The sequence below is a fragment of the Castor canadensis genome, chromosome 3 (assembly GCF_047511655.1).
Source record: "Castor canadensis chromosome 3, mCasCan1.hap1v2, whole genome shotgun sequence".
In the NCBI taxonomy this organism is placed as follows: domain Eukaryota; kingdom Metazoa; phylum Chordata; class Mammalia; order Rodentia; family Castoridae; genus Castor; species Castor canadensis.
The window spans coordinates 192,593,019-192,665,107 of NC_133388.1; the positions used below are offsets into that span (position 1 = coordinate 192,593,019).

The 72,089-nt window shown below is 37.5% G+C and overlaps 1 long non-coding RNA gene across 1 annotated transcript; it reads left to right on the forward strand.

Moving 5' to 3' along the window:
• The first annotated feature begins 16,115 nt into the window (after window positions 1-16,115).
• LOC141421386 (uncharacterized) lies at window positions 16,116-26,247 on the forward strand. The gene is made up of 5 exons (XR_012445975.1): window positions 16,116-16,536; window positions 17,691-17,788; window positions 19,254-19,391; window positions 20,561-20,599; window positions 26,182-26,247. It is a non-coding gene; the product is annotated as an uncharacterized lncRNA (long non-coding RNA).
• The last annotated feature ends 45,842 nt before the right edge of the window (window positions 26,248-72,089 follow it).

Below are 72,089 nucleotides of genomic sequence, written 5' to 3' on the forward strand. Positions count from 1 at the left end.
ATGGCGTGCCTGGATCGGGCACGTGTGGGTCCTAGGACGGTGATGCTGGATGAGGCATTATAATGAAGGAAGGAGAGCTCTTAACTGAAAAATGTATCAATAATTTTGTCCCCTTGTGGTGAGCATGTCTAAAGAAGTCAACCTCCCATTGTGCAGCTTACTAATAAGCTTGCCAAATGATGCCTGTAAAAGATTTTGTGCTGGTCTCTGCTGACATGTTGAATATCCAGTGGAGGCAATAGCTATCACCCTAGAAAGAGGAGACCTATACCGTTAAGTTCCTATACAAATTCCATATGTGACACTGTATACAAAATGTTCAAGAGCCCATTGCACGAACACTGGGGTGACAGACAGAAAAGGCTAGCACTTATCAACATGTTGGTTTATTCCTTCTACTCAGCTCTTCAGTGTCTTTTGTATAATGGAAGCTCCCTGGTAAGCACTGATTCAAGATATAAAGTTTTATATCCTTGTAGCCAGTTCTATTGATCTGTTTCTACACATCTTCCACAGACCTCCTTTTCTTTAATTTTCTAATGACATGCCTATCAAGCTTGGAATGATCAACTGACCAAAAGTTTCATCTCTGTGCAACAGTCATATCTGTACATTCATACTCCAGCTTGCCCTTCACTGCTTATAAAGTGGACATCTTCTTAATGGTCACGTATCTGCCCATCTGTTTGTTCTCTGTAGTTTTCAGGGCTACCTCAAGGTAAGGTTGTAATGAAACAATTAAGTTACTTCCTTTTTGTCAATTGATGATAGGGAATACCCTACTGGCCTTAGACCACATTGAGATCAAGAAGAAGAATCAGTGCAGTAGACACAGGTTACATGGTATCTGGGCCTTCTGTAAGGGAATTTTTATGGTATCTAGTGCTGTTCCAGCTAGGTCTGAATATACCCATCCACCATACAATGATTCTCTATTTCCTGTCCACACTCATGACTTTACAGAGGTGACAACACCCGGTCCATGAAGGATAAATTCAATAGCATATTTCTGGTTTTGTGTTCATATGCTAAGATTCTACCTCTAGGAGCTGATTTTCAAGTGGAAAGTATTTCTGTTGTGTAAAGGGAATGTCACTGCTTCAGAATTTTACAAGTCTGTGCTTTGTGACCCTTTCAGTGGGGTTTGTCAGAGATTCTACACACTATTGTTGTGTACTATAGATACTTCTGCACCATGAGACCTTTTAGATAATAAAGCTCAAAGGCTGGGTAATTTGCACTAGTTTTTGGACCTGCTACAGAGCCTTCCCATACTAGGCACTAATTAAAAGTAAACTCTTTACATTACCAAATTTATGTGTCAGAACAAGATTCCCAAGAGCAATATATACTGCTCTCAAGATCTCAAAAAGGCCACAAAATGTTGTGCTTCCTTTCTGGTGAAAAAATTGCAAGTTGGCATAAATTTGTCATTTCATTGGAGAAAATGGTGTGATAGAGCCTAAAAGATTGAACCTTAAACACTTCACCAATTGATAGTGCACATGCAGAGTGGCCTTGGTGTTTAACTCACGTGGAACTTACTATTCCATCTAGAATGCTTGCCACCTCCTACTCATCCAGTCTAATTAGCTTGATGTCATTGATATAGCAAACCAGGTTTGATTTCTTGAGGTATATCACATGATTAATGTTCCTGTAGAATATTCTTGATAGAAAGCTGTAGAATTAACATAACCTTGAGATAAGAGATAGTACCCTGGTTATAAAGGTAGTTATTTGATCATTTTTTCTGCTGATGGTATAGAGAAGAAAGTTCACCAAATCAATAATCATGTGCCAAGTTACAGAACTGTGTTTTCTACCTCCACTGTTTGGCATAGCACCTGTGAATTTGGAATAGCACCTGCGAATGGGCAGAGCACCTGGCTTGTCACTACAATTGAATCTGGAAGTAATGGAAGAAGTCAGAGTCAATGTGAGCCTGGTTTGATTTGACACAGGGGTGGGGGCCATTGTGATTTCTGCAATAATAGTATCAGAGGCTCACTGTCCCCCCAGGGAAGTTGGAGACAGTTAACTGTATGAGGTAGTAACACTAGCATTTTCCAATGAGCAAGAAGCACATTAACTAGGTCTAGTTTTAAGGTAATAATAAAAAATCTCTTACAATCTTAGTTTCTCCTATAAAAACTTCATTATAGATCATACTCTCTGAATAGGATGCCATCATCCATCTCTGGCAGATGCCTCTCATAAACCAACATGGTCTGGATACTAGTGTACTTGTGCGGAACAACTGTCTTCAGAAATATCAGCACCTCTTCTGCAGGTCACATCACCATTTCTCCTCCCAACTCCCAAATGGCTATTATTTTTCTCATAATGAACATTCCCACTACCAATTGATTCAGTTCCAAGGGCTTAAAATAAGAAATAACTATTTGAATAAGAATATTTATACTATAGATTTGTTGTGAATATTAAATTAGGTAATGCAAAAATACTTAGTAGAGTACCTGACACTTAGCAAGAACTCTGTTTCCGATATTAGCTAAGAGCATCATTATTTTAGAAGTTGCTGAAATTACCTGTTGAAAAGGCCAGTCTTTACATCTTAGTAGGGACTTTTGCTAAGATGTCATGTTGGTTTGTGGAGATATGTATTTTTGAGCAACTCACAATATATTCTAGTTACTGTAAAGAGAATTCTCTTGACACCACTTCCCTTTCCACTTATTGCCAGCTGTTTGATTCCTAACATCCATTTGCATTTGGACCTCTGGATGAATTCCTCATTGTTTAGAGAGTTGTTATCTTTGAAGACTAGGTTGCCTTTTAGTTCTGTACTGAAAATTTCCTATCTACCCTAAGGAGGCTGAAAGTTTCATTTCTCTCTGGCCCTGTTGCGCCTACTCCATTATTTTCCTTTATATTTATTTAAGTTCTGTTTTTTTCTAACTTACAAACTTTGTAGAAACAGTGGTATATCTTAATCATCATCAAATACTATAGGAATAGTATGTTTGCATAAAGTAGGTGCTTGTTGAACATGTATTGAATAAAACCTCTCAATGAATTTATGGTGCAATGCATGAGTTTATGAACTTCAAAGTGTTATCCATTTCTTCTAAAAAGCATGGATGTGAAATGGCATCATAATCTGGTATATGCCCATTCTATAGAATCCTGACTAAAATGACAAGCCAGGTTATTCAGATCCAGTTGTAATTTGACCTTATACCAGGAAATTGAATGAGAGAAGAAGATGGACTACTTGTTTTTAACATAATGTTAATGAAATAGACAAAAACAACAAAATGTTAATTAACAAGAGAGAAACTGAAAGAAGAATTAAAAGTCACTCATAAATGGTCTTTGTTTCCTTGAACCTAGCTGAAATTGATGCTAATCAATTCAATTGAATTTGACTTTCTCATTGGTATTCTTACATTTTAGCATATTCTAGAAATAGATGTAGTTTGGCAACCAGTGAATTGTGTGTATGAAGATGAGGATGCAGGAGAGGAGGTGTGGGTATAGAATCCATGCAGAGGGGTATTTCAAGAAATAGATGCAAAAAAAAAAAACAGAAATAGATGCCCAGAATTGCAATATTTTAGACAATTTCTGACGACTCTGTATGACTGAGAGATGGGTACACTAAAAGGAGGAGAATAATGAGAAATTGTAGATAGGTAGAAAGGGGCCAAATAAGCAATATCTTGTCCATTATTGTAAATAGTTTTTATTTTGCCTCAAAGTTAGGCGTTATGATCATATTAAAGAATTTATAACATTCATCAGTTTCTTGAGTATCATTAGGGAGGGCAAAATAAAGATAAATTTAAGTTGTAAATCTGTGCGTGCTAGCCACTCACCCCTCCTTCCCACTAGGTTTCTACCACTTCAAGAAATGAACTTGAAGATCATATCAATATCTATAAGTAATATTGAAGATTCAATATCACTTATTGGTCCAGACTAGTTCTCATTGTGCCTGAATGTTCAGGGCTCTCTGATGGAGCTAAACTCACAAAGGCAGCATGACCACAGTTTAACTAAGGCTTCCTTCTGCCTTCCTCAAACTCAAACAGATAGAGTATATGTGATAAAAGCTTGAGTCACCAAAAGATATTCACCCAGCATTGGAGCACAGATTATGGTCCTGTTCACATACCCAGCCAGTGTCTGATGCAGCCAAGGGTGGGGATGTGTCAGAAAGTCAAGGCAGTAATTTTTCATTCAGCTCATGTAGTCCAAGGTGTGCCAGTCTTCTGAAGGATGCTAATCAGAAGCTCACTCTCTTTTCTATAAAGATGAATTGAGGGCCACAGTCTTCTGCAGAAAAGGGTATGGGGGAGTGTGAGAAAGTCAAGTCACTTCTCCCAGTTTCAGTTTGTTCATCTACACGATGACCAGGCTGAAGAAGAAACATATGAAGTCTCTGTCTACAAACATTGCGGCTTGTTGACACTTTCTCCCTGAGCCAAACTTTTTGAATTTATTTCTGCTATCAAAAACTATATAGCATAAAACTTAAATGATCAAGAGCCTATTAAAAATTAGCAGTTGTAGCCCCAAGGAAATGAAAAGTTTAACAGGAGTGCAGCACTCAGATAAAACCCTTAATTGGTAACTGGGGCAGCCAGAGTTAGGCAGCTAACAAGCTAAACAATTTTGATGACATAAAATTAACACCAAGACATAGGAAAAGCCTGTTTTATTTGTTATTTTATGTGTTATGTGACAATTTAATTAAACTTCAAAGGAATCCAAGCAGTTAATTCCCCAGAGAAACAAACCAAGAATGCCATTCAGGCCTGTCTCCTAAGGAGTAAGTCAAGGGAGTACTTTCTTATTTTATACGGCTATAAACCCAACTTTTACTTTGAAATTAATAAGAGTGATTAAACAGCCTTGGCTCTGCCTACATCCCTTCCTCTTTTTTCCTTTGGGGATTGACCTGAAGCCATTAGGAGTGTCTAAGTGGAATATGATAAGGGCAATTTTTTTTTCTTTTATTCATATGTGCATACAATGTTTGGGTCATTTCTCCCCCCTTCCTCCCACCACCTCCCTTACCTACCCCACCCCCTTCCTCTTCCCCCAACCCCCTCGCTACCAGGCAGAAACTATTTTGCCCTTATCTCTAATTTTGCTGAAGAGAGAGTATAAGCAATAATAGGAAGGACCAAGGGTTTTTGCTAGTTGAGATAAGGATAGCTATACGGGGAGTTGACTTGCATTGCTTTCCTGTGCATGTGTGTTACCTTCTAAATTAATTCTTCTTGAACTAATCTTTTCTCTAGTTCCTGGTCCCCTTCTCCTATTGGCCTCTGTTGGTTTAAAGTACCTGTATTAGTTTCTCTGCATTGAGGGCAACAAATGCTATCTAGTTTTTTGGGTGTTTTACCTATCCTCATACATTCCTTGTGTGCTCTTGCTTTATCCTGGGATCAAAGTCCAATCCCCTTGTTGTGTTTACCCTTGATCTAATGTTCGAATATGAGGGAGAACATACGATTTTTGGTCTTTTGGGCCAGGCTAACCTTGCTCAGAATGATATTCTCCAGTTCCATCCGTTTACTTGTGAATGATAAGATTTCATTCTTCTTCATGGCTGCATAAAATTCCATTGTTTATAAATACCACATTTTCTTAATCCATTCGTTAATAGTGGGGAATCTTGACTGTGTCCATAACTTGGCTATTGTGAATAGTGCTGCAATAAACATGGGTGTGCAGGTGCCTCTGGAGTAACCTGTGTCTCATTCTTTTGGGTATATCCCCAAGAGTGGTATTGCTGGATCATATGGTAGATCTATGTTTAGATTTTTAAGAAGCCTCCAATTTTTTTTCCAGAATGATTATACTAGTTTACTTTACCACCAGCAGTGTAAAAGTGTTCCTTCCCCCTCCCCAACCTGCATCCTCACCAACACCTATTTTTAATGGTGTTCCTAATGATGGCTATTCTAATGGGTGAGGTGGCATCTTAGTGTGGTTTTAATTTGCATTTCCTTTTATGGCTAGAGATAGTGAGCATTTTTTCATGTGTTTTTTGGCCATTAATATTTCTTCTTTTGAGAAAGTTCTGTTTAGTTCACTTTCCCATTTCTTTATTGGTTCATTAATTTTGGTAGAATTTAGTTTTTTGAGTTCCCTATATGTTCTGGTTATCAGTCCTTTGTCTGATGTGTAGCTAGCAAATATTTTCTCCCACTCTGTGGGTGGTCTCTTCAGTTTAGAGACCATTTATTTTTGTTGAGCAGAAGCTTTTTAGTTTTATGAAGTCCCATTTATCTATGCTATCTCTTAGTTGCTGAGCTGCTGGGGTTCCATTGAGAAAGTCTGATAAGGGCAATTTGATAATGAACCTTTAATACATTCTACACTGAAGGCTTAACAACCCAAACCTTTCTGCTTCTTTTCTACAAACACTAGTTGGGATGGCACAATTGCAGCAACACTGCCACCACCACCACCACCACCACCACCACCAAAAAACACCACTACCTCAACAGAAATGATAAATGCAGTATTGGTCAGGCAAGGATAGGTTATGCTACAGTCACAAACAAACTGAGTACCATGGTGTTCAAAGACCATTTCTCACTTCTACTTCTTTCTGTACAGGGTTCATGGGTTTTTCTCTCCATAGTGTCATGCCTTTATGACCAGGAAGGAAAACCACTGTCTCAGTGTATAAAAAAATGCAAAAACAATGAAGGAGCCAGTTATGACAGCTTCTACTGAAAATTGCCATATGTCAACTCCACTCATGTTTGATTAACCAAAGCCAGTCATCTGACCACCTTTTACCAGGAGCGTGAGAGAGTATAATTCTCCTAAGAGGGAGAATTGGAAATGTTTGGTGCATTTGTGTATGCTATGTCCTAAACAACATATATACATGTGTGCACATACACAAATGTGCACATTTACACATACACACGAACATACATGTATAAAACATGCATGCATATATGCAGTCTGAATTCTATAAAATATCTGTGTGGTAGATTAAACACTTGGAGTTTGGTATCTCAGTCTGTGTCAGCATTATCCTCTCTCAGCTGTGTGTCTTGGTCATGTAAATCAGCTCTTAATTTTTCCATTTCTCCTTTGTGAACTAGGAAAGAGCAGAAGGCTGGTGTAAACATGAAATCCATATGACATGGCTACATAAGTGATTATCAAGTGTCAGTTGTTACTATCAATGACGAGGCTTCATCACATTATCCTAATAAAAACAGGTAGATAGAGAAGGGTCAAACTGAAACTTTTTATACTCTAGTCAGAAAAGGTAGCTGAATTTCTTTAGAATAAACAAAGACTTAAATTACCTTAAGCTCTTCATGTCGGTGGGTTTTACATCCATGGATTTAACCAACCACAAATGGAAAATATTTTTTTAAATGCATCTGGGGGCTGCAGGTGAAGGTCAGTGGTATAACCCTTGAATAAGACATGTGAAGCCCTGGGTTCAATCCCCACTATTACAAAAATAAATTAAATACATACACACACATAAATATATACATCCCAAATGCATCTGGAGTGAACATGTAGTTTTTTTGTTGTTATTACCTGAACAATAAAGTATAGCAACTACTTACATTGATTTACTTTGTATTAGATATTACACTAATTTAAAGCTGATTCAACATATATGGGAGAATATATACTAGTTATATGCAAGTACCACATCATTTTATGTAAGGGTGTCAGGGGAAGGGAGTTCCTGGGCAAATCCCCTGTGGCTTCCATGGTTTTAGTGTATTTCATCTCTTCTCTATGTCTGCAAGTCTTTCTCTAACTTTTCAGTTCCCTCTAGGCACAAGCTGTATTTTTATCTGCAATCTTATAGCATTTATTATTTCTTGTTTGTCCTATTAGACCAGTTTTAACAGTGCATTGTTTGATATTATTAAATCCTAATAATACTCAAATGTATGTACTTTTAGTTTAGTCTTAAAGCCCAAGATAATAGCCACTTTAGGTCCAGATCCATGGGTATGGGAAAGGAACAAATATTAATTGAGTAACTATTAAATGCTTAGGAAATATTTTGCTAAGACTCATCAATACATGAACTCTGATCCTCACAATGACTCAATGAATTTTATGTATGATCATTCCTTGTTGTATCAGGACACTGGAAACTGGTACTCAGGGTCCTCAATGAAATACTGAATAAAAGCTACTATTTTTTGAGAAACCCACAGTAGGATTTCCCACTTATCAGACAATGTAAAAATCACACACACACACACACACACACACACACACACACAAACACACACACACATACAGAAGCACATATCACTTAGCACACTAGTCCCTTATCAAATGTTAACACATAGGTTGGAAAAGAGCATGGGTATGTTTGAACAAGAGGTTGGAAAGCTAGTGCTTATTCAATTACTTCATCAGGAGCTGAGTGATATCCACAGTACATGTTGGTACCTGAAAGCAGGAAGGGAGATATGGAGGGGGAGACTGAACATAGGTAGGCCATTTAAGAGGCCATTGGGACAGTTTTAAGCAGGTGATAATAAGCACCAAATCTGAGGAGGTAATGGTAAAAACATGTGGGGTGAATGTGGGGCTCCATATGAGGTGCTATAAAGCCAGTGTTGAAGGAGCTAAGCCCAAAACAGGTATGAGAACCAAGAGGCATCCACAGACCATTGGCTGTTGACTCTGGGTGCCTAGGTAAGGTAGTGGTGCCATTTTTAGTGATCCAGAGGCTTGAAGAGGGAGAGCTAGTTTGGAAAGAAACATGAATTTATTTTTAGTGTGTTACATTAGAAGTTTAGACAAATAATCAAACAGAGCTACCTAGCAGATGTGAGTATTCCAGAATCTAGAACTCAAGGGAAAGAACTGGCTGGACTTGGAAATTTATATATAAACAGCAGATGGTTGAAAGTTCCAGCAGAAGCATAAGGAGGAACTCTGGAGGTGGGGTATATAGATAAGGAAGATCAGAATTGTGAGTACAGCCTTTGGGACAATGATGGGGTTGACAGGAGGGATCTCGAAGTTGCAGGAAGGAGATGAGAAGAAGCATACAGAGAGCTAGCACAAGTATGGGCATCAGATTGTGTGATGGGACTCAGGTCATCAGGCTCAGATGAAACACAGAAGATCGTCATGAAGCCAAAGGACAATCAATGACCATGGACAAGGGTGTAATCTATCACACAAGTGTGCAGAGCCATGAAGGTCTGCTCAGGGAAGGTGGGGTTCAGCAGAGAGCTCTCCTTTCTAGATGTGCTGGTGTGAGGTGAGGTGAGAGAGGAGTCACTCAGTGTATAGGAGTGTGGTAGTGGTGCTAGGGGGAGGCCTGTGATGGGGACTTGTTTCTTTCAAGGCAAGGAAAACCTAAGTACTTTTTAATACTGATGAGAAATCTCCTAAAAGGGAAAGAGTAAAGATGGAGGGAGGAAGGGAGAGCGAGAGAGAGAAGGAGGGACAGTGAAAGTGTTAAGCAGAAACACTTTAACAGGAAGGAATGAAAGTTTAAGTTATTCAAGTCTCACAGTATTTATCTACTAATTGAAGGAAGGTTCTAAAACTTTTTCCAATAGTAATAGCCTTGGTTTAAAAATTATGTCAATTTGAGAATCTCAAAGTAAATCTTTAACAGCTTTTCGATTTTAATGGAGTATGAGCATTCACAAATGTCCCGCATTCACAAATCTTGAACTGAATCCAGTATCTTACACATGGCTGGCACGCAGGAGTATTCAGTACATACACAGGTAAAGCATGTTGGCTTTTAAAAAACAAAACAAAACATTATTTGACGTTAGCTTATCTTGTCTCTAATTTTCCATTCTTTACTAATTCTAAACTCGATGTTAAAATAAAAAAGAGGAGGCTTTTTTTTTAAAATTTTGTACTGTGGTCTTTTATTTACATTAGCCTATGTTTTGCAGCTGAACTCAGAGAGTTCCTGAATTGTCCTTGGCAAGGGGGATGTCTGTGATTCAAACAATTCATGTCTCCAATACACATGTCTCTCCAGTGTGAACACCCAGTGCCATTGTTTTTACTATTATTTTATTTTATTATTTTATTATTAGTTAGTACTTCATAAATCCTTTCTTTCTTTTCAGATTTGTTCTCTCCATCTCCCTTTCCCCACCCCAACTAATTTCCAGGAAGTCCTGACCATGGGTTTATTACCTTGTTAAGAATCAATATAATGTCAGCACTTCCCCTCTGCCTTAGCTTATCAAAAGCAAACAGCTTTTTATTTATGTTTAATGCTGAGGAAATTTTGGGATGGGAAAAGAAGTATGGAAAAGTGTGGAAAGAGAAAAGAGATAAGAGTAATAGAAACTTGTGGGGGGAGTTTGAGAGAGGGCAGAGGAAAGTGTACAGAGGTGGGGAAAGGGCCAAAAGTATTGAGAGGTGAGAGGCAGATGCAGAAGGGGTGGAAGGAGTGGAGAACAGGAGAAGTGGGTGTGGTCAGGAGTAAAGGACAAATGAGAAGCATAGTGAAAGCGCGGTATTTTCAACATGGTGCAGCAACTTTGCCCTATGACTGAATTTCTGCTACTTAGGAATCCCAGCAGACCATGTCTGTGACAATAGGAGACAGTCTGTTGGACGTTTAATGATTTATAACAAGTACATGGGAATGCTATTAAAAACTAATTCATCACTGACAGGCTATATGACTTGCAAGCATCTGCTCTGGAATAGGCCCCTCATGGGAAGAGAATTTTCCAAAGGTTGAAAGTTCTTCTGCTGTAGATATGCACATGGGAGTTACAACACAGGCCCCAGTGTTTGGGTCACTGGATTTTCAGCCAAAGTGATTAATTAAAGTAGTGCTTAAATGGTGCTTTTGACCTGTCTAGTTCATGTGCTGATATTTTTCCATAGCTGGATACTCTGCAGAGTGATATGCAGATTAAAACATGGTTGTTCCCTACTTGGAGGCTCAGTTGTCTGAAATGACAAGTTTCTTAGAAATGGTAGGTCTCTACCTAAATCAACTTATGTGTAATTCTATAAAAGAGTAAATCCCACTACAAATGAATATTCAGCCTAAACATGTTCACTTCTTCTTGCTTTGGAATTGATAGTGGCTTATGTTCTTCTGGAATTGGCCTTGTTACCTTCCTCACCCTTCCAGCAATTTCATTACATAGAGCCCTGAAACTTACCATTCCAGGTAAAAACCTACACCTGTTGATACTTTGTCCTTTATGTACTGTGCTTACCTCCAAGTTAATTTTCAGGCATGGCAGGTAGTTTTCAACATTTCCAATTGTTGTAGGATAAATAGTGTTTTCCCAGGAGATGTGCTGAATTCTTAAAGCCCACATATCTCAGAAGGTGGTCTTATTTGGAAGTGGGGTTATGGAAGATGAAATTAGTTAAGATGAAGTTATATTGGAGTAGGGATCCTCTCTAGTGTCCTTAGAAGAAGTGATATACAAAGGGAGGAGATGGGTATATAATGCTAGAGATTGGAGTAATGCCTCTAGTAGCCAATGGATATCAAGGATTGACAAAAAATACCAGAAGTTAGAAGAGATGAGGAAAGATTCTTCCCTTGAAGTGTTACAAAGAACACTGACCTGCCATATCTGGCCTAATATATTCCTGCTGTTTTGAAGACACACATTTTGTGGTACTTTCTTAGGAATCCATGGAAAACTGCACTTCTGTCCTACTTTGCTTGAAGGCATGTTCTGACATTATGAGAACCTGCTCAGCCACATGAAGGCATAACCTGGAAAGGCCAGAGAGTGAAAAGAACTCATCAACTCTTGTGTAAGGGAGGCCAATAGGGAACTGCCCCAAGCCACCCATCATTTGGAAGGAAAATTCTAAAGTGTCTTCTACAGTTTCCAGAGGCCCCTAGGGTGTCCAAAAAGAAGGTAAAAGTGGCATAAATCATAGTGGTATCCTTCCAATTATGGGGAAGTGGTTGGATTTTGCATGAACTTTGGAAGAAGCACCTATAGTACTTGTTGATGTGTTAGATGGCTACTAGGAATGGAAAAATTCATGAAAGTTTTCAAGAATTTAGTATGAGTAATGGGAAGATAATATGAATGTTGACTTAGGTGGGGAAAGGTATTAAAGTGTAGGCTTTGTCTGTTTTTGTTGAGCACATTTGCACTTGGTGACTTGGTCTACTTCAATGTCCACAAGTTCTTTGTGGCACCTCCCACTAGAAGCTACCCTAGGCTTCATCTCTTCAATCTTGAACACAGGCAGCATGATCTTGTGATTAGTTCATGTCACTGGAATGAAATCTGTTTCCCTCTAATTTTGAATGGCTTCACCTTCTAGAATTCCTGAAGTCTTCTGTAGAAAACTGAGCCAACTGATACTCTGACAGTCCCCAAGATTTGGTGGAGGACAGTGAAATTCAGGTAGGGTGAAACAACTAAGAATTGTTCTGCTTGAAAAAAAATCACAATCAGCCTTCTTGATTTTGCAAATGACGAAGTTAAGTCTCATAAATATTATGTGGCTGGTACAGAGAAGTGGTTAAAAGCATGGGATTGAATCCGGGTCCTAGTTCTTCAAGAGATGTGTGCTTTGGGCAAGTTCCTTAAGTTCCCTATGTTTCAGATTCCTGATTTTTAAAGTGGAATAAAAATAATAACTTTTTCACAAGGTTATTAATACTCTGTGATAATTAATGTGATAATTATGATGCTTAGCCCAGTGCCTGGCGGATTGTTAAGTCTCAGAAATATTCATCATTTATTGAGTCCCAGGTATTAGTCTAGGTGCTGGCTGTACAGAAGAGAATAAAGTAGGCAAAGTCTTTGCTTTTATAGAGCTCATATTCTAGTAGAAGGCATATTGTCCATTAAAAAGGAAATAAACATATGACACAATGTCAGATAGTGGCAATAACTATGACAAAGAAGTTGAGGCAGGATTGAGTTAGTGTGATGAGTGTACTGTCTTGAAAAGGTCTCTTTGAGAAGGTCACATTTGCCCACATCAGGGATGGGCACCACTATCACCACTATCATCATCATCTTCATCGTCACCACCATTACCGTCATCACAAATGAGATTGCACACAAACTTTTGAGGCCCAGCATATCACTCTTACAGCAACATCATGCTGCCTCCTAGTGACTGACTAGAGAAAGAGAGTTCATAAGCAATAAATAAATCAAGTAAGTAAAGTAAGCTGTGACATATAAAGCCAGAGTATCCGCCTCACCCCAAAGACATGAAAAAACCTACAAAAATAAGCTAGTAAGAATAGGTCTTTTAAAATATTGTAAAACATAGTAATGTCTGGAAAAAGTGATCATTTCTGATTCTTCCAACACTGGTGACTTGCAAATAACACGGTGGAGTTACTGCCTTCCTGGTCAAATATGTGTGTGGGGTCTCCATGTGTCAGCATCTTAGAGAATGATCAACCCAGCATAGTACAAGATGTGGAGACAGAACTAATTTTGAAAAGAAAAAAAAAAAACCCAATGAAAGGTGAGCTCCACACAAGCACCTGAACAGCTTGGAGGAATGCACAGTGTGGGCACTCAGCAGGCCAATGAATAAATGACTGAAGGAATTTATCTCATCCCTCAGAACTTCAATTTCCACATCTTAAAAATGGGGATGATAACTTGTCAGGCTTTTATAAATTGAATGAGATTATACGGCACTTAGCACTGTGCCTGGAGCGTAGCAAGCACTTACTTAATAAATGGTAGTTTTATCATTCAATGTTTGTAGAATGCATGCAATTATGAATGATTGAAGACTGTCTGTGTTAGTGAAAGAATATAACCATGTTGGCTAAGGCTAGGAAGATCTTTGGAAATGAGATTATAATAAAATGCAGACCATAATTGAAAAGCCTCAGTCTGAGGGATTTGAGAAAGATCTCTGGAATATTTAGGCAAAAATACGAGCTCAGATTCAGATAACATTTGGACTGCATCACTTGTCTATGTCAGGAACTGTGTTGCATATGAATTCATCTCATAATTTAATGGAGTAGGTATATAGATTTAATACATCTGTATGGTTTATAGATCTAATACAGGAGAGAGAGGGTTAGGGATTGAACTAGGTCTTTAATGTTGAAGATGTGAAAGTGGTATTGACTTCTAGATAGATCAGTTTTCATGCTAGTTTCCAAGAATCCATGTCACAACATGGGTTCATCCAGGACATTAGGTATCTTCACTATGTTCTGAGTTCTCCTAATAATGAAGTACTTTTGGTTTTTTTCCCTCACCAAGTATAAAAAAGAAAGAACTCTTCTAACAAATACAGTAAAGGACCTCCAAGAACTCTTCTAACAAATATAGTAAAGGATTTATAAGGCTATTTTCCCAAATATGATATTATTACAAAATGGAGATAATAATACACATACCTTGTGAGTTTTATGGAAATATTTCAAGGCAATTAAAATTTCTCTCTTTTGTAAAACATATCATGTAAACAGATCTGAGACTTCCCAGTACCTGTCATTCAGTTGCAAGAAGTTGATGACCATAAGCAATTAATAAAGCTTTATATAAGTCTTGTAATTTCTAGGGGGAATTTGTATCAATTTTTAATTTGTAATTCACAGAGACATCAAGGAGTCACTATGACTACATGAGATGAGGAAATCAGCATATAGAGAGGTGAAGCGACGAGTCCAGGGTCCTGTGCTTGAAAGGGACAAGGAGGTCCAGCCACAACTTTTTCAGCTCTTGACATATGGCTGCCTGGTTAGCTTCTCTTAGGCTCAAGGGGCTTAATTAGGACAATTATTGGTAATTTTTTTTTTTTACAAAATTTCATTAGCTGTGTTGTCCCAAAGCATATATTATGAATGCATATATGAGGAACAATGGCCTCTTTTCATTTGTTAAAAATATATTTTGAGAAAATAAATCCATATTAGATCAAGACATATTGATTTAAATGCACTGTGAAATTGTAGGGATTTGTAAAGATGATCATGCTAGCTGATGTATGAAGTATTTGGAGGACTTAATCAATGGTGCTAGTAACTTGGCTACTAAGATAGTTCTTATTGGAAATTAGGAAAAGTTGGTTTGAATTCACTGTAATAAGTTGATGCCCTAAGTTTTATTTTTTCAAGCCCCTGTTCTGTGCCCTGGGAAGCTGACCCCAAAGGACTCCCCTTCTGTTCTGCTTTAAGTTAGATTCAGCCAATGAGAAGCACCAGCAGGAGAGGGAAAGGTTAAGGGATAGAGACTTGGTGGCTGTAGTGGAGTGTGCCCATCTAAAGCTACAATTTGTATTAGGCATCATTCCCTGTGGGAGAGTTACAGCTTTTTATAGGTTCAATACTTCTCTTGCCACCATAATTCCCATTCCTTCCCTTTTCCTTTCCCATTCAGACCTTGGTGGCAACTACTTGGGTTTCTGTTTTCAGTAGTCCGGAGTGCTTCATCATTCTTTCTTGGTTTCCCTTAACCCTGATTGTATGTCTCATGGTTCTGACATTAAACACTTCCCCATTGTCCATGATGAGTGTGGCAGCTGTTTTTTCTTGGAATTAAGCTGTGATGGTAGATGAGAGTTGTAAAATTGTCTTTCTTCAACTACATGTGCTCTGACTTAAAAAACACTCTCCCCATATTAAGCAATAGGGACTAAAACCATATGACAGAAAGTAGAGTGTGTTCTATCCTTTTGAAAGCATAAGTAATGAACTGAGGTATTCATATTATCCCAAGTTTCTATCAACAGGCTCAGTTAAAATGACAGCAAGAAGGATGTCCATGAGGACTTCAGTGTTCAAGTGGCCCACGATCTGTCAGAGACTATTGATGGTCTTGGGGCTCAGAGGTCTTCAATTGAAAACTAAAGGAAGTTAATTACAAATAATTTTTGAAAGTAGAAAGACAACAAAGGATTTGGCTAAGTTGTGATCAAAAACACAGTAAGGGACAAAATTCACAGCTACTTTTATTTTAACCTTTGTTTTATGTATATCATATAATATTTTTTGTTCAATAAAGCATTTTCTGTTGGAATTTTAATAAACATTGGAAAGTTAAAAAGAGAAAACTGCTGGACTCTGTGGTAATTTGTTTAATGTGCCAACCGATCCAGGATGAGCTACATGTCCACAATCCTTTTTTTGTTTTTTATATTTCAGGTAAGAGCCACAGAGAGATTCTTGTGAAAGATTTGGAGGCAAGGTTACCATCCATCTCAGTTTGCCCAAGATTATGGTTTTTCACTGGGTATAAGACTTTTAGTGCTAAAGCCAGGACTGTTGGAACCCTGTTGGAAGATGGAAGTGAAGCAACAGCTCACACAGATGGTCACTTACCTGCTGCCTCACCTTGATGGTATGGAACAGTGACTGCTCTCCTTCCCCTGCCTCTTCTTCAGCTTTACTGATTCCAGGACTTGACCCTGATGGAGGGTGTCCACCTCCTCTCCAGACATTCCGGAATCAAAATCTACCACTTTTCTGCATGATTCCAGCGTGTCCTTGCTCTTGCCCTCAAGAGCATCCATCTTCCCTTATTGAATGAACTGCCTGCTTTGTGGATCTCAAACTTGTAAGTCCGCTGCCTCAGCTAGTTGGTAAGTTTCTATAAGGTGAGGAGGGACCATGAGTATTCACTTTTGTTTCTTCAGCTTTTAACATAGTGTCTTGCCAAGGTAGGTGCTTAATCAAATATTTCTGAGGGTCAGGCACTGGTGGCTCATGCCTGTGATCCTAGATACTCAGGAGGCAAAGATCAGAAGAATGGCAATTCAAAGCCAGCCCAAGGCAAATAATTTGCAAGACCCTAACTTGAAAATACCCAACACAAAACAGGGCTGGAGGACTGGCTCAAGTGGTAGAGTCCCTGTTTAACAAGTGTGAGGCCCTGAGTTCAAATTCCAGTACTGCCAAAAATTTTTTTTGAAAAATACATGAGAGATCCTCTTGTCTCACTTGATGTGACAAGGTATCCCCACTTGGTAGAGCTGGCCTGAGAAACCACATTTCTTGACTTCAATCCCAAGTCTTTGATATCAAAAGCAAAACTGGGTATCATTCAACGAAAATGGTAACACAAGAAGTTTGTATATAATACAACACCCGAATATTGCAAATTTTGAAAGAAAAAAGAGGTGAATATTCTGGTACTTTCCCACCTTTCATTTAATATTTCTTGGAGCCAAACAACTTTCCATTCATAAAGGTAATGCACAAGTATACACCGACTTTAATAATTCACCTCCTGCTTTTAGCTGGGTCTTCAGAAAAATATTGCAAATTTTGAAAGAAAAAAGAGGTGAATATTCTGGTACTTTCCCACCTTTCATTTAATATTTCTTGGAGCCAAACAACTTTCCATTCATAAAGGTAATGCACAAGTATACACCGACTTTAATAATTCACCTCCTGCTTTTAGCTGGGTCTTCAGAAAAATATAAGGAGAAAACACATGCTGGGATTTTCCATTTTTCCTTCATTGCTGTGGCTTATTCTTAACAATACTTGGGAATCAAATTATCTGCCTTTTCCATCAAATAACAAAACATTCACCCAATTAATCTTTGGTCTGAATTTTGCCTTTATTAGTCTAAATCCATGTCATTATGAATCATTCAAATCCTAAAAATGCAATAAATGTGGAGACTAAAATGTATTTCAGCCATCATTGATCAACATAATGATTCTAAATGTATTGGATATAAAATAAATGTCCTAATTTTGCTTACTCTTCATTTTCCCTCACAAACAGGGAAAAGCCATAGTGCCTCAGGGGAACCACAATTCTACAGTTCTCTGCACTCAAAACATGTCATGGGTTTCAGCCAATGATTCCACACTGCCTGGCGGGTAAGAACACTCAGTCCTCTGTATTGGGGGGGTGCAAGTGACAAAGTCAATGCCAGAGACCTGTGGCAAGCAGATTAGAAGCCAGTCATAATGAGGTTGTGATTGTTGGTTTACTCTCTAAATATATTATTTTTAGTACTTTATTTGCTGTCCCAGACATTAACCACAAATTAACTGTTGGAGAAATTGCAGGTCATGCAGCGAGATGAAAAGAGGATTGTACTGTCATAACACCTGCATTCCAGCATTTTGTCTGCCACTGAATAATGGTGATTTGGAAAAGTCATGTATTTTGATAGTAATCTCATGTTTGCTCTCATAATAAAAATGAATGAATGAATATAGATATTAAAAACTTAAAAACATTATATCCTGTTTCTGTGTAACTGAGGGATCTGGACTAGTCAAATGTTCATGTCCTATGTGTCATGGACTTTGAAATCTATTTTAGAGTGGTTGAGTGTTCTGTAAGAATTTTTAATTTTCATGTTTTTATTTAGATGAGTACATAATGAAAAGCCAAATGTGATATATCTGTCATCTGAATGACTGAAAACCAAGTTCCTCTAGTTCTGTCCCATTTTTATGAGCTATCTTAAGTAAAAAACTTAAATGACAAATTTTAAATATTATTGTCCTATTTCTGTTTGGGACACATGTCACCTTAAGTATGAGAGACAATGGACTAGAGAGAATGTCTCTCTCTAACATTTGGTGATTGTTTAAAATAATTGAGAGTTTGATTTTTTAATCCATTCTTTCATGCACTCATGTTTGTCCCATGTTTTATTTCATACTCATGGCAAGTCAGATAGTTTTCTAACAGCTGAGATAACCAGAAAGATGGAGAGTCCAGGTGTTTCTAGAACTGCATGGCCTTGTTTAAGAGATGCACATATTTATATTAAATTGCTAGACATTTGATTTTAAACTGAAAATACCTTTAAATTACAGTGTGATAAGTGAATTTGCATATTTATCATAGCTTAGACTCTATGATAACTCTTGGCCCATTCATTGTGAATTCACAGAGACTTTACCTGGAAATGAGTATCTTGAGCAATTTACTCACCTACATTCAAAGATTGTCATGAGAATGAAATGAGATACTCTAAGTGAAATGACCTTGAAATTAAAGAGTTTATGCTTCCATACACGCAAAAACAATTTCCACTAAATATGTTATGTATTAGGTTGTATTTTTCCATAAAAGAATTTAGGGCAGTTTACAATCAAAGCTATATGCTAAAGTGAACTGATAAAACCAGGAGGCAAAAGGAAAAGCATTTATTCAGTCTATTGGAAAACTAGGCATAAGTATTTTAGGGTTCCTCAACCTTGGAATCCTACAGCCTGGGTCACACCCTGGCTCATGACATCTGCCTCAGTGACTTAAGGCATGCTTTTTGCCTTTCTAAACCTCAATCTCCTTATCTGTAAACTGATTTAATCACTTCCATTTCAGGGGACCTATGAGGATTAAGTATATATAGATGTGAAACCAACAGGAAGACTATGCATGTCAGGAGTTAAAAGTTGGCGGTCCAACAAGGAAAAAGCTGAACAAACTGAAAATTCAACCATTCTTCAAACTGCAGAAGAGGTGAGGACAGAGAAAATACTGCTTTTGAGATTGGAGAAAGATAGATAAACACAGGGACTCATGGCTTACTATAGCAGGAGCAGACACCTCCATGGGAACCACTTCTGGAAGAGGAAGTCTTCCATTGTCATTAGTGAATTTCCAAGGGCTCTGGATGGACAAGTCTGAGAGTTAAACACTCCAAGGGAACCAGGCACAAAGAGACTCTTCCTGCCTCCAGTAGGGAAGAGGAAAAGGGGTCATTTTGAAATACACCAAGTGCTATGTTTTAACAAGACTTGCCCACTGGCAAGCTAGTTAACTAGAGACTAGCCTGAGCTGAGAAAAGGGAAATCATACCTCTAGTCCATGGTAGCCATCCTACCCACCTAAGGGAAGAGAAAAAACTCAAAGAAACACTCCTGACATTTGTCAGAATAGGCTGACAAAAGGTCTGAGAATTTCCATTATTTACTAAAAGTATTTACAGCAATTCCTTCAAATGTAAAACCAGACATACATGCATAAGTGTGTATGCAGGTACACGTACACAAATGGATGGCAGTAATGGGAAGGAAGGAGGGAAGAATTAGGACTATTTTGATACTTATAAGTTACACTATCTGTGAAGAAGTATGATGTTATTTGAAGAACTTGGATTCGTTGTAAATGCATTTTTGCAAACTCTAGCACAACCACTAAAAAAAGTGAAAAGGGAGGCATAACCAATATGCTAAGACAGAAAATAAAGGAATCATATAAAATAGTAAAAGTCACTAGAGGTAAAAAACATCAATGAATAGCATTCACTAATGGTTGTGCATGTCTTTGTCTTTTACTTGTTCCTATCCTGAGAGGATATTCTTTTCTGGGTTGGCCCTTTGTGCCCGTGGTTCTCTTTCCCACTGTGGTGCACAGACTCTGATTGTCAAGGGACAATCCAAAGTCCCAACTACTTTCTTCCCTGATAGTTCCACAGATAATATAGAGTCTACCATTGTTTAAAGACTCTCTCTAGTGATCCACATGGGGCAAGAGAGAGATCAGTGGGAGACGGCATGATAAAGGTTCTTGAATCTCATAAAGTTGTCACTGTCCCTGGATGCTCCATTACTAGTTCCTAGAATTTCTAGTGAAATTTTCTTCTCTTGGTCCAGGGTAACTAATCATAAGCCTTCTCCTTTCTCTAGGTTGTGGTGAACATTTCTGCCATGAGATCCACTAAGAAGGTATAATGTGGTAGCTGAATAACTAAGCATTTTCTATGTGTCAAGCTATTTTTGTTAAATAATTGTATGTATCCTTTACATGATAAAATATGACTTGACCTAATAGTAATCATTTGTAGTTTCTTTTTTCTTATGCACCAGCAGTCACTGGATAGAATATAAAAGGTGTTTAAACTATGGTTAGCTAACCAAGTCTGAGCTAACAATAGAGATTCAAACAGCCTCTTTAACCCACTCTCAGGTTCTGCCTTTTGACTCACCTAACTCATAGGATTACAGATTTCATTCCTTTGCTTCTAGTTCAGAGGGGAACTGGTTGTATGAAGGTTATGTGACTATGTAACCTTGTAGTTGTTAAGGAAAGGGGTCTGTTCAATGTTCTCTGGTCACTGAAACAAGTGGTAGGCAGAATTGGTCCCCAAATACACTTCTGCCGTAATCTCTGAATTCTGTAAATGTTATGTACATGACTAAAGGGATATTGTCAATGTATTTATGGTTGTGGACTTTGCCATAGGAGGATTATCCTGGATTATCTAGCAAATTCAATCTAATAACATGAGCTTAAGAACTTTCTCCAGTAGAGTAAAAGAGATGTAGTTAGAAAATGAGAGAGACTCAAAGCCTGAGAAGGATTCAGCCCTATTACTGGAGAGGAGAACTTGGAAGCATGAGAGGGAATTCAAGCAGCCTCTAGGAACAAAGACTGGTTCTAGGTGGCAGCCTACATGGAAATGGGGACCTCAGTCCTACATCCATAAGAAACTGAATTTTGCCAGCAACTTGAATTTCTATTCAGGAAATTATTATCATTGTTATTATTATTATTATCAAGTTGGTTGCCAATACCTCTAGGAAGTCAGCTCTGTTGACACCTGGATTTTGGACTTTTCAGATCCTGAGAAAAGTACTCAGCTTAGTCATGCTGCATCAAGACTTCTATTTGGCTTATCCAAATGCTGAAATAATTTTACAAACTGTATGCAACTTTCCATCTCACTTTGAGAAGTAAACAAGTTGCCGTACTTCCTTGGCAAGATCATTCCTAATACCTATCTAATATTGTCTGTAGTAAAAGTTGAATAGTTTTAATGAGCTCTTTGTCAGACATTATGTTCCTCCCAGAACTTTTGCTCTTATAAGTAACACTCCAGCACATAGCTTGTGCTATTTTTGGATGGGGGTGGTGTTATTTCCTTAGGACAGATTTCTTTTAATGTTATTCCTGGAAGATTGGGAAAGTTTTATCTCCTGATGCCTATTGCTGAATTGCTTAAAAGGTGCTATTGCAAAAATGACTTTCATTGGTCATCCCCAGGGATCAGTGGGGAATCATGAAGAATTATTAGCTGCTACTGAGCTCTCACCACATATCAGACACTGCATTCTTCAGCTTGCTGAATCTTTACAACAACCCCATGAGCCAATTTTACTCTTGAGGTTTTTCTTAATTCCTGGAATTTGCTAAGTGCTTTATGTTCTCTTCCTTATTCATCAAAAATCTCAATGAGGAAGACACTCTGTCTCCATTTTACAAAGTAGGAGCACTGAGGTACAAAGGGGTCAAGATAAAAATATCAGGTCATGTATGCATACTCTAATCTAGCTGACATCACAGTACTAATATTTACCACCACATATTCAGCAATAGACACACCTTTCTGTTTATTATGGAGCTCATATTTCCAGCAGAATCACGAGACAGGAAAAGCAAACACATGCTCTAGAAACCCTGATCAGTAGCCACAGCTCCTTTCGACAAGTCATAATTCCCTATCATATTCCTGCCCATCCAGGTCGACATAGGTCAGGGCCATTGTCTGCTGACTGCTAACTTGTATCCAGAGAGTAAATGAGTGAGATCTATCCACCAGGGCTCTGGACAAATTTCAACAACATCTGATAAAAAGAGTTATGTGTTGCTGTGAGCCCTGGCAGGAGAGCTCCAATGGATTAGTGCAGACAGCAAGGTACAAGGACATCTGTTAGCACAGGGAACCTCCAACCTCAGAATCTGATAGAGAGCTGTGGCGAGTCCATGGAGGAAAAGGAACATGAGCATTTTTAGCTTGGGTGGGAACAGTGTTAAAATAGCAAGTGTGCTTAATTACATTGTGACTGGAGTTTGCACTGGATTCCGGTTTTGGAAGATGCAAAGGGTGCTATGTAATCCATCTGCTGCTGTTTGGCTTGCCAGGAAAAAAAAATGTGCACAGAAGGCAAGAGAAGAGAAAACCATAGAGATCTGTGATAAATAACCTCCTGTTGCTGTTTTGCCTGATGTCATGACACTTTGGAAAAATGTAGGCCATTATCTTAGGAAAATAGAGTATGTTTGTAATGATGCAAGTTAATTTCTTATACATTTCTTCCATTGTTTTGTATATGTTTAAACTTTGTCTCTCTCATGCACTTGAGGGCCAGGGTCTTCTCTGTTTCTATCCAGTCACTTAGCAAAGTGAATGAGCATATATGCTGAGATAGCCACTTTTGCTCCAGGCTGGGCACCTAGTGACAGATGTAACAGAGTGGTAGGTGCAGTAATTAGAGTATGAGTAACGGTCAGAGGGGCACAGGACAGCAGTGGCTAAACCTTATTAGGGAAGGAAGAGAACGAGACAAGTATATGAACTTTCACCAGGGTTCAGAGATAGGATTCATAGGGATTTTCCAGAAAGAAAGAGGCTATAGCATTCCAGGATGAAGAAATGGATTAAAGTATTGCAAGCCCTTTGGGATAATTCTACAATGTGCACCAGTGTGGGTGGGAGTCTGGAATAAGTAAGAAAGCAAAATGAGAAAGAAGACAGGTTGAAAAGAGAAGTGGAGCATCAAGAGATTTTGTAGGCAAGGGCCATCTATTTGACCCACAATGCCAGGCACCAGTGCCATAACCTAGAACCATGGCCCACAAGAATCATGCATTAAGAGATCAGGCTGACAAGTTATGGAAACAGCCAAGATACCCCACTACTGATGAATGGATCAGGAAAATGTGGTATCTATACACAATGGAATTTTATGCAGCCATGAAGAAGAGCAAAATGTTATCATTTGCTGGTAAATGGATGGAATTGGAGAACATCATTCTGAGTGAGGTTAGCCTGGTCTAAAAGATGAAAAATCGTATGTTCTTCCTCATATGTGGACATTAGATCAAGGGCAAACACAACAAGGGGATTGGACTTTGATCACATGATCAAAGTGAGAGCACACAAGGGATGCTTGTATGAGGATAGGAAGACACCTAAAAAACTAGATAGCATTTGTTGCCCTCAATGCAGAGAAACTAAAGGACATACTTTAAAGCAACTGAAGCCAATAGGAGAAGGGGACCAGGAACTAGAAAAAAGGTTAGATCAAGAAGAATTAACCTAGAAGTTAACACTCATGCACAGGAAATTAATGTGAGTCAACTCCCTGTATAGCTATCCTTATCTCAACCAGCAAAAACCCTTGTTCCTTCCTATTATTGCTTATACTCTCTCTTCAACAAAACTAGAGATAAGGGCAAAATGGTTTCTGCCTGGTATCGAGGGGGTAGGGGGGAGAGGGAGGGCTTGGGGGGTAAGAGAGGGGGTGGGGGGAAGGGGGGAGAAATGACCCAAACATTGTATGCACATATGAATAAAATAAAAATTAAAAAAAAAAAGATCAGGCTAAAGCTCAGAGGGGCTCCCTTCTAGCCATTTATGTGACTTTGGAAATTTTATTTCATCTCTTTGAGTCTCAGGTTTCTCATCTTTTTAGCTAAGAGCACAAGTATTTATTTTATAAGATTGTTCTGACTGATTAAAAAAGAAATCTAATGACATGAAAGAACCCAAAGACATTCCTTGTACATAAAATATGAGCATTTTCTCTGGGCTTTCAGATGGTGCTCATGAACTTTGGACTGAATGTAAATCATTAAACAAATATAAACAAATTCAAGATTGTCATGACAAGTAATAAAAATGATGTGGTGGAAATTTTTATCACTTAAAAAAAAGAATGTGTTCTGCAGCAGGGAAGGGAATTAAAGGAAAGGCAAGATGAGGCAAAGGAGCAGAAGGAAGGAGACAAAGACATGAATGACAGATGGTTCAGGGCAAGTAGTGTTGATTTGAAACAGGGGAGGTATTTGCCTGACTCTATACTGAAAGACATAGTTAATAGAGACTTGATTGCATTGGTATCCTTTGTGATCTGACCCTCCTGGACCTGAAAGAACCAGTCAGAGCCTCTGTCTTAGGGTCTCACATTCATTGTTTTTCTCCATCCCTTTGAGTCAGGGAACGATAATTCTTTCTAAGCTCCCTCCTGAACATGGAGTTAATTTAGATCTATTGAGTTTACAGGGATTACCTTGCTTCCTTTGTAGTAAATAAAGCTATAAACAGCTGGTGAGATTGATTAATGGCTCCAGGCAAGCTGCAGCATTTGATCAATGACAAAGGCTGCTCCTTGGGTACAGTCTAGAGAGAGAGGAGCACAGGGTGAGGGACCATGGCCATTGTGGCACGGACAGCTGAGAAAGGGAGCAGCAAGAGCTTCATCCAGCTAAATGCTGCCTGCACAGCCTGGATGAGGGCCTTGTGGGATTTTAATTTCTTGTTTGGCTTGAGATAATTAATTGAATTGCTATTTTTGTAAAAAAAAAACTATAATGACATAGAAAACATGAGGATGAAATGCAAAACGATAAGAAAGGCATGTATAATTCAAACTAATTTTCTCATGTTTGTATCTTTTCATGAGTTGCATGCATGTAACATGTTGTGCATTTTCATTTTGCTCCCTTACAACCCATGCTCTTCAAGCAATCGGTCCCTTTAGGACTTTCTGCAGACCTTTCAAGACACAGTTTCAAAGCAGGTAGTTCATGACTATAATCCTAGCTACTTGGGAGGCAGAGATCAGGAAGATCATTATTACAGGCCAGTCCCAGATAAAAGTTTGCAAAACCCCATCTTGATTAATAAAAGCTGCACATGTTGGTAGGGGCCTGTTATCCCAGCTACATGAGAAGTGTAAATAGGAGGGTAGCAGTTCAGACCAACCTGGGTGTAAAAAGGATACCCCATTAGAAAAATAGCTAAAGCAATAAGAGTTGGGGGCATGGTTCAAGTAGATTACCTGTCTCAGAGCAAGACCCTGAGTTCAAACCCCAGTGCTGTTCCACCCCCTACACCAAAAACAAGCAGCTTTACTTGGTTAGGCTGCTCCCCTCTCTGACTTGTGTCCTGGCAATCTCTTTTTTTTTTTTTTTCATTAGAACCCAGTCATAGATATTGACTTCTAGGTTTTCAAACATCTCCTGGCCTTTCCCTCCATCCTAGGTCTCGGTATTGCTTCTCCTCTGCCTTGAGCATGCTCTCCTCACTCACTGCTTCATGATCCTAACACACCCCACACATGTTAAAGAACTCTGCCTTGATTCCACACTTCTCGTTTTGCTCTTTCATCCTCTTGTAAATGAGCAACTGAGTTTTGCCATAAACCATGCCTACCTTTTAAATTTCCTGTGACTGACACATTTAAGAATTATTTACAGAAAAATGGGTTAATTTGAGTATATATCTTTTGTTGTTGTTGAACAGATTCAAAATCATCTAAGCACTGGTCACACAGCTGAGAATTCTTGATCGAAGGAGCTACCCACGGGGTCTGGGTGGAGACAGGTAACGTTGGGAACATGGCAGGTGGGAGAATATCTGGTAGAACAGTTCTCTAAATCAGTCCCAAAAGCAACAACTTGGGACAAACAAACTGTGATTAAATCATGAAAGTCACTATAGATACTATATAAATGAAAGACTTCGGCTATGTTACAATAAAACAGGGGCATGCTGGAGTTAGCTTTCTTGCCATAGTTTGCCAAGTCTTGTCCAGAGAATTAAAGCAGATGCTGTTTGTAAAGTTCAATGGCTGGCCATTGAAAGAACCTAATAAAATAATAGCTATCATTGTGTTAATGATGATAATTCTTATGATTGGCATCTGTCTACTAAACCTGGCCACCTGCCATCATACTGAGGTTCCTTGGATTCTGTAATAAACTCTGGTAGTTCTTCCTGCCAGAAAAGTTTTGCAAAGCAGAATAGGTCTCTCAGTAAAGCTCAGTTTTACCCCCTCTGCTTAGGTGTATTCCATTTTTAATGCAAGAATTCCTAAAGTCCATTGAAAATTCCAATTTTTCCACTTGGACATATTAGTTTAAAAAGCATTCACAGTCAGTACATCACAGTGCTATTAGAGGCATAATCAATAATCACTCTATGGAGTAATTATAGTTCAATGCCATCTCCTGGCTAAGCCTTCTGATCATTGAGATTTGACCGCATATTAGTTAGTGCCCCGAAAATGAGGTCTGTGGCTATCATTGCGGTTGCATTTTCTATCTACTTCTGTGGAAAATTGTTGGTCATGAACAACAGGAGCAACAAGTGCCAAGCAAGGTGCAAAAGCAGGAGGGTTGATGCCCACCTCTGTGATCTTATGACTCCAGAGGCAGAAAATATCTTGGACACATGAGAAAGGAAAGGAATCAGTCATAATTATGTATAACTTAGCAGACTTGGGGAAGACACTCATCTGGGGGTAATTCTAAAGCCCTTTCTGAAGCACCAGAAGAGTTAACCTTATTCTTGCTCAGAAAATTCCATGCCAAATGAGAAAGGCTTTGGCTATGTGAGCTCCATCACCCACACTCCAGCAACATCCTCTCCACATAGGTTATAAAGAAAGTAACTTCTTTACCTTTTTATCTATTATCTATCTATCTATCTATCTATCTATCTATCTATCATCTACCATCTAGCTATCTAATCTATCCTCTGCCACCCTTTCACTATTATTTTTTCCAATCATCATTTCCTGAACATTGCATACAGAAGATTAGAGCAAGTGCCAGAGGAAAGAGGTTGAAATTCTGACTCTAACATTAGCCAGTCCTGTGCCTTAATTAACCAGCTATGTATGTCCTTTAAAATTTATTTTTATTGTGTGTATATATCTAGAATAATTTTATATATATCTATATGTATACGTATAAATGATTGTAAGTCAGTAAAATTAATGTATCCATTGTCTCCCATAGTTACTTTTATATTTTATGGAAAGAATCCTTAAATCCTACTTTTAAAACAAAGTTACACTGTACAATACGTGATTACTAACCAAGGTCCCCCTCCGGCATTAGATCTCCAGATTTATTGATTCTTCATATTAGGCATATTAATTTGTATCCGTATCAACAGTGCATAAATGTTCCCTTTTTCCATATCTTTACTAATACTTATCTTTTTATTTATTTATTTTTTGATGATGACTATCCTAACAGGTTTGAGCTGATTGCTTATCATGTTTTCAATTTATGTTTTCTCGTTGATTAGTGATGTTGAACACCTTTTCATATACCTGTTAGTCATTTATACATATTTTTTCAGAAATGTCTTTTCAGATCCTTTGCCCATATTGTAATTTGGTTAGTATTGAGTTATTTGAGTAGCTAGCTTGATTAGTTACTGATGCCTTCACTGCTGTGTTTGGGCCTTCTTTGCCTGCATAAAGAGGTTTATGCCTCTTCTTCATGACTAATCAAATTGTGAAGACAGTACCCAGTTATTTCTTGCTTTGATCAGAACCCAGTTGAAGGCCATGTGGATTTGAAATTGTACTTGGTAGGCCTTCCATTTATGTACTCATTTATTCAATAATTATATGCCAGACATTTATTGTCCAGATTGGCTATCAAACATTGTTGATGACAACAGGCAATGTTGTGCACATCTGGAGACATACATAGTTTTAGAAGTAAATCCACCATTTATATAATTTCACAGAAAAATAATTTTCTAATAACTTAAATGAGTACAGAAAAGTAAGTTGATGAATGAATCAGGTAACATGTCATTTCTTTTTGTCCATTTTTGTTGGCATATATTTGTTGTACAAAGGGATTATGTTGTGACATTTCCACATATGCATACAATGTCCCGTAATAACCTATCTTTTCTACATTGCTCCTAATTCCCCTTCCCCTTCATGGAACAAATTCAATAGGTTTCATTGTTCTATTTTAATAAATGTGTATAAAATTCTTTGATCATATCCATCCCCTATAACCTCTCCTTTTACCCTCCCTCTTGTACACATCCCCGAACAGAACAATTTTTACATTCCTGTCATTTATCTCTAAGGACTGATTCTCCATATGAGAGAGAACACCTGATATTTGATTTTCCCAGTCTGGAGTATTTTGCTTAACATGGTCTCTAGCTCCATCCATTTTCCTACAAATGATACAATTTCATTCTTATTTGTAGCTAAATAGCACTATGCTGTGTGTGTGCTTGCCACTATATTTGCATCTCACATTTTGTTTATCCATTCATCAAATGGTGATCATCTAGGCTGATTTTATAATTTAGCTATCCTGAATAGTGCTGCTATAAACATGGCTTTGCAGGTATCTTGACTGTATGTTTAAAACTTACATGACTTTGTGCAGGAGTAGTACAGCAAGATCATAGTGCTATCTTTAATTTTTAAGGAGCTTAGACAGATTTCCACAGTGCTGCACTAGTTTACCTCCCCACCAACCATGTATAAGTGTTCCTTTCCTCCCATATCCTCACCAGCATTTGTTGGTTGTTTTTCTTGCCCATAGACATTCTGACTGGGGTGAGATGGAATCTCAGTGATGTTTTGATTTGTGTTTCCTTTATTGCTAAGGATGTTGAAAATTTCCTCGTGTGTACCTTAGCCGTTTGTGTTTCTTTTGAAAGATCTTCAATTCATTGTCCCCTATATTAATTGGATCATTTTTTTTAGTATTTAATTTTTAGAGCTCTTCATATATTTTCTATACTAATCCTTTGTCTGTTGAATAGCTGGCAAAGATTTTTTCTGGTTCTGTAGGTTTTCTTTTAATCTTAAGCTCCTGGAATAAACACCACTGAGCTCTGAAGGCAGTGATAATAGATGAGGTAGACAAAGAATGAGATAAGACACCAATCCCTATTCTCAGTTCAGCTTAACATTTAATTTTTGGCTAAATGAGAGGAAGAATGAGACATCTACCAAGTATAAGTTTAGATCCACTCAGGCTTGAATTGAGTTCTGATTAAGGCAGAAAAATCCTTCATATTGCTTTAAGATACTGACCATATGGCAAGTACCATGATAAATATTCTGAACACATTAACCTACTTTGGTATTTCTCACTTCCCATCACAAATTTAATTCCATCATTCTAGTTTTACAGCTCTGAAAACCAAAAGTCAGGTATGTTAAGCAACTCCCCAAGGATAGATTATAGGAAATCAGCAGTGGAGTTAAACATGGATGCAGAATTGCCTGACTCCAGGACTGAGGACTTAACTACCTTCCTGCAATGCTCTTCTGCTAGCTGATGGCACAGAGGTTGCACCATCCAAACTGCTGTGTCCCTGGTGGCCAACTTACCCTGAGGGAATCTGACTGCCTTTCTTGGAACCCTGGCCATGGCCTGGCTCCTGTGATGGTTCCTGGATTTTTCTACTTCTCCCCTTAGCTTGAATTCATTCTGAAGCCAGTTAGTTGGCTAGAGTTTTTAAAAATCCATTTACTACTTGCTGCCCATGTCTCTCTGGGACTCACATTCTGGCCCCTGCAGCATCTATCTTTCCCTGCATAAGGTCAGTTACTGAGAGGTTGGTCATCCAGAATTTATGGGCTTTTGGAAGAGTCAGCCTCATTCAACTCTGCTTTTCCTGTCCATTGAGTCTGATTCCCCTTCTCATGGTCAAAGCCACACATCATTAGGTATGAGTCCCATATACCAGACACTGTACTTTACACTGTCATTCACCCACTTAGAGGCCATCTCTATAGGAAAGGTGGTCCCTTATTTCCTAACCCCCTATTCTATCCTCTCCTATTCCTCAGTTCCAGAAAGCTTCAGAGCATAAGCTGTCAGAGTCAAAAGAAAGATCTTTGCACTCTTCTAATCATACCACCTGCTAGGGCAGAAAACAGTTTTGTAGTAACTTCCTAGCTTTGGGATCGCCAAGCCTGATTGCTCCATCTCTGAAGTGGGGATGGTACCATTTTAGGCTTGTAGTGAGGATGACATGTTAAGGTGTGAAGCTCCCAATGCGTATGGTTGCTTAGTAAATGGTGACTTTATTGTTGGGGTGGCTGCAGAAATTGCTTTTTTTGGGGGGGATTGTGCTGCTGTGTGGTGTGATGGTAACCTATGTGCTCCTGCACAGTAATGTCAGCCTCACTCTCCCACATTTTCAAACCTTCCAAATTTACTCAGACCCAAGGAAACAACTCTGGCATGCACATAAGCTCATTAAGAAAACGAACCAGATCAAAGGAAGCAGAGGTAGTTAAGAGAGAAAAAAGAAAGAGAATTGGGTTGAAAGTGTACTTGTTAATTACTTGCTCTGGATTTGTAATGCCAAGAGGGCCCATCAACCAGAATACAGAATGAAGGAATGAAATAAATAAACTCCGCCTTGTGTTCATTCTCTGTAATAGGCCAGAGTCCTTGTGAGTAATTAATAGCAAATTAAGAAGCCAATTTACAAGCAATTAAAGGAGTCTTTGAAGAAACCTTTTAAGGATAAAAGCAGATATCATGGAGAAAACTGGGAACAATGTCTCGGGAATGTATCACTGTTATTAATTCCTGAGGGAAGTCATACTTTAGAGTGGGGTTCAGTGACCAGCAGGGTTATTATGGATTTGAAGATAGTATAGAGCTGAGGAAAATGGAGATTGTAAGAATAGAGATGAAATCACAATTCTTCCTTCATTAGCTCTGTGACTTTGGGAAGTCAATCAACCTCTCTGAGCCTCAAATCTTTACTCTGTAGATGAAGGACAATGAATTAGGAGAATCAAATGAGAGAAAGGCATTTGCATTTGTTAAGAACCATGAGATTTCGATGATGATGATGATGACAAGAGGTTGATGATGTTGAGAAGGACTGAGGATCATCCAAATGTGAAGTGTGAGTTGACTCTGAGATGTTAGACCTTATAAGACAATGCTAGAGCCTGTTTATCTATCCCAAGTACCTTTCCACTGGCATCCTGCTACCTCAAATGTGCATTTGGTCATAGCACATATACAACTTCTGATTGTTGCCACATTTTCTTCCTTTTATTTGCATTGTCATTGTGTTTTCTATCCAGTAACCAACTCTTAATGTATCATGTACTAGAAAACAGCTGAGTTTCTTTTGGGTGAGTGTTGGGGAATAAGGGGAAATTTGCTGACATGGATGATGGATGGAGATAAGTGTAGAGGCAGGAGCTGAACGTTCTCATGCCACTGTATCCTTTTCGTGAACCATGAGATATTTTATTTTATGTTTCTTAGTATGAATTAATTGTACAAAGGAGTTTCACTGTGATATTTACAACACGTATATAATCTTCATTGATCAAACTCTCCCAACTTATATTACTCTTTTTTAACCCCTTTCTTTTTGAACAGTTTTTGATGGGTGTCATTATGCATTTTCTTTCTTTAGGTAATTTACTACAATAATATTCACTCCCATCACCCTCTTGAGATATCTTTTATTAATCAAAGTTTGCATTTGAAAAAAATGAAGCAGGTCTAGCACAATATAAATATTAGATAACAGAGTTAGGACCAGATTTATTTAATTCTGCTTGACAAATAAACTTTCTTCATGTACTTATCCTTGTTCTGTTCCGATAAGCTATATTTTTAAAGTTTTATAGGGAACTAATCATGACTTCTGTAAGTTTATGTTTTTAAAGTTCTAAAATTACAGTTTGAGTCATCAGAAGAAATGTTCTAGACTATGCAAATGGTGTACCCATAACACTGAAGAGTTATCCTCACACTCAATCTGCCTGTCCCCTCCTCAAATTAACAACTGGTGTTAGTAGGAAGGTCCTAGCTTGATTAAATGATTGGCAGATACTGGTAGTATGCTTGTAGACTCAAATTGTCTCCAGCACCCCATGGAGCAGTAGGAAGAGGGACTATTTTTAGACTTAATAGCTATATTTGAAATGTGCCATCTGATAAAAATGGGGTGGCTTTTGAAAGTAGATGTGATACTACAGATGTAATTTGTAGACACTGTTGACACCTCTCTCTGATAAAGGCCGTGGAGCATCCGAGGCTACCCATACAAACCTCTTGGGGAAATTGAGACTTAAATGTGCTTTTCAGTTTTTGAAAACACTGATGAGATAAAGCAAGGCTTTCCAGAAAGAAGACAGAATAGAAAGAGTCTAAAAAAAACATTGATTTGTAGCCAAGGTTGAAAGCAATGCTTTTAAAATCTGCAGGCATTTGGGGGCAGGGGGGGAATAATAGGGTTATATACAATGAGGGGTCTGTGTACACATAGATGGGATCAAAATCTTATTTAAATAATGTTAATAATTTTTCAATGCTAGAGGACTTCTCAGAGTATTCCCAAATGCATTAAATCAGTCCTTGCTGCCCCATCACTTGTTACAGTGTCTCTGCTAAATTGTTCAGCACCATATTATCTAGAATCACTGGGATAAGCTCAGCAGGTGAGCTCAGCGAGGTGCAACGCATATATCTCTATGTTCAAACACTTCTTAGAGCAGGTGGCTAGTGTTTCCCTTTGTTATTTTAAATAAAAGTCTACTTAGAAAAGGAAACATCTTATTTATCTGCCTGTATCATGTGTTTTCTCACCTCTCTTGTTAGTCATTTCTATAGTCAGTCTTAATAACTTCTTATCCCATAACCCTTAGTTTATGGTGAGTGTGCATGCACACACACACACACATGCACACATACACACAATGGCTCGCCAGGATTTGTCATTTAGTTTTCTTTCTGAGAACACTTGGTAAGCAAGTACTGTATGCCAATCTCTGATAGGGGATTTATATCTGAAACCAAAACATAGTTACCATTTTTAAGGAAGTTGAGTTCAGATGTGCATGTGGTGAACGAAGAAAACATCATTTAGGAAACACTGTGAATGAGTGGTGTGATGGGGCTGTGGGAGAGACATAATAAGGATGTAAACCCATTCTAGGTGAGGGCATTCTACACCTGAGGAGCTGGCCGAACTTGGTAAATTAAATTAAAAGCCACTAGGAAGTAGTCAATTTTAAAGAAGTTTCTGAGCCAATGCAGTTACATGTTGCTGGTGGATCTTGTGATTGGAATCATAAGACCTTCCCAACAGAATTCTGAATGATCCATGCTTTTCTTCAAGCCTTCTTGGCTTCCTTCTGATTTGGGTTTTTCATCTCAGGTCACATAATTAATTCACTTGTGTTTGTGTGTAACTGAGTCTGTTGAAGTAAACTAAATTATAGGGAATTATTGGCTTTTCTATGAAGCATAAGTATTTTAATTGCTGTGTGGATTGTTAATTCTCTAAGTAGTAGTTTGCTAAAGAATCAATCAATGAAGGTTAAGATTTAGACCACCACCATATCTAGGTAAAAATGCATTCTTTTCTTTCCTAAATATTGCTGTTACCAATTAGTGTTTGATGTTTCAGAATTACTGCTAAAGTTTTAGTAAAGCCTCTCTCACTTTCTTAATCATGAACTTCAGTTTTGCCTATGTTAAGGATTCCTTGTGCTGACTTATTCTACACAAAACTAAATTAGTGCAGACTTTTAAGTTATGACATGAAGATGTGAATGGATCAGGATCAGGATCATGCTTAGATGAACATGAAAAGCAAAGTTCTTGCCATGTTTTGCTCCCAACTTAAAAATAACTTTGAGGAGGGTAGGGTTTTATCAGTAATATTGGAAAGAATGGTGAGTTACACTACAATAAGTGTACTGCAGAAGAATTTAGGTTCTGCAGGATGTTGGGTGGAAGCCATTTGCAGAGCCTAATGTACAGTCATCACCATTTTGATGAGTACAAATGAGTTGAGCACACATATCTTTGTTTTGTAAAAATTTTTTTGTGGTACTGTGGATTGAACTCAGAGTCTCACTACCACTGGAATAATGCCCTCAGTCTCTTTTCTTTTAGTTTGCTTTTCATATAGGGTCTCATACTTTTTCCTGGGATGGCTTAAGACTGCAATCCTCCTACCTTGACCTTCAGAGTGGCTGGAATTACAAGGATACACCACTAAGCCAGCTTCTTTTTGAGATAAGGTCTTGCCAACTTTTTGCCTGGACTGGCCTCAAACCATGATATACCTATCTCTGTCTCCTGTGTAGCAGAGATTACAGGGATGAGCTACTGTGGCTGGCCTGAATTCATAGATCATTAATGGTTACAATTAATGACTACATCATACCTTTGTCCTGGAATAGACACATTTCCAGAGATGATCTCACTTAATGCTTTTGTTTTAGACAGTGTCAATAGATCGCTGGGCACTCACCAGCAACCTTGGCATCTCTCACCTTCTCCAGTCATTTCATGGTATAGGGAGTCATGTATTCAGCTCCTGCGAGCAGGTGCAGGAGTGCCTCATAGCTGTGCACACACACTTTCTCCTTCCCCATCCGTTCTTACTAACTGTGCTATGAGGAAACCAAGTGTCTCATTGCCCCTCTCATGGCTGCAAAGCTTGGATTCTCTTGTGTGGGTATTCTCATGCATCCTAGTAGATTGTTATACTCATACCCCCTGTTTGTCACATCTCTGTGTCTGCACCACTGCCACTGAGTGTGGTCAGGTGATGTTTGGCCAATGGAAGACAGCAAACATGACAACTGTGGATTCAGCATCTGTCTTGGGCTCACATTCCAGAGTATACAACTCTTAGTGCTTTAGTTCTAGCCCACTTGGTCCCCAGTCTCTGGTAAATGTTTGGACTCATCTCCCAGCTTCAAACAGTCTGACCCATCCAGCTGATGTCCTGGTCCTGGTTCTGTTTTCAGACAACCATGGGCGACTGTGTCATATGCTGCAGACAGCGCCTGACGGCAAAAAGCCATGCTACATGCTGCAGAGTGCCTTAGGAAGGACCCTTGGGCTGGTTAGCGAGAAAGGGCTGGAGAGGTCTTGATACTTCCCCCAGTGTTTGGTCCATGTTGCATCCAGTGACAAGCAGTGAAAAAGATCAAAAGGAGAAATAGGTAGGGAATGCACAAACAAAACAAGCCTCCTTCCCCTGGTGAGTTGGAGTCCCAGGAACTCTAGTCCACAGGTTTTAGAGGTGGTCAGAAGGCCCTCACAGGGTCCAGGGCTGAGTTGGCCCTCTGACAGGTTCGTGGATGCAGAAAGGGCAGCTCAGGTGAGGTGTGATTGGCATGGGAGACAGATTGCAGTATAACAACCAGATGTGAAGGCACCTTGTGAATTCAAGCAGCTCAAACTGGGTCAGAACCTCGTAAGTTCTGGAATTTTGAGGTACAATGAGAATGCGATTTCCTAGTGTCAGATATCTATCTACTAAGTTAATGCTGTTTATGTTAATTACGTGTGTTAATATTTCCAATTGTAAGAGACTATTTATAGCTTTTTAGACATTCCTCAGAAGGGCTAAAAGGGTAAAGCTACCTCGTCAAATCATTTTCAGGAAGGTAATTACCCATAGAAATCCATCCGAGATGTACAGAAACAAATGTTTTATAACCACTTCTTTTCATGTTTAAAATCTGTATTCATTGTACTTAGCTTCACTCCACATTCTGGGCTACTTCAAAGCAATCAAATTTATGGAGTAAACTGATTTAGATTCGAGTATCAACGGTGCCATTGAATAGTATGTGACATTAAATAATCTACTTCAGCATTTGAGCCTTGATTATTTTCTCAGAAAAATAAGAGACATGATTACCCCACAGAGTGACTCTGAGGATTGAAGTAGACTTAAAAAAAATTAAAAAGAAGCAACAACTGTGTCTGGTGCAGTAGGAGATACCAACAAAAATCTTACTGTTACTGTTAGTGTAATCCTGGGCATTTTAAATTAACAGGTCTTTTATCTACGATTGTCAGAAATCAATAAAAATGAATGTGAATTCTGACCAACCCACCACCCCAGAGTGCTCCTCACCCGGATGTCTATTTGTATGATCTCCATATGGTTTGATTCCTTCTTATTTCTCTTAAGTACAAGAGTTGGAATGATCAATCACATTCAGCTATGACAGAGCTGAGTGAGGCAGCTTGGAGATGAATGGCCAAAGAACATAAAGAATAATGACATTAACATATACATATATGAGAACACTTTAAAATTGCTTTTAGAAGAAAGGAGAGAGAGAGAAAAAAAATCAAATCCTCCCATTGAAAACTGTAAAACACGCTGAGTCTTTAGTAGCAGAAGAATCACATTCCAGGCCGATGCTATTCATAATGAATAATGTGGTGATTTATTCATATCAAGGTTTTAAGAAACTTGCCAGATTGATGAAAAATGCATAGGTAGTCACTTTAGTCTGACGCCAGACTTGAGATGGGGAAGAAAGCTAATTTGGAGAGCGTGGGCAGTGGGAGAACTGATAGGAAGTTTATGAGAGTGAGGAAGATATTTTATACTATGAATCACACAACCCAAATGATGTTGTCATTTGAATTTCCCTCACCAACCATTCCTGAGATCATGATAAGCCGTGTATTTCAAGATATATGTTGCATGCACTGAGAGCAGACACCATGATGGACTGGAAAGAGTACAGGCTTTGGACTCAGGCTGATCTCAGCTCTGTCATGTGGTATGACTTTGGGAAGCTACTTACCCTCCTGACCCATGGATAAATTTCATTTTCTGAAGTATTGGTCCTAATGTACTTTTAACTAGGGAAAATGGGTCAGAAATTTGAATAAACCATGCCTAAGCTAGACATTTAAACATCAGAAGTAAAATCCAAACCTAGACCTTAGGAAAAAAAGTGTCTATAAAGAAATTTGAGGTCAAAATCAATCAGTGGTTGACCTGAAAGGCAAAAACAGAAACCAACGAATGTGGAGGAGAGGGCTTGTGGTTAAATTGGACTTGGATTTTACATCTTGGCTAGGGATTATTTGAGAAGGATTTATGTGTTGTGTATCTATATAATTTACATTGTAAAAATTAAGGCACAGTTAGCTAATGCTTCAAACAGTACAAAATAATTTAACACTCCCTTTGACTATCTCTTACCCCAGCCCCCATTTCCCATATAAGTCAAACACTGTTTGCAAGTTCTTATGTAGCTTTAAGTCCATGTACAAGAAAGAACATGCATAAAAACAGGAGAGATACAGATAAAGGTACATGTAGATGTAGGTGTAAGTGTAGATGGGATGTAGGTGCATGTGTGCACATGGTTGCAAATGTAAGTGTAGAGGTAGATGTAAATGAGCAATAAATGAGTGTTCCTATGGATGCACATGCAGTTGTAGATGTGGGTGAGCTATGGATATATGTGCAGATGTAGGTATAGATACAGATGTTGAACAGTGTGCAGATGTCAATGTAGATATAATTGTATATGTAGATAAAGATTAATATGCATGTGAAATATAGCTGGGTGTGTACATGTAGCTATAGGTTTCGGTATAGCTACAAGTGTAGATATTTTATTATGCTTCCCTATTCTGTCTACAGTTTATAGTGCAATGTATTCATTTTTCTATAGTTTTCCATCTTCCCCTGTACCATAGAGGCTGGCCTCAGTATTCCACAGATATTGGTTTTATACATTTTAAGCACTCTATTTAATTTTAACTCTAATCAATTTTCTCAATCCTTTATTGAAAGTTAGTTCATGTATGCCTAGGTTTTTTGCTCTTATAAACAAGGTCACAATGATTGTTTTTGTATTTTTGCATTTTAATGCATGTGTCATTCAACAAATTTGATGCAGTGGAATTGTTTGGTCAAATGTTGTGAGCGTTTAAAACTTTTGCAGACATTTCCAAAATTTAGGGACCCAAATCCCTGTAAACTCCTGAATTAGTTTGAAGGCAGAGTTACTCCAGCCTAGATGCTTGGCAATAATTACTGTGAGTGAGCCTAGAACACCTTTTTTATATCAAGCTTCATCTGTCTATTTCTCCAATGAGTTAATGTTAAATTACCCAAGAGCTATCTGACTGCAATCTCAATTGAACTATAGATTATTCTCCCATTTTAGAAGAAAATAAATTACTTTATTAATCTCAGTCCTTCAATGTATTAGCTCTGTCTACAGCATATTCTAGAGGTTTATAATTGAACAATAATGTTAGTTCAATCTCAAATGCAACTTTCTTTGAAAAATGCAAATGTTAAATAATGGAAATGATAATTTTACGTGGCAAACTTTGATATAAATAACTGCCTATGTAAATATACATTTTCACTAATTTCTACAATATATCAATGATACCTAGATTGAATAGTGTTATACAAAATAAAATGCTTCTTTCTAAAGATTCTTTTGGACCCAAATTCACTTCACTGTTAGAATTAGAATATAGTGTGTGTATTGGGGGCTAAATTAAATATAAAATGACAGATCATTCTTTAGGGAACAATGCAGCCTGTCTCCATTGTTTGATCAAAGGAAGGCAGGGTATCTGGGGATGTTACATAGCACCTTCAAATGCATGCTTTGGAAACTCAAATTACCTTGCTTGAGTGTACATAAGAGGTTTCATATGTTTTTTAAGTTTATTTCTCACTTGAAATTAGTGTTATTCATATTTTCAGATGCTTAGAGTAGGAGATAAAGAACCAAGAAAACAGTGGTTCTCAAAATATATTCCACCACCAGCAGTATTTTGTCATTTTGGACTTGTTAGAAATACTTGCTCCTAGTCTCTGACTAAATGAATCAAAAATTCTGGGGTAAAATAGCATAGTCTGATTTTTAGCAGCAGTCGTCCAGGTGACTGTTATCAGACTAAAGCTAGAAAACCAATGCTCTAAAGCTTCCACAGATAGATTAAGGAGAGGGTAGTTGTTCACCTTTGACTGCAGTGATTTTCAAACAAGACCTGGGGACTCAGAACTATCTAGGATGCATGTTTTAACTTGGAGACTAGTTCCTATTTTGTCTTCTTTAATATCTTTCGATTATTTAGCTCCTTGTCTGAAAAATCATTCTCATATTTTCATTTTTCCATCCTCTAAATGTGAGAAAAGGAGCAGAAGAAAAAATAGCTACAAAAATATGTCCATACTGTGAATTTATACAGGGATTATATTTCTTACCCAATCAGAAGTATCTAATTTTAAAAAAGAAGTTTATTATCCACAGCATACTTTTTAGCAGGAAGTTTGAAGTTAGTTGAAAGTTAAATTTGACTCCCAACAACTTTCTGGCTATATTTACAATTTGCCATTGACAGAGACATTCACAGACATTGTTAAAATTCTAAAATTGAAAGAAGGTATTTGAACATAAATTAGAGGTAGCTTGTCCACAAAAACAAAGGCTATGAGGGGATTTATTCAACTCACTTTGACACACCATACTTAAGAAGAACATAAAATGGAACTGACTTCTTCACAGACAGGATTTCTTTTTGTATTTCCTGCCAGGTAAATTTGGAGGCAGAAAAAATGAATAAAATTATGAAGAGCTGTTCATGCCAGTCCTTTGCATCAGGTACTCCATGGCTTGCTTCTGAGGATGTAGTGATAAGTAGAATCTGGAAAGGCTGAGAGAGGGTGGATAAAGGGAGATTGGATTTGATCAGCACATGCTGTATGCAGGTATTGAAATATCACACTGAACCCCCATAATCTTTGCAATTAACGCATGCTAATAAAAAATAAAATTTAAGAAATGCAAGTTCCTAGCATGACGTCCAAGGCCCTCCAGAGCTTTGCTGACATTTCTCTCTCTGGACTATAACACCTCAACATCCACCTTTCTGAGTCATTTGCCAGTTACAGGGACATATTCATGTGCCATTCCTTTTGCGATTCTTGGCCTGCCTTGCCAGTAGAATGGACTGACACCTTCCCTATAAGCCTCAGGGCAGTGATCTCACTGTTGTTTCCTGTCCTCAGAGAATTAATTTAGGCATGCTGAGTCACTCCACCAGCAGTGTAGTACAGCAACTCTCTCCACGCCTTTGTTTCTCTCAAAATTTAATATGAACACTTCTGGCAAAGGAGCTTGTGAGTCCCCAGATTTTCATAGCAAGATCCCAGCAATGTGTTTAATGAGTGTACAAGTGGATTTTTGAATATAGAATGTTGAGAACATAGTCAGAAGTCAGAGTTTACACTTTATTATTGCTTAAAAGATCATCTCTGCAATTGTTTTGTTGCCAAGGGTGTACCCACACCATCGACAACCTGAAAAGTGGTGCCAGGAAGCTATCCAATCAAAAAACTCAGTGTTTCTATTTTTCCTATTAACTGACCCAACACATTTGACAGCTCCTAACAGAGCAAAATTAGATGACCCAATTCCTGTTAGCACATTAGCTCAGTCTGGTTAGTTAGCTAACTAAGGGTTTTCATGGAGGACAGGGGTACTCTAATAGTAGCTACAGACCAGCAAAGAATTGGGGTGATCCAAAAAGCAATTCATGAAAATGTAAAGTGGAATCAGAGAAATACTTAAGTTTTATGTAATTTCAGTAAATTAAGCAACAAAACATCACGTTTCAAGAGTTTAAAATAAAGGGATGTAAGCTCTCCCCCCATCAACACAAATACACACCCATTACACCTGATTTCATGCACCCCATTGTAGAGCATATGTAGTTTGTGTAAACCAATGCCCAAAAACATACCCCAATATGCTGCCTACCGTGCACAACTTCTATATACCTTCAATCCCAGAGTACACATCCCCATTGCACACGCATAAGGAATTTCCAATCACACCTGTGAAGTCAGAATTATAAACTGCACACACCTAAGTGGCTTCCATTCACATATGTGAAACCAAAATCACATATATATCACACTAGTTCATTGCTTACGGTAGACACAGACCTTTCTTATGTTACTCACATCTTTTGCACACAGGTTTTTCTCACATACAAAAATACAAAAATTTCTGTAAACCACAACAGGTGGTTCCTCAAATTTTTATCACAACCATGTCCCAGGCACATTTGCATTACATCACCCCTGCAAACACTCCACATAGCTAGCCCCGTCCTTCATATGCTATAAACATGTTCTATATATTGTGCATCTCACATCCCATTCCTTAGTCATAATCCACATACACAAACACACTGTTCACCTAATGTTCAAGCAGGTTCAGTACACTCCCCCAAAAATCTGTTTGACACTATAACACACAAGACTTATAGGCCTTTGAAAGGACTCGTTTTCAACAGCCAACTTTTTGGCACCAGGTGTATGAAGCCTTCATATATATCTGACTGAAGCTTCTTTCAGAAAGCTCTCTCTGGTAAAATCGGAGCTTGCTTTGCAATGCTCATCCTTGTTGCTACTATAGTCATTGCTGCTCCTTCATAATGTGAAATAGCTCACTGAACATGTCAAAAGAATTATTACATTCAATTCTTGGACATTGTATTCAGAATGAAGACATCATGGGGCAGAGAAAGGAGCTGAGTTTTATAGAATCACACAGCCAGGAGAAAAGATGATCATCTACCTCTTAATCTAATAGACCAGTGGGGGAGAGGGTTATTTGCCCTTGAAAGACATTGACAAAGTCTGGAGACCATTTTGGGTTGTTATAGCTTGTTGAGGAGAAAGCAGTTGCTCTTAGTATTTAGTGGGTAGAGGCCTGAGACACTTTTAAACATCCTACACTGCCCAGAACAGCTCCTATCACACAGAATCATTTGGCCCCAGTTACCACTGGAGCTGAGATTTGAGAAAGCTTGGGACTGATCCATGTGGCCTCCTGAGGTGGTATGAGGAGCTGGGAGGGAGCCATTTGGCTGTGCACAGGCAGGCCCTGCAGAGGGAGCCTGGAAATGGAGGCAGTTTGTTCTTCTCAGTAGCCCATCCTGGCATATACACTGAATGAGTTTAAAGGGCAGGAAATAGATAGACACATAAGTGCTTTTTCCTGCTGACATTATTTCTACACATGCTATCCAGAAGCCATTCCTCTAAGAAATGGGAATTTTATTAAAAGAGAAAAACTGAAAGCTTCTCAACATGAGCTATTGCTGAGCTGATGAATGACTGCCCTTACTCCTGAAGTTACATGCTTCCCTTCAATAGCAATTAAAAGAGAAACCAGGAATTGCAAATAACAGTTTCTCATTGCATGATATAAATCAGCTGGACAGGCCCTCATGGAGCTGAAATGCATCTATCAGGGTTTCCATTAAATCAATTAGTAACCAGGAGGGAGGGCAGAGGCCCACAAGGTGCCTGGCAATCTTCCACAATAAAAGAGCCTGTCATTCTCCAGTATGAGTCTTCCCCTGGTCCTTGTTTCTCTAGGCACAGAAACTTCTGGGAGTCAGAGGAAATGGATCTCTCTATAGAAGGTAAAACAAAAGTCAGATGACATTTGAATTATTGGAAAGTTTCTGCAAAAGACTTGTTCTTTGGTTCATTCTTGACAATTTTTTTCTGAAGGTGGTGGGCTCTGTCTTATCAGAATATCAGGTGGTTTGTTTCTGTGTTTATGTCCTGGAACTGGAAAGGCCTACTTCAAACCATCCATATTCTTTCTTCTGGGCCTCCAGAGGACAGGGGAACCTTAGCAGGTGTGGTTTAATAACATGTCTTAATATCCACATGGCAGAGCACTGTTTACGAAGGTCATTCAAGGTTGACTTCTATAGTAATTCAGTAAGACAAGGGACATGGATATTGTCATTCCTATTTTAAAAGTGATTAAATCATCTGAGGTCATGACTTAACCTCAGGTGTTCAAAGTGTCAGGAAAAGGATTTGAATGCAAGCATGTTGGGAGAGAAGAAAACTAGTAGTTTCTCTCATTAATGACAGTGAATCAGTGGATCTCAACGTTATTGCATATTGGAAGTATTGGGGAGCTTTAAAAAATGCTGGTGCTTGGGTTCTATCTCCAGAGATTTTTGTAAAATCAGGCTTGCAGCCTGAACGTTAGAGTTTGGGGAGCTCTCTGGAAGATTCTGTAGTTCAGCTAAGTTTGGAATCACCACACTAGATTCAGCATTGACTGTATTACATGTAGAGAAAAGGGGCTTACAGAATGGACTAATCGACTCTTGAGCCAACGACTTCTCACAGCAAAGCCCGTGTCCTTTCCAATCTGCCTAAGAATAATAATCTGTAGCTCCTATTCAGGACATTTGACTGGCACAGGACTTTCCTACCCAAACTCCCACACACTTCTCACAAACACTGCAAAATAGAAGCCGGGTGACCATTGTTAGTGTCCTGTTAAAGGTAAAGACATTTCAATATTTTTAACTCTCAGAAAGTGGTACTGGCTTTAAATTCTATTCTTCTTACTTACTTCTCACGAACTTCAAACTCCAAGCTGTTGTCTACACAAGTCTGGCCAAAAGCAAAATTAAGCCACAGTCTGATCCTCATGGCTTTGGGGATAAGTGGAAGTCTGTTTTCTTTGTTGCCCAGGGCATGAAGCTACCAATAGTCAGGCACATGAACAGGAAATTATTATAATCCAGCTTCTTTTCCTTGTTTCTCTAGCCACTACTCTAACTTGAAGTGACCCAACAATGATATTGATTGAATTTGAGAAGGAAGGTGCTGAGGTCAGAAGTGTAGACAACCAAAATGATTTGATTGTACAGGGAATATGATATGTAAGAAAGAAAAGTAGAAAAGCTGTTTATTCAATTTATATGAAGAATGTAATTGAGACTAGTAGAACTTGAGTGACTGAACTACTTTCAAGGTCAGAACTTCTTGCTTTCCAGGTGCAAAGGCAGACCACATGGTGAAACTATGCAGAGCTGTGGATCAATGAGTTTTACTAGTTGTGTCTCTTTTGATTCCCAACATTTTCCTTAGAAACTGTTTGTCTTCATATGGTAGTATGGAATATAGGCACTTGGCATGGCAAACATTGAATTCTTTTGAATCCTTGTTCCAAAGTGGACATCAGATGTATTTGTACCTGCCTAGTAGATTTTTAAAATAGTGTGCAAAGAAAGTTTACAAAATATGAGTCTTGTATTATCAAGTGGAAGTGCAAACACATTTCCCCAGCTTACTTTGAAGCTAAGATGTAGACATATGACCAGGGCTCTGCCAACCAGATGCCAATTTAAGAAGGCAGGCATCATTCAGAATCCATGCTTGGTTTAGTCATCTTTCCATTACCTTAACAAATACCTGAGAAAATCAACTTATAAAGAGAAAAGATTTATTGTGAGCCATAGTTTTGGAAGTTTCAATCCACAATCATTTGTCCCTAATTATTTGGGGCATGTGGCAAGGCAACAAAACATCACAGGACGTGCATGAAATAGCAGAGCTGCTCACCGTATGGTCAGGACTTGAAAAAGAGGAAATAAGATGAAGATATTGGAATTCCACAATCCTTTTCCAGGGCATCCACCCAATGACCTAAACCTTCCACTAAACTTGGTCTATTAAAAGTTTCCACCACCTCCCAATGGGATCCAACCTTTTAATGTATGGGCCTTGGGGAACATTCCAGGTGGAAACTATAGTGGTGTTGCAGTGGGGACAGTAGTTGAGGGGCCCGATTTCAGAAACAGGATTCATGGAAATTTTAGGTTCTCAAGTCAAAACACAAAGTGAACATTGTGTCCTGATGGGAAGGTATGGGGTCATCACTAAAGCAGTCCTTTGGTGGTCTTGTCATTGGAAAAGGTTGCTAACCTCTCAATGTGACTTGATAATTGTAGAAGAGATATAGTATGTGCTTTGCATATTTTGCTAAATTAATATTTTTCTTACCTTAGTCACAGTGGATTTTGTTGTTTGCTACTAAAGGGTCCCTGATGGAAGAGCAGAAATTGGCATTAGATTTTGGTTCTGGCATCAGAGTCTTAGAGAATTGGTGGTCTGAAATTGGTTGTCTGGACTATATGGCTTTAAAGATAGTGATGATTGAGCCACCACAAGGTAAGGAACTTTGGAAATTTGTGGCTCACAGTCCCAAAATTACAAATTATATCATCACATAGGGTTACAGGTGATGGCATACAGATCAAACCCAGGATGTGTGAGATCAAGGGGTCCTAGAGTAACTGAGGGACATGAGAATTAAAAGGGACAGACTGGCTCCTTCTTACTGCACTGGAACACTTAAAGAAAAATGTTAACAATTTCAAATATAAATTCTCTCAAGTCAAGGTCGTAGGGCCAGGGATTTTCTACCATGACAATAAATGGTAGCTCTTAGCTTTCCCAATGGTAGTATTAAGGTCACAAGAAAGTCAAAGTATTACCCTAAATGTGACTAACTTACAATGTTGGTAGAGTTCCAATTCTTCTCACATTGCTCCTGTGAAAGTTGGGACATTGATTAGGAAAGAGTGAAACATTTACCCCTTTACCCACCATTCACACACACAACTCTAAGGTGAGGTAAAAGCTGGCTGAGGCAAGTGAGATGCTGAATATATATATTTAAACCCCTACAGAGCTAGACAGACTCTATTTGTGTCATCCTTTGCAGAAGATCATGAGTTCTTTGCCTTCTCTTGTATCCTCATTGAGCCCAGAGTTCTTGGCAATAATATTGGCTCAGTGTATCATTGTGAATGAATGGATTCAAGGACAGCTTGACCATATACTGTGAATTTCTTTTAAAAGTAAAGCTAGAATGAATTAATTTTTCTTTAATTGACACTTTAGCCATAGAACTCAAATGCATTGTATGGTGGATTTTACTTTATAAAGAATTACTTCCCAGTCTTCTGAAGTAAAACTGTGCACATTATCACAGCAAAGGGTTTTGAGAAGTTGTGAAACATCTGCCTTCAGGTACTCAATTAAAGAGATTGTTCATCAATAGGGCCATTTGAGAGAGGTGGATCAAAGGGTCAAGAGATGTATTGCTATAACTGAACTGCAATTCTGTAAAACAAAAGATCACAGAAAGGGGCCTTTAGATTAAGTGACAATAAAAAATGAAAGTGTGTGCTTGGCTGAATGAAAGGCTCAGCAGTGCAACACACTTTTATTGCTATAGCATTAATCCATTACTACCCATTGAATTGGAAATGGTAATGGTTTTACTCAACAAAGCCTCCTATTCCTTCCTTGTTTACAATTACTCTCTCATTTCTAAATGATATATGATTAAGTTAAAATGCTTCCTGATCTCAGAAGGACACCTACTTGCTTGCTCTAGTATCAGCATTTCTTGCCCTGGGACTCCTTGAAAAATTAAGCTTGCTATTGTACTCACAACTCTTGTACTTTTAAAGTTTTATTGAGTTGCAGTTGATACATAAAAATTTTACATAATGAAGATATATATTTTGATGAGTTTAGGTATAAACATTCATGATGCTATCACCAAAACCAAGATACTAAACACATCCATCGCCTTGAAAAATTGCTTTAGTCTTGTATGTGTGTGTCTGTGTATATGTGTTAAGAACACTTAAAATGCAATCTACCCTTTCCACATAATTTTAAGTATACAATACTATCTTGTTAATTATAGATACTATGTCCTGTAGCAGATCCATGGGACTTACTCATTTTGGGGTAGCTAAAACTTTAAACTCATTGAACAGCAACTGCCCATGTTCCCCCTCCCCTAGTCTCTGACAATCAGCGTTCTACTCTAGGCTTCTATGGCTTTGGCCATTTTTAGATATTGCAAATAAGTGGAATCATGCAGAGCTTAGTTACCAATGTTCTGGCAGGCAAGAATTTACTTTCCAGACAGCAGACTAATAAGTCTTTTCTGGAAATCTGATCAGTTTAGGAAGAAAGAGAAAGCACTGTAATATGTAGGATATGATAGTGAAATGGTCCAAACATGTCACTCTGTAGTGAGGCTTAGATCATGATCAATGTTTCTAGTCATCGTTTGGTGAATCTGTTTCTTTTCTTTTCTTTTTTGGCTGTACTTGGGTTTGAACTCAGGACCACACACTTGTTAAGCAGGTTCTCTGCACTTGAGCCATGGCCCCAGTTCTTTTTTTTTTTTTTTTTTTCTTTAGGTTGTTTTTCAGATAGGGTCTTACTTTTTTTTTTTTTTTTTTTTGGCCAGGGCAAGACTTGGACTTTGATTGTTCTACCTATGGCGTCCTGCAGAGCTGGGACCATAGGTGCATATCACCATGCCTGGCCCTAGATTGTTCTGTTTCTAAATATGAACAAGCATGGATTAGAATATAGGAAAACCAGTGTCAAAATGAAGCACATATTAAATTAAGTAAGAAACAAACAAAACAAGGTTAGGAGAAGAAAATAGAAGCATTAGCAACTATCATCAATATCAGCACAGATCTGGAAGAAAACACTCCAAACATAAAATACCCCTGATAATTATAACAGTGAGAGGCCTAGAGACTAAAAATTAAATATTTCAGCAGTAAGAATAATCTGGGTAGAAAGTTTGGAAAATAAACTTGTGGAGATATCTTAAGAAGCAAAAGAAAAGAAAGCTGGACTAGAATAGAAAAGAATATTGATAATAAACAGATAGGTATGATATAGAGATAAAAATGGTCTAGGAAGCCTAAAATCAAAATAATGAGAGTTTTATAATGAAACTATAGAGAAAACATCAAAAGAAGTGCAACAATAAAGAGTACAATAAGGAAGGATCCATGGAATAGGATAAATGTAGGACGGTGAGGGCAGAGGGAGATCCTGGAAGGAGAGTCATTCATGAAATGACAAATGACATCCAGACTGTATGCAATTGAAAAAATTTCTGATGTATTTGTACAAATTTTGGAAGAAAATTGAGACTATTAATGACAATTTTGTAGTTAAATTTTTAAAAGGACATAGCAAGCTAGGTAAATAACAGGCAAATGGAAATATTAACTTCAAGTAACGCTGCAAAATGAGTCCTGCAGGAAAGGAAGCATCTTCCTGTTTCCCATGTGGGGCAGAGCTGGAGATAATTTGCATCTTCATAACAACTTGAGGGCTCAATATTGATGGACTTGCTCTCCTGATGTAACTCTTCTAGTGTGGTGGGGAATGGGAAGGGAGCCCGCCACACTACTTGTAGAATTTGTGATTGAGTTGAAGAGCTAAGAGATCATCACCTTCAAATGTGAAACTTAAATAGTTGTTTTCTAAAATGGAGAAACCAAAATGTTTCAATACAAGCATATTATTGAGCAAATGTCCAAATAAGTACCTCAATGACATAGAAACAATTGCTTCTGAGAAGTGGAGAAATGAGGTCATTGGCTACTCCAGTTTTCCTCTTTATAATTTCTGAGGAACAAGGTTTATGGCAGGGAGAGAATTAGATAGAATTTGCAGTGGTTCAGGAGAGATAAGATAAAAAACTGAATAAGGACAGGACATAGTGATGGGAAGGAACAGGTTGACTGTATGACTGTCTAGACAGGCACTCTGTCAGAGACTGAGGGGCAAAAGAAACAAGGGTTATCTCTAAGTGTCTAGCAGGACAGTCCAAGTATTGCTTTCATAAGAAGAAAATGGAGATTGAGACAGATTAAAGTGCTGGAGGAGGATGAATTAAATTTTGGTCTGGTGGACCTCTGGGAAGAAGCATTGAATTTCCACTGCAAGGGATGGTGCCATCTCCTCGAGCTGTGACACTGGTTGAGGGGTCACAGAGGTAGCATTGTTAAAACCAGCCTGAACTCCTGAATGAAGAGAGTCTGAAGCAAAAACTCCTGCCAACACAAGTTGGATATATGGTGTATGGACTTTTAAACCTCACTTGTGCCATGGGGCAGAGATGCTGCTGCTGTTATCTCAGCCTTTCCCAGGTGCTACACAGGGGAGAGTGAATCACAGGTACTTCTCTCCAGACTCCTGTCATCACTAGTTCCATGATTTAGCTCAAGTGTTTTAACTTCTTGGAAGCTTACTTTATCTGCAAATTGGATGTACTGCTTATTGTATTGTTATATCCTAGATGAGTTATTACATATAAAGCTATGTATAATTTTTAATACTACACATAAAGCAATTATCTGGCTATAGCTTCATTTTTTCTCATTGCTGTTCTTTTTAAAATATATGTGTATTACATTTTTTTCTTCTGCAGTATTGGGGATTGAATTCAGGGCCTCTCATTTACTAGGCAGGTGCTGTATCACGTGGGCCACACCCCCATCCCTTTTTTGCTTTAGTTATTTTTTGAATAGGGACCTGTATCCCCTTGAGTTTCCTGAGAGCCAGCCTTGGACCATGATCCTCTTACTTGTGATGACTCTGAATTTGTTTCTCAAGTCTAAAAGTCTTTTGGTGGAATCTTTATGGTCTTCTAAGTATAGCATCATATCATCTGTAAGTAGGGATAGTTTGAATTCTTTCCTATTTAAATTCTTTTAATTTCTTTTCCTTACTTTATTGCTTGACTGAAATTTTAAGCACTATTTTGAATGAAAATGGCAAAAGTGGATATTGTCATATCATTCCTGATTTTAGAGGAAATTCATTTCATGTGGTGTTGACTACTGGCTTGTTGTATATAACCTATATCATGTTAAGGTACAATTCTTCTATACCTAATTGTTCCAAGGCTTTTATCATTAAAGGATTTTGAATTTTGCCAAATGTTTTTTCTATATCCATCGAGATGATCATGTGATTTTTGTCCTTCTTTCTAATTATGTGTTGTATTATGTTTATTGATTTTCATATGATCAACCATTTTTATATCTCTGGAATTAAACCACCTCCATCATGGTATATGATTTTTAAATGTGTTTTTGAACACAGTTTGCAAACATTTTATTGTGGATTTTTGCATTAATGTTCATCAAGAATATTGATCTATAGTTTTCTTTTTGGTTGAGTCCTTAATCCAGTTTTGGTATCAGGTAATACTGGCTTCATAGAATTAATTTGGAATCATTTCATCACTTTCTACTTTGGAATAGTTTAAGAAACATTTGTGTTCGTTTTTAAATATCTGGTCTGATAAAATTCAACAATGAATCTATCTGGTCCTGGATTTTCTTTGTTTTGCAACTTTTTTATTACTGCATCTATCCCATTACTTGTTAATGATCTACTTAGGTTTTGTTTAGTATCATCTTAAACCAGTTTTGGCAACATATCTATCACAAAATTTATCCAGTTCTTCTAGATTTTCCAATTTATTACAGTATAAGTTTTCAAAACAATGCCTAAGTATATTTCAGTGGTATCTATCATAAGATCCCCCTTGTCATCTCTATCTCCTAACTTGGTTCTTCTCTCTTTTTGGTTGGTTTGGCTAAGGGTTTATTGATCTTGTTAATGTATTCAAAGGACCAACTGTTTGTTTCATTGATCCTTTGTATTATTCTTTAGACTCTATTTCATTTTTTCACCTCTGATCTTTATTACATTTTTCCTTATCTTAGATTGAGTTTTGTTTTGTTCTTGTTTCTGTAAGACCTTGAAATTCATCATTGTGTTATTTATTTGAGATTTTTCTGATTTTTTTTAAAATATAGGAAGTCATAACTATAAAATTTTGTCTTAGAATTGCCTTTGCTGAATACAGCAGATTCTGACATGTGTTTCCATTTTCATTTGATTCTATAGTTCTTTCCTTCTCCCCTGCATTCTTCAATAACCCAGGAGTTATTCAAATGTGATTTGTTCAAACTCCATTTGTATGTTTAGTGTCTGAAATTTCACTTGCTATTGACCTATAGTTTCATTTAATTATGATCTCACAACGTGTAACAAATTATTTAAATTTTATTGTATTTGCTAATACTTGCTTTGTATCCTAAAATATGACCTGTTTTGGAGAAAGTTCCATGAGCTGTTGAAAAGTATGTCTATCTTGCAGTTGTTAAGGGAATATTCTATAGATGTCTATTAAGTCCTTTTGATGTATCCTATAGTTTAACTGAAGTTTCTTCATTGATTTTTTTTGTCTGAAAGCCTTATCTATTGGTCAGAGGTGGGTGTTGGAGCAAACCACTATTATTCTGTTGGGGCCTCTCTATGTTCCTTTATGCTTATTTTATGAAATGGGTGCACTTATGTTAGGTGCATAAATATTTGTAATTGTCATATCATTTTGATATATTGTTCTTTTTCTCTTATGACTAATCTTGACTTGAAGTCTGTTTGTACTACATGAATATAGCTATCCCTGCTTGTTTCTGAATTCCATTTGTTTAGAAAATAATCTTTCATCCTTTCACTTTCAGTCTGTCTATGCCTTTGCTGGTAAAATGTGTTTTTTGCAGACAATAAATAGTTGGATCTTGCATTTTAATCCAATCAGCCAGTCTGTGTCTTTAAAATAGAGAATTCAGATGATCAATTTACATTGAGTGTTTTATTTACAGGTATATTCTAGTTCCTGTCATTTTGTTGTTTTAATATTTGATTCTTTCCTTATTCTCATTTGAACATCTATTGTTTTGATGAGACTTTTTTCCTTTCTGTGTTGTTGTGGCTGTATTTACCTTTTCCATCTTGTGTAGGATTCATTTAAGTATCTTCTGCAATGCAGGCTCAGTTGTCTTGAATTCCTTTAGTTTATTCTTATCTTGAATGGTCTTATATCTTCATGATTTCTGAAGGATAACTATGCTGAATAGAGTAATCTATATTGTTAGTTTTTTTTTTTCCTAGGGCTTGAAATATATCATTCCAAGATCTCCTGGTCTTTCAAGTTCCTGTTGAGAAAAATAGTGTTATAACGATGGGTTTACCTTTATAAGTCAGTTGGGCATTTCATTCTGGAAGTTTTCAATATTCTTTCTTTTTTCTGTAATTTCAACTACAATATGGCATACAAAGAATCTTTTCTGGTTATATCTCTTTGAGACTAAATGCTTTCTATACCCAGATGTGCATATCCTTCCTAAGATTTGGGAAATATTCTGCTATTATTTCACTCAATATGTTTTCCATGCCTTTATGCGTCTTTTCATCTTCCTTTACACAAAAAATATGTAAGTTTGTTTTTAAAATCATGTCCCAAAGGTCTTGTATGTTCTGTTCATTATTTCTATTTATTTTTCTTTATTACTGTCTGAATGTTCTAACTCATCAACTTTGTCTTTAAGGCCTTAATTCTGTCTTTTGCTTGATCTAATCTTTTTGGTAAGACTTTCCATAGAATATTTATTTAACTTACTGAGTTTTTTCTTTATTAATAGTTCTGTTTGGTTCTTTTTGAAAATTTCTCTTTCTTGAACTTCTCTTTCACATCCTTTATGGTGTTTCTTGATTCATTCAGTTATTTTTCTGTATTCCTTTGGAGTTCATTGATTTTAAAAAATCATTCTTTTTCTGGTATTTCATCTCTGCTCTAATATCTTTTGGGTCAGTTGGCAGAGAACTATAAACTGTTGGAGGAGTCATCATGCATTTTATTTTGTCATATTTCTTATATTTCTATGTTGATATTTTTGCATCTGTTGGGATATGTAGCTCCTCTACTTTTATGTGAAAACATTTTTAGAGAGTAGCCTTCTCTTGACACATCTTGACAATGTATTCCAAGATATTGAGTTGTTGTAATCTGTTGAATATATTTCCAATTTAAATTTCCTGTTATTTCTCTGGTGGTGATCAGTGTATTTGAGCAAAATGAATAATTCTATGTTTGATTCTAAGGGTTTTATTTTCTCTGTAGATTTCTTAAGAATGGGCACTTCTAGTAGAACATGTAGTGTGTTATAGACAGCAGAATATGTGAGGTGCAATCTCTGTGATCACTCCACTAGTCTTATCAACAGTGTATATCAGAGAGGCATGGGAGTGACATATGGTGCAGCTTCTTGTATGTGTGATATCTGCATTCTTTTTGGTTTTTTTTCTGCTGTTACTGTAGTTTTGGACATCCAGAAGTGAGTCTTCAAATACCCTGTAGCAATGCCTACTTGGATCTTGGTCTTCAGCTGAGTAAATTTTCTTTTATCTCTCATAATCTTTTTTTTTTATAATGAATGTTTTTTTTTTATTGTTTTATTATTCATATGTGCATACACTGCTTGGGTCATTTCTCCTCCCTGCCCCCACCCCCTCCCTTACCACCCACTCCACCCCCTTCCTCTCCCCCCCACCCCCACAATACCCAGCAGAAACTATTTTGCCCTTATCTCTAATTTTGTTGAAGAGTATCTCTCATAATCTTTACGTTAAAGTATTTACTGGTGTTTGTGTGGGGTGTGGAGAGCAGCTTGCAATGACTATTAGCTTGGCAGAAGGGTAGCTAAGTAGCAGGTCATCTAGACTGCATACTCACAGTGTACGATCAATACCCAGCAGTCCACAGAAAAGAGAAAACATGCAACAGTAATAGTAACAAATAACAATGAAGTGGATACATAAAGTAAAAACCAACTATGATATCCAACTATGTACCAACTATGATATCCTCTACTTTAGTAGAACAGCAACATCAAGAATGGTGGAGGCAGGAAAAATATGAAACAAAATCTTTCAAAAGATGATAGGAAAATAAAGAAAAATAAAATAATGAGAAATGGCAAGCAAGAAAAGTCCAGTTAGGACACCAAAAAGAGAAAAAAAGTGGAGAAAGAGGAGAGAGAGAGAGAGAGAGAGAGAGAGAGAAAGAAAGAAAGAAAGACAGAAAGAAGCCTCTTAGAAGGAAAGGAAGTGGGGTGCCAGAAGCTCACACCTGTAATCCTAGCTACTCAGGAGGCAGAGATCAGGAAGATTATGGCTCAAGACCTGCCCAGACAAATAGTTTTTGAGACCTTATCTTGAAAATACCCAACACAAAATAGGGTTGGTATAGTGGCTCAAGTGGTAGAGCACCTGCCTCATTAGCATGAAGCCCTGAGTTCAAACTCTAGATCTACCAAAAAAACAAAATGAGGAAAGTATAACAAAAATAAAAAAGCTAATAAAAATAAAAATGAAAACAAACAAGCAGTATATATGAGTCTGTCTGTCTATCTTTGTTCAGTGGAAATGTAGCTTGTTGAAATAGCTTTGTTTTTCTGCTTACCAGTACAAGACAGCATGCATCCAAAGTTCCTTTGGCTGGAATTTACTCTGGGTGGATTGACTTGATGCAGTTCCAGGCTTGGCTGATCTTTAGCACTCTGCCCTAGCATCCCAGGTGGCCCTATGAAGCCCACATGGAAGATGGGTCAACAAACAGTATTGGGGAAGGTGGTGCAGCAGGTCCTGTGTTTCACACTGACCACAACCATAGTTTTTCTCAGGCCCAGTTTCTGAATGCATTCATACATGCTTGCTTAGTCTGCTGGCCCCCTTTAGCCTTTCCTATAGCTGATAGTCTTAAAGGGAAAGCTTGCTCCACTTCATTCTGTGTCTCCCACTTGAATCCGATTGTTTATATTTTCCAATGGGTTTGCTTCAGTGTTGTTCTGCCTGGGTCATGCTGGGCCACAAGATAGATGCTGACAGGGACAGCATGGCAACATATGTTTTGAATTCCAAGAAAAGGGAAAATTTAGGGACTTAACATTTGTCAAAGAAGCAAACTTTGGGTGACCTCAAGATGGCTCTACCTTATAGTAGCACACTTTTTCATCGAGAAGACAGAGTATTTCTCAAGTGCTCCATGCTATGTAGCTCCCAGATCAGCAAGTTCAGACTGCATTTCTGTTTCACATCTGTTTCCATATCAATTTTGACCACTTTGTTTTTTCTTCTTTCTCTTTCTCTTAGATTTCCCTCTGCCTAGTCACTGACTTGCCACAGTCTCAATGCTGATAAGCTCTTTCTCATTCCCTGTACTGGTAACCAGAGCCTCTGGGTCTCTCTAAGTCTCTGTTTGAATGTTAAATATAAAACTTCTGTTATTCCTTCAGTAGTCCATCTCACTCTGAATCTGTCCTCTGCCTGTTTTGCTTTTAAGCTATGGAGAAGATAGAAATGACTGCTTCCTTATAATTCACCATTTTGGCTCCTTCCTCATTGTTATTCGTATTGGTAGTAGTATTATTGGTGTTATGATATTCAAAAAGATATAAGCCCATATTACAATTAAGTAGACTAGAAACCAAATAATGTGGAGCTCAGAAACCTGAATTTCCCACCAGGTGATCCAGAATATAGCCCACCTCTATCATTGGCTTTTTGGGGAATATAGTCCTAGGCCAAGCAAGGAACTACCCATCCACTTGAAAGATTTTGACCCACCACCTTTGCCAGATGATGCCTGAATGCTTCCATCTTGCTAGGCTGGGATGAAATGAAATGTGCTAGGTGGATTGAAAGAATATGTCACCAAGTCTCTGTTCTATACTGGGATAGTAGGTAAGGAGACAGACCTTGCTTGGAGATAGAGTGTGGTCATGGTGAGACTTATTTTGTGATGCTATTAGTTGCCCTTGTTCTAGACACCTTTATCACTCAGTGTGTTTTCAACAATATGTGTAGGACCCCAAAGAAGGAGCAATGTGAGAAGAATTTATAACGTTCTCAGAGTTGAATATCAATCTTTCACTAAAAAATACATTCACCGAGGCTAGTAATATTTTACATCAAATGTTCCAAGCCATAATGAACAATTTTGAGTAACAAAGGATGCAATTGTGGTTCCCACCCCATCGGATACATTTAAGCAGTGATATATTGCTGTTGGAAGTTTGCTTCTCTTTGTCTTCTACCCACAAGAACAGGTGCCATAAGTAGTTCTTAGTCATTCCTCTTCCTGCCAGGTTTTATGTCAGAGTATCACTCATTCTTCATTCATACCTGGCATTTATCCTAAAAGGGTGAAGTTGGCCAGCCACAACAATCCTAAAAATAACATCCCAAACAGATCCAACACCATTAAAACAAAATAGTTCTCTACAATGAACATTGCTTTGTGCTTGGTTTGATGTTCAGTGCATTAGGTATATCCTCTAATTTACTTCTCAGGCCATCCCTAGGACAAAGATGTCATCAACTCATATATATATACCCTGGGGCTCAAAGACATATTCCTACTGTCCCCAATTTTGCATAGATCAAATTCAACCCTGAGTCTGTTAATTACATTTATCCTATATACTGTCCACATTGGGTCATGTGCTATGGTTATGCACAAGACTTTGCACAGGTTACACAGCAATTTTGTGTCTCAGTCTCTTTGTGTTTCTCTTCTGACCAAAGTATATAGTAAGGATTAAATAAGTTTTAATAAAACATAAGGTACTTGATATGTAAAGACTCAGTAACTGTTGGCTATTTCTGTTCTTTCTTTCCTTGCCCACTATTTCTTCCTTCTTTTTATCATCATGTATGGATCTCTTGATCACTGGTAATATGAAATAATTATTAATCAATCTACTGAGGCAGCATTTTTCCCATTTGCTCTTGTTAGTCAGAGATTTGAGAAATTCAGCTTCTTCTTCTTGAAAATAAAGAAGAATTGACTGCAATAAATAGAACTACATTTTTAAAATAGTAATAGAATATCATGACATTTGCCCAATTAGCCTTATTACAAAACTCACTAAAGAATCAGGTGATCTCTTGTCTGCATTTCCTGCAAACAAATCTGTGCATACCTTGAATAATTTTAGCAGCAGTATTAGCTTCCAATTTGTTGGCACGTTACTGATGAGAGACAGTAGAGAAAAAGAGACATCAAAATTAAATTAGTTCCCAATACAGATACTCTAAACTTAATATCAAGCACACAGTTTCCACATGCCCACAGACACAAGATTTCATCAAATTCCCAATAATGAAACAAGTGTTATCAGGTTGAAATGACTACTCATTCACAAATGGAACTGGTTGGGAGAAATACCCAGTATCCTAAATATACTTATGCAAATAGATATATACCACACTCTATACTCAATTGCTTCAGGAAGTGCTTCCATTTGGTGAACATTTTCTCTCCAAAAGGAGTGTTTGGACCTATGAAGTTATAGCTTGGCCCCTCCCTTAAGATCTACACAATATGGTCCAAGAATAGACACTTGAATAATCCCACTGCTGAGAGAGCATGCTGTAATGTAATAGCAAGTCAGCAGAATGAGGGCTTTAGGAATGCAGGAATTCTCAGTGAAGGAAATGACTCCAGAAAGAAGAGGAGACCAGATTAGGCAGAAAAAAGTGTTATCTCAGTTCACTTCCCCAAGAACTAAGAGGGGAACTCAAAGGGTTATTACTTGGTAGGTCATGTCTCTTGGACTGCCTGCCCTCCTCCTTTCTAAGATCCAGATAAGGAATATTTTACTCTTCTCATTGTTTAGGGAACTTTAGGTAACTAAAATTTTCTCTTCAAAACAAAAACTTCTATTTACTTTTGTCTAATTTTCTAGCTTCCTGGATACCTGCCCTTTTCTTCTGTATCATTGCTGTCTTGTTACACCATCTGGAGTGAGGCCATCATTGATGTGGATATTTATATCTGAGGAGTCTTTTTCTTCCAAGCCCATTTCACAACACAACTGGCTCAAGTGGTAGATACCTCCGTCCTTTAGGAATTAAGATAAAGAAGGATTGCTGAGCTTTGAAATTTTAAGCTTAAGTGATACTTTGGGATTCATCAACACCTGTTTGATTTATATGTTAGTTCCACACTAAATACTACCTTCGAAATTTCTAAGTCATCTGAACTTCAACCATGTTCATTCAAAGAAGACTCTCTGCTCTCTGAGCTGACACACATGATCTAGTCTTCCATGAACTGCCTTCCCAGTGTGCTCCAGTCTGAGTGTCATATTCCTTAATATTGCTAATTAGATTATCAGTTCATCTAGCAAACAATAGGACTCATTTTCTACTGAGTCTTTGGACAGAGTTCAGACTTGACATTAGTCTGCTTTTATTTTCCTCTCTGAGTCCCAGATTCTTGACCTTTGAAGTTCCAGTTCAGCGCTGTGTGTAGATGTATGAGATAATCACTAATGAACAAAGAGATTGGCCACGTGGATGTACTGATTACATAAAAGACTTCAATAACATTACTAACTTCCATCAGAATAATGTTCTTGTAAAGCCAATAACTCCTCCTCTAAGGTGTGTCCTAATTTACCAGCCAATGTATTTAGGTTAAAATCCCTTTTATTTAGAAGATCACCCCAAGTCTACCCCATCACATTTGGATATTCTCAGCATGGTTTTTTGGGAGAAGCACACAGCTACAGTATCACAGTCAGTGACATGGGAGTTCATCGGCAACTTACTGAATGCTCACTTTACAACTAAGAAAATTTTGCCACTACAGCACACGTTTCCAGTGATGTGAATTTTGTGCTTCATAATCTCCTTTTTGTTTGCAGTTTTAACTGCATCTGGCTACAAAAATAAAGGTTCAAAATAACTTTTCTGAACTCCTTGGAACTAAACATGTTCTGGAATTCTGGTTTTTTATTTTAAAATTAATGAATTGGTATATCACATATCACATTTATTCCCAGAGACCTGAGGCAGCATTCTTCCATCAAGCACAGTAATATTCTTGACAAAAGGTCATGAATATTTACAACAGGTAAAATTAATAATCTGATCTAAGTACTTTATATGCATGTATGAAAACAGTAATGAAATTCATTAAAAATTTTAAAAAGGGGCAAAGGGATAAGAAAGAGTAATAAAGGGGGTGAAAGGATAGGAGTATCACAATGAAGCTTGTGTCCACAATTAATAGGGTACTAGGCAGTAGTGAAGAGGTCTGGTAGAGATAAACCAATTTGGATTGTAATACACGTATACGTTGAAACAGCACAAGGAATCTCCTTGTATAGCTATCTTTATCTCAAACTACCCAAAACACCATGTTCTTCTTATTATCTTTTATGTTTTTCTTCTATAAAACCAGAGAACAATAGGGTCAAACAGGTTCTGCCTGGAGGTGGCCGGGGAGGAAGGGAAGTAGGAGGTGGCCCAAATAATGTATATACATGTAAGTAAATGCAAAAACGATAAAACAAAATAAAATAAGAATTAACACAAAAATTATGAGTTATATCTTAGTTTCAGAAATGTTAAATGTGCAAAATATTTCTTAGAATAAAATAAATATGTTATTCTCAATAAAAAAATGATTAAAATGACTCTCTTGCAGGGTGAGATTATAAACTGACACTAAGTGGGTAGAGGTAAGGTTAAATTGTCTATTAACTACCTTCACCAAAATATTTTAGATTTTATAAATGAGACCAAGGGATATTGGACTGTATTATCATAATAATATTAAAATACATATAATACATAATATTATAATACATATAATATATAATCATAATACATATACTATGAAAACTACCTTTGCTCTTCTGAGCTCTTTCTAGGTGACCTGAATCATCCTGTTGGTGTCTCATGTGGAGATGGGAGTGCCATTTTGCTTATGAGAACACAAAGATTCAAGAAGAATGTGAATAATTTCCTCCCATGCATACTAGTAGAGTCAAGATTTCAAATCTAGACTATTTGACTTCAAAGGTCAATTTTTTGTGGCTTTACTTTTCAAGTGATCTTTTGCCTTAGGCTAGTGCTCTTTTGTTTGGAAAGGTGATCATAGTTTTCTCTTCTGACAAGGAAATGGAGGTAAACATCTTTTATAAATGCTCACTCTAGAACAGTATTTGCACATATCTCAAGATTACAATCAAACCACAAAAACATGATTTAATTGGTTTATTACCCATTTGCCCAACTTATAGGATCTACAAGAATATTATTTCTTTTTCTGGTGAGAAGAACAGCATGCCATGCAGAACAAGAATAAAACCTCAGATCCTTAAGTGTGTCAACCCCAAAGCCAGGACAGCCATGTAGGTAAAGCAACAGGGTATTCAGGAGACATACAAATTTGAAGTGAGAACTGTGTTGAAATATGAATCACTATCACTAGTCAAGGAACCTAAGCCAGGTATATTAGTTAGGGTTCTCCAGAGAAAGAGAATCAAAAGTCGCTATGGGTGTATGGAAAGAGACTTATTGTGAGGGATTTGCTCATGTGATTATGAAGGCTAAAATCTGCTGTTTGCAAGCAGGAGGCTGAAGAACGAAACTTGTAAGACTGCAATCTAAACCCAAAGGACTAAGAACCAGGAAAGTCAATGGAGTAAGTCCCAGTTTGAGTCTGAAGACCTTAGAATCAGCGTGCCAATGTCTTAGGACAGGAGAACATGATGTTCCAGCTTAAGCAGAGAAAGCAAAGAGAAATTATACTTGTTCATCTTTGTGTTCCACTTGGGCCCTCTTTAGTGGAAGATACCCATCTACAATGGTGAAGAGTACCTTCTTTACTAAGCTCACAATCCAAATGCTAAAATCTTTTGAAAATATCTCAACAGCTAAACTAAGAAATAATGTTTTCTAAGTTATCTGTAACTGCATCCCTTATCTAGGACCAGTGGACATATAAAGTTAACAATAACAGTAAGTTCCTTACCCTATCTGAGTCTTGATTTTATTTTACTTCCAGGGAAATAGTCTTTAGTACTTATGAATGGTATATAATATTATATTTCTCATAAAACCCATGAGCTACCTTGTTGTTACTTAATGGATGTAATTACTACTATTAATATAAGCGATTAATCCCAGAAATCTGTTCATTACATGAAAGGTTCCACGAGGACATCCTTTTCTTCTTGACAACAGTCTTAAACCCTAAATAATTTTTTCATTATGAATTCCTTGACCATGAATATTTTAATCTGCTGAGTTTTATCCTTGAAAACTTTGTTTGCCATAATCCTTTGAGGAGACTTAGTTCCAGGATGCACTTTTTCTGGCCCCAAGGACCAGGCTTCTAGTATTCAGACTTTTTGGCATTTAACCTCTGATAACTTCATATTTATGTAAATCTGAATTCCAAAGCAGTCTACAATTTGCTTTTGCAAAGAGCAACACTCAGGGTTATGTGCTCACTATACAATGTAAGAGGACATCTCTGTGATGTTGTAAAATGAGTTCAGCCTTTGATGTTGGACAGCCTGGACTGAATTTCTGTATGTGAATTAGTTGAGATTCTGTTGCTTCCTGGCATATGAGTCAATTAATTTCCCCATCTGTATTACCAGAATAATCATACACAATGATATAGTTATTCTAAGGATTAAATTAAGTTATATATGAAGAGGAATTCTAAAATATATAAAAGTCTATTCAAAGGAGTCATTTAAAATTAGCTATCGAATACAGATTATCCAATAAATACCATAAGTTAAATTGGTTAAAATTTCTAGTTATATAGTTGAATTATGAAAAATTAGAAGGGATTAAAAATTTAAATATAAAAATAATGAAACAATGCATATATAAAAATTAATTTTATTGTCCATTTGACCAATAGTTACTGAATGCTTGCCATGTGTCAGGAACTTCTAAGTACTGGTAGAATAGTAGTGACCAAAAGAGAAAATTCCATACCACTACTAGTCTTATATAGTAAGGAAGGTGGAAAATAAGTAATAAATATGTAAGTTATTAAATTCATAAAATGCAAATGAAATAAATGAATAATTTCTATAGCTGGAAATAAAGCAGAGAAAACCAAAAGAGACTACTGAGGGGCAGGTCACACTTTTAAATAGTATTGTTAGGGAAATCTTGAGCAAAGGTAGTATTTGGATGTACACCTGATGCAGATGTGGAATTGAGCCCTTGGTGATGTGGGAGAAAAATGCTTCTGGCAGAAGAGACAGCAATGGAAAAACAGATGGAAAAATCTTAAAGTGAGAGAACTACTTTATAATCTTGAGTGTGAAAGAACTTCATAATTATCACTCAAAATCCAGAAAAAATGTTAGTGAAAAACTCAATCCTTTGCAATGTCAAAAAATGCAAATTGTAAGTTACAGGGAACACCTTCAATCTACTTTGTAGAGTAAGGAGAAGAATTCTTAATATACAAAGGCTTTGAATAAGGAGTTAACACAAAAAACAGGTTCTTAAACACATGAAAAGAAGCATCAGTCACAGTAAGACACATGGAAGGTAAAACTACACTAAATTACTACTTTTACCCATTGTTTTCTCAAGGACCTGAAAAGTAATTAATGTACTCTTTGTTAGAAAGAAATGTTCTGAGAGGAAATCAACCCTTTCAAAGATTGCTTATGAAAATGTAATACCCCATATGAAGATCATTTTCTATCAAAATTATAAATTTATATGATTTTTTGTCTAAAAAATCTGTTACTGAAAAATATCCTAGAGAGTTAATTGCTCATGTAAAGGATGAACATATGCAAATGTGTAAGTGTATTATTCACTATAGTATTATTTTGGTAACACAAAATGGGAAACTTCTTAAATGTCCATGAATAGTGTATGAGTTAAATTAATTATGGTACTGTCATGTAATCATAATCCAAGTTGTTTTTATAGCAAAAGAAAACCTCCATGTGTAATTTTGCCTAAAATATAATTACTTTAAGAAATCAAGTTGTATAGCATAATCTATGTTGTATAAAAATGGAGAAAACTCATACAAAATGAAGAAAACTCATACAAAACATGGAAATACACCTGCCATTGCTTTAATCTACATATAGAAACTCCATAAGGGCATGTAAGAAACTCTGTTAATGAGGGACTTATTGAGAGAGGAGGGAGAGGGAGAAGATTGAGACTGTAATTTCTTTTCTGTCACTAGCAATTATTATTAATATATTTTGAAAGTAAGAAAATTGCAGCTATATACAAAGAGTAACTGCAAATATTTCATATGTATAGCACTGTGGTTTTTAAATCTGATTTTGAACAATGTTAATTGATTATTAAAAATAATTAATCTATTTGATTAAGTTTAAAATTTAGCTCTCACTTTATATCTGCTGTTATAATTATTAATATTAAAATTGGTATTAATATTAGATATCTTGAGTTCTAGTCAGACTCTGACACAAGTTAGCTGTTTGAACTCCAGCAAATTTTCCTCATTACACAAAGCCTTCCAACTTCATAAAATTTTAATTTTTAAGGCCACTTTCTCCTTTAACATCTTACTGATAAAAACAAAATGAATACATGATGAACAATGTGATAGGAGCTGAGACTTCTTAGGTGATCACAATAGTAATGTGAAGTATTGCTTTCTTTCTATTTCAGAAATGAGGAGCTTGCAAGACAGAGAGCTTAAGTAACTTGTTCATAGTCATAAGTCAGTGATTGTCAGAACTAGGATATGGACTCCTGCTGTTCATGATTCTAGAGCTTCTGGTGTTACCAGGACTTGAAGAGTCCTTCCTATTCTATGAGATCCTGATAAAAAATTAGAGCCCAGCACTGAGTCAAGGATAATAGTCATGGTTTTGTTCCTGCTTTTGTCCTGTTCAAATTAGAAAACTGAAAACCAGCAATGGTTGCAATCATACTACTGGTCACCAATTTATTGACCCTGTCATCTAGGGTCGTGGTACTCATACTTACTCTCTTGAGTCAAATAGATTCTGCCGACATTTTTCTTGGTATGGAGCTCATTCTGTATTGGAATAATGTTTGTCATGTCCACTTAAACATCCTTTCAGTCTTGTTTATGAAACTAAAATGCATTAACTAGAAATCCTGACCATGAAGACCTGCATCCAAAGTAGGGACTTTAAAAAGGAGATGGAATAGACAAAGCCACTTATCTGTGGAGATCATGATTAAAATTCAATGGATAAATGTCTAATGTAGTGAAGAAGGTCAGAGCTAGAAAATTAGTTGCATGGACTAGGTTTGTGAAAGCACGCAGAATCATAGTAGAGGATGAAAGGTCAGAGAAGCCAATGGGGGAACAAGAATAAGGAAATAAGGGAATCTAAGCAGAATTTTGTTTCTTTTTTATTTTTTTCGTTGGTATTGATTACATGTTGTATACTAGGTCTGATGGTTCTAGTGTAAAGATTTAAACTGTAAACCATTTCTCTCTCCTAGACTTATCTATTATTGATTCACTACTATCTAGTTTAAAATTCACTTATCTTCAGGACTTGCGATGAAACCCACACAGGCAATAAGGAGAAAGATAGAAAAGAGAAATCTAACAGTGGTATAGGTTAGTGGAAAATAAGGAGCATTGTTCAGAGAACAGTCCTATACCAAATATCAAGCTTCCTTTTCGTTTGTCAACATTGTGAATCAAAGTCTACAGCACAATCCACTTTAAAGCTATACTTCCAAGGCCAGTTTTCAAACACAAAAGAGCAGTCAAGTTATAAGAGTAGAACCTAATGGAAGGTTTATGATGTGATTAAGCATAATGACCCATGAGTAGAGTTGAAGTTGGATGTCAAATTCAGTAACAACAGCAGAGACTGCCTGGGTAAGGAAATGATCAAAAATTGAGCTAAGCCTTTATCTTCCCCCTTCTCCTGCCTCATCCTTGGGTACCTCTAGTCTGTGTGATGGATCCAGTCATAACATCAGCAAGCTGAGGCTTCCTCTGTTTCCAGTTTCTTCTTCATGTTGCTCATTCAATGTATCACCACACCCATCTGACTTTACCTCACATATATTTTTAAATCCAGTGTGTTCCATCATTATACACATTCTCATGCTTTCATTCTTACAAGGACTTTAAGGAAAGCTACAGAAGTCTCCTGATGGGTCTCCTCATGTCCAGGTTGTTCATTTTCCTAACTTTTTGGTCACTGATGTTAGGGGAATTCAGCTAAGATGTAGATACAAGCTTTGGTTAAAATTTTTTAGGGCTTTTCAATCTACATGTTCAACACAATCCCTATCAAAATTCCAATGACATTCTGCACAGAAATAGCAAAAAACAATCATAAAATACATATGGAAACACAAAAGACCTTGAATAACCAAAGCAATTCTGAGCAAAAAGTTCATTGCTGGAGGCATCACAATACCCAACTTCAAACTCTACTACAGAGCCATAACAATAAAAACAACATGGTATTGGCAGAAAAGCAGTCAGGAAGATGAATGGATCAGAATAGAAGACCCAGACATAAATCCACACATCTATACCCAACTGATCTTTGACAAAGGAGCCCAAAACACATGATGGAGAAAAAACAGCCTTTCACAGATGTTGCTGGGAAAACTAGATATCCACATGCAGAAAACTGAAACTAAATCCTTGTCTTCCACCCTGTACCCAAACCAACTCAAACTGAGTCAAAGACCTTAATATAGGGCTTGAAGTGTTGAAACAAATCCAAGAAGCAGTAGGAAATACATGGGAACAGGTAGGTTATAGGAAATAACTTCCTAAACAGAACTCAAAAGGCTCAGCATCTAAGAGAAACAATGAACAAATGGGACTGCATTAAACTAAAGAACTTCTGCATAGCAAAGGAAACAGTCACCAGAGTCAAGAGACAGCCCACAGAAAGGGAGAAAAACTTTGCCAACTACTCATAGTCTACAGGGAACTAAAAAACTCAACCTCCAAAGAATCAACACCCCAGTGAAGAAATGGGCACATGAATTAAATGGAACAAATGGCCAGTAAATACATGAAAAAGTGTTCAACTTCCTTGGTTATAAAAGAGATGCAAATCAAAACAACACTTAGATTTCATCTCACCCCAGTTAGAAAGGCCATAATCAAAGGTAATAACAACAAATGCTGGTGAGGATGGGGAGAAACAGGAACCATTATACACTGCTGTTGGGAATGCAAATTAGTACAACCACTATGGAAAGCAGTATGGAGATTCCTCAAAAAAAAACTAGAGATATTAATGCTATATGATCCAGTGATACTGTTCCTGTGCATCTACCCAAAAGAACATAGAGCAAGATACAGTAGAGACATCTGTATACTGATGTTCATTGCAGCACTATTCACAATAGCTAAGTTTTGGAAATAACCCAGATGCCCTACAACTGATGAATGGATCAAAAAATCTTGATATGTATACACAATGGAGTATTACTTAACCAAAAGCAATAATGACATGTAGTTTGAAGATAAATGGATACAATTGGAGGACATCATGTTAAGTGAAGTAAGCCAGAATCAGGAACACAAAACCTGCTTGTTTTCTTTCATACGTGGAAGATAGATCCAAAGATAAACATATACACAAAAACAAGGACGATCACATACAAACTCAGATGTAGAACATGTTTATAACAGTGGAACTACTCTATGGAACTTGTGGAAAGAAGGAAAGGCAAAGAGAATGATAGGGCATCAGTAATACCACATAACATAAGATGTGAAGGCAGCAGATATAAGGATCTGTATTGAAAGCTGTTGAAAAATGGACAGGAGGTAAAGGGGTAAGGGAGAATATTCAAAGGGATTGAACAGACCAAAATAAAGCACACCCACAGTGGGCATACATTGAGACACCCCTTTGAGCAACAACTTAAATGTTAATAACAATAACCAGGACTGTAAAATAGGTCTAGTGTGTGCGGGGGTGGAGGGGAAGGGGATACTAGTAGGAGGGGAGGGTGAAGGAAGGAGATTAAGGTGATGGTATACAGTTGATTGACTTCATACACCTATGTGAAACAGATCTAAAAATCCTCTTGCGATTGCTTTGGGTGGAGTGGGGAGGGAGGGGAGAGATGAGGGGGAAATGTAAATATTGTACAATATAAGTCTGATCAGAATTGTAATTTCAAATCCCCCCCACTGTACAATGAGTATATCCTAATAAAAATTTATAAAAACATCTTTTGGGGCTTCTGATACCCTAAAGTATTATTTTTCTCTATTTCTAAACCTGTGCCCTCTACAGAGCTTTCTCATACATATAAATGTCTTGAAATTTGCATGTCATGCAGTAAACACACAATAAATGTTAATTACCACTACCACCACTGTGACCATCATCATCATCACTCAACTCTGCATCTCCTCACTAATTAAGATTTTGTGAGCTTCACTTTTTACGTTTTTTGTTAGGAAAGCAACAGACACATTGGCTTTGATTTTTAAAGTGATACTTCATTTCCCTCATCTAAATTCCATGCAATGCTATCACTACCCAGCTCCTGGGCTTTATTCCTCATGGTGTGTCATGCACACCTAATATAAATCCCAAACAGATGTGAACCTCCACAAACCTGATCCATGTATCGCTCCATCTTTATCTCTGATGAATCCCTTTCTGTTCTAGAATGTTGCAAAAACTTGTATCAGCCCCTGTAAACACTGGGTGAGCTTTTTGCACTGTTTTGCCTATGATTACTAGTTACACATTAAGACTCACTTCTTATGTATTTCTGTTAGGTATTCTTCTCTGATAAAGATTCCCCAATGTTTAATTGGATGTGCTTCAGAATTCCCACAAAGCCCTCTGCTCTTACTATAACCTTGTACCCAATTCCCTAATTAAGTCTCTGAACTCTGAGGATCAGTGCCTTGTGTTGACTGAATAAATTCCAAGGATTGAAAGTAGCACTTTGACAGGAGCACACTTGATATACACATATCTCAAGTGGATGGTGAGACGCAAGGCTGGGCATCCAGGGAGCGGCCTTTCTAAATGCTCATTGGATGAGAAGAGGAGTAGGGCAAGGACCCACTCTGCCCTAGACACACACCAGCACAAGTCATCTCACTTCGGCCCCACATCATATATGTGCTCACCAGTGCACAGTCAAGGAATTGCATATGCATTGAAGGTACTTTTCTTAGATTACATAGCTAGAAAATGGCTGAACTGGGATTCAAGCCCAATTTATCTGACCATTTTGTTAGAGCAAACCTGCTGTGTTCTTCCAACTCAGAAACATGGATTTTTTCCTCCTTTCTTTTGATCTCCTGTCCTCTTGTCCTTTATAATGTCAGTTGTTCCTGACACTTTTAGGAAGCAAAAATTTAATTCACATTGTTTTTCAGACGTGAAGACACTGAATTCCCAGATCTCAGGGAACCTCATTGACAGTTCAGTCCTGGAACCTCTGTGACTATGACCCATACTAAGAATTTTTCTGACAGCTGACCTGACTCAGGGAACAGATATGTGATAGCTAGAGAGATGGAGATGTAGACACAAGAATTTGAGGGTGGAGCACACTTTAAGAGACATTTGGAGAGAAAGATCCTCACAATTTTTTTAGGTGTCTGGACAAGACCTATGTTTTAAGCAACTCCCTGTTTCAGAATCAGACAGAACATTTCTAGAGCTTAAATGACACCTTAATTGTGTTGGGCAATTTGGATGCACTTAGAGTGACATCAACCATGTGTTCATCCATTGCTGGAAGGAAAGTACCGTTTATCAAAATGGCTTCCAAACAGCTCTGGTTTGTGTAAGCGCAGTCTAAGGTTCTCATCAGCGTTGAGGCTGAGTGCAGGGGAAAATGTTTCTGAGCGAGCGGCCGCCAGAAAAAGTGTTTGGTTGGCTGTCATTTGAAGACCTGAAATAAATTTCCAGTGGTAAATGGAGGCCCTTATATGTTGTGATCCTTTGGGGGCTGAGGCTTTTTAATCTTAGCCTCCAGTATGCTTTGGAAACCAACGATTAATTTCCTGATTGCTGCAGGGTTGGTTAGGATTTCCCTCCCCCATTTTAATTTTATTTTATAGCAGGGGTACTGCAAGCCTCTGTAAACAAAGTAATCGATCAATGGCTATCAGCAATTCTTGTGAGAGGGCAAAATAATTTGATGGATTCCAGACAACGGGAAAAAATAGAGCAAGCAAGTTGAATAAATTAATGAACGTTATTATCAGCGGAAATGGAAATTCCTCCAGGTGCTCTTAAAGGAACACTTTCATTCTTATTCTCAGGCTTTCACAGCACACATAGGTGGTAACCTGCAGAAGTTTCTCCTTTACAGCCTCAAGTCCCTCTTTGAATCTTCTTGCATTTATAATGAGACTTTTCCCTAAATTGCCGGTGATAGAGATTTAAAATGGATTCTTGCTTAGTTTTAATTTTCACCGAGCAACTGAATGTTGTGCTACAAGAAGATGCTTCTGTCTTCTTGACTCTCTTTTGTGAGGAACAAGGATTCTGGATCCAAGAAAGGAGGAGTAATTTACTCAAGGTGACTTACTATGAGAGCCAAGCTTAAAGTTCATGTTTTCTGCCTTCAAGTCTTATGCTCTTTTCCTTCTGCCACTTTCTCCTATCCAGGTTTTATTTAGGCAAGTGACATGGGTTCCCTTAGAATGTGATCTCTTAACTGTTCCTCCTACTTCTGCTCTCTCCTGTCCATCCTCCTTTCAAATGAATCATTGTTTTAATATTCTTAAACACTATTTTTATACTTAATAAGGCCAGAGGTCCCTGAACCACAGTGTAAAGTTCTTTGATATTTGTTCATTGTTGGCTGTTCAAAATACTCTCATGCCCTGTCACTTAAATGCTCTCTATCCTTGCATGGGTGGCCTAATCTCCTACTCATGATTTATTCTTGGTATTCTACTCAAATCATTTTGCTCCCATGCAGAAATTGGCTAGTGTTCCTCCTTTATGCATGAATACCCTCTGTAAACAAAATGTATTAAATTCTGTCTGGTATTCAAGATGCCTGGTAGATGGTATGTTCTTAAAGCTGACTGTTCTCCAGACAATTTCCTACGCTTGTTTGTTTCCTTAGATCATCTTGGAACACACCTATTGAAGGTGGTAGAGCAATGAGATAGAAGGAACTGGCTCCGTTCCCAGAACAACCATTTTGGACTTTGTGTGTACAAAATAGAGTTCTATTTGATGGGCTCGGAATTATAAGGTTTATCTTAACTACATGATAATTAAACTTTAGGAGGTAGGTTAGATAATTGTATGAAAAATAAATATGTGGTTTGCTCAAGAGACAGTGAATAATTCTCTTTATCAGAGCATGGTTCTGCAACTATGTCACATAGTCTACACTTGGACCATAGTATATTTTTTAACATAAAGATTGATAAGAACACAACGACATTCATATACTTTGTACATGACCTACGGCTGTTTTCATAATACAGTAGCTGAGTTGAGTAGTTTTGACACAAACTATATAGATGATAATGCTAAATGGTTTATTGTCCATCCCTTTACAGGAAAGCTTTGTCAAACCCTGCTCTGAAGTGTTGTATCTGTGCAGATGAAGAAAGAAGAAAGGAGATAGAAGCAAGTCTTGTATGCCACTAAGGAATTTTCTGACAAAAGAGAATAGTAATAATATCAATCTTACATCCTTGTATTTTCTGAGAATGACTTGAGTTAATAAATAGAAGGTAGTTAGAATACTGCCTGGTATATCATGAGTGATAATTGTCTTGAAGCAAAAGAGGGAAAATCAGATAATACACAGTAGGTGTGTTCCAAGTCATATATTCTTTTTCAGTAAACTACTTTGGCTGCTGCTTGTATAAGGACTTCATAGGTAGGGGAGGGATGGTAGAAGGAAAGGCTGTGCATGCAGCCTTCCAATATCCTGTTTCTTTCCAAATTTGTGTCTTAAATGAACTGTTCTCAGTCATTTGCTGGTTAAACAGACTTAGCTACTAATAATTAAGTATTCTGATGATGTCTAGAGCTTGTTTGACAGCTCTGAGCTGATAAGTTATTCTCTCTACACCTGCATACCTCTGCTCCCAAGGGGAGAGTTTATGCTAATAAAAAAACAAATGTGTTTGTGACAATTCTACTTGTATTTACACAATTAATTACTATGCAAATGATGAAATGTGAGTGCAAGGACAAAGGGAGTTGTTTCTACAAAAACAAATGTAAATGCTTTGGGAAAATTTAATAAAGTGAGTAGTTTTTAAAAAAATATATAGCTAAATCAGTAAGGGGATTAAAAAGGAAAAAAATGCCAAATCCAGACTCTGTGTTCTTACTGCTTTCTAAGTGCCTTTACATTTTCACTCTACTTTTGAGAAACTCATATTGGAAATCAAAGATCATACATTAAGAGTGTAAATTATGCAAAAAGGACTAGAGGGATCTGTAATCAATTCAGAACCCATTTTCAAATCAAGGCCTTGGCTGCACATCTGAATCTCAGCAAATGAAGACACACTTTTATGTTTTAATATAAAATGTTTAAAGTGTGTATGTGTAATTTTTATCATCTTCTCTTTAACTGATTCTCAGATTAATTAACCAACTATAGCAGCACTATTTTATGGATTATAGGGGCTTCTAATGAATTTCAGGACTCTTTTAAGCTACTGTTCCCCTAAGAATCCTGCCCTTTGTGGGTGCTCCTTTTCTGTGCACTGGATTCCTGTCCTGGGAAAACCTCTAACAGAGCCACTCTAATGCCTCTTGTCTCTGTGCTATGCTTGAAGGCAGGACACCATCTTTTAGCCTTATTGTCAGTCCAATGTCTGGTACATTTTAATTATACTACTGTGCAAAATATTTAACTGACAATCTTCATGTGGATGTCTAAAGAATATTGCAAGTATAACTTCTCCAACCTGTTCTTCACAAAATATTTCTATCCCAGTTTGTGGAAACTTCAGTTTCTGATAGCTTAATCCAAAAAACTCCCATCATTCTAGGCTCTTGTACTTCTCTTATCCTCATATCAAATCATACAACTTAGCCTGAAAATTTCTTTCTTCATAATAGGTCCATATTTGACTATTTCTCCCTACCTTTAAGTAAGTAGGGAGAAGTAAGGTTCAAGACACCTACCTTTCCCATCTGGGTAATTGAAATAACCTCCTATGCTTTCAAACTCATCTCCTTACTGCCCTGCTCTCAAAACAACAATCAGATTTCTATTTTTGAAATTTAAGTTTG